The sequence below is a fragment of the Haliotis rubra genome, unplaced genomic scaffold, assembly GCF_003918875.1.
Source record: "Haliotis rubra isolate DU_JTF1 unplaced genomic scaffold, ASM391887v1 Scf1499, whole genome shotgun sequence".
NCBI classification, from domain to species: domain Eukaryota; kingdom Metazoa; phylum Mollusca; class Gastropoda; order Lepetellida; family Haliotidae; genus Haliotis; species Haliotis rubra.
Genome location: NW_025765446.1, coordinates 92,970 through 165,058, shown reverse-complemented (window position 1 = coordinate 165,058; position 72,089 = coordinate 92,970). Strand labels below are relative to the sequence as shown.

General features: G+C 37.6%; 1 protein-coding gene and 1 pseudogene across 1 annotated transcript; one reads left to right on the top strand and one right to left on the bottom strand.

Moving 5' to 3' along the window:
• The first annotated feature begins 42,821 nt into the window (after positions 1 to 42,821).
• Positions 42,822 to 44,840, top strand: LOC124270084 (annotated as a pseudogene).
• Positions 44,841 to 44,924: 84 nt separating this feature from the next.
• LOC124270083 lies at positions 44,925 to 49,657 on the bottom strand. The gene is made up of 4 exons (XM_046705104.1): positions 49,521 to 49,657; positions 48,820 to 48,966; positions 47,359 to 47,447; positions 44,925 to 44,936 (listed from the first exon to the last, which is right to left on the bottom strand). The coding sequence occupies exons 1-4, from the start codon at positions 49,606 to 49,608 to the stop codon at positions 44,925 to 44,927; spliced, it is 336 nt and encodes a 111-aa protein (XP_046561060.1). The 5' UTR covers positions 49,609 to 49,657.
• Between the last annotated feature and the right edge of the window lie 22,432 nt (positions 49,658 to 72,089).

The window sequence follows — 72,089 nt, the reverse complement described above, 5'->3', positions numbered from 1 at the left end:
ACTGTCCCGCTTGCTGTTATCAGTGGGGACGTTTATTTTCTTATTTAGCATTGCTGTAAGTGATCATTTCATGTGTTTCAGAAAACACAAGCCAGTGTAGATACGCATGCCGATATTCCTAATAGCAACAGTAGGAAACCACAAGCTGTTGGTACCAGTAACGTTACAAGCCACGGTGTAACAGGTGTTCCACCATCACCTACAGGCACCAGTAACCTTACAAGCCACGGTGTAACAGGTGTTCCACCATCACCTACAGGCACCAGTAACCTTACAAGCCAAGATGTAACAAGTGTTCCACCATCACCTACAGGCACCAGTAAACTTTCAAGCCAAGATGTAACAGGCGTTCCACCATCACCTACAGGTACCAGTAAACTTTCAAGCCATGATGTAACAGGTGTTCCACCATCACCTACAGGCACCAGTAACCTTACAAGCCAAGATGTAACAAGTGTTCCACCATCATCTACAGGCACCAGTAACCTTACAAGCCAAGATGTAACAGGCGTTCCACCATCACCTACAGGTACCAGTAAACTTTCAAGCCATGATGTAACAGGTGTTCCACCATCACCTACAGGTACCAGTAAACTTTCAAGCCATGCTGTAACAAGTGTTCCACCATCAGCTACAGATACCAGTGTAGCTGCAAGCCACGATGTAACAAGTGTTCCACCATCACCTACAGGTACCAGTGTAGCTGCAAGCCATGATGTAACAAGTGTTCCACCATCACCTACAGTTACCAGTGTAGCTGCCAGCCAAGATGTAACAAGTGTTCCACCATCACCTACAGGTACCAGTGTAGCTACAAGCCACGATGTAACAAGTGTTCCATCATCACCTACAGGTACCAGTGTAGCTGCAAGCCAAGATGTAACAAGTGTTCCACCATCACCTACAGGTACCAGTGTAGCTGCAAGCCACGATGTAACAAGTGTTCCACCATCACCTACAGGTACCAGTGTAGCTACAAGCCAAGATGTAACAAGTGTTCCACCATCACCTACAGGTACCAGTGTAGCTGCAAGCCACGATGTAACAAGTGTTCCACCATCACCTACAGGTACCAGTGTAGCTGCCAGCCAAGATGTAACAAGTGTTCCACCATCACCTACAGGTGCAAGTGAAGCTGCAAGCCAAGATGTAACAGGTGTTCCATCATCACCAACAGGTACCAGTGTAGCTACGAGCCAGGCTGTAACAAGTGTTCCACCATCACCTTCAGGTACCAGTGTAGCTGCAAGCCATGATGTAACAAGTGTTCCACCATCACCTACAGATACCAGTGTAGCTGCCAGCCAAGATGTAACAAGTGTTCCACCATCACCTACAGGTGCAAGTGAAGCTACAAGCCAGGATGTAACAAGTGTTCCACCATTACCTACATGTACCAGTGAAGCTGCAAGCCAAGATGTAACAGGTGTTCCATCATCACCAACAGGTACCAGTGTAGCTACGAGCTATGCTGTAACAAGTGTTTCACCATCACCTTCAGGTACCAGTGTAGCTGCAAGCCATGATGTAACAAGTGTTCCACCATCACCTACAGATACCAGTGAAGCTGCAAGCCGTGATGTGACAAGTGTTCCATCATCACCTACAGGTACTAGTAAACATACAAGCCAAGATGTAACAAGTGTTCCACCATCACCAACAGGTACCAGTGAAGCTGGAAGCCATGATGTGACAAGTGTTTCACCATTACCTACAGGTACCAGTGAAGCTGCAAGCCAAGATGTAGCAAGTGTTTCACCATCACCTACAGATACCAGTAAACTTGCAAGCCAAGATGTAACAAGTGATCCACCATCACCTACAGATACCAGTGAAGCTACGAGCCATGATGTGACAAGTGTTCCACCATCACCTACAGATACCAGTGAAGCTGCACGCCATGATGTGACAAGTGTTTCACCATCACCTACAGATACCAGTGAAGCTGCAAGCCGTGATGTGACAAGTGTTCCATCATCATCTACAGGTACTAGTAAACATACAAGCCAAGATGTAACAAGTGTTCCACCATCACCAACAGGTACCAGTGAAGCTGCAAGCCATGATGTGACAAGTGTTTCACCATCACCTACAGGTACCAGTGTAGCTGCAAGCCAAGATGTGACAAGTGTTCCATCATCACCTACAGGTACCAGTGTAGCTACAAGCCATGATGTAACAAGTGTTTCACCATCACCAACAGATACCAGTGAAGCTGCGAGCCATGATGTAACAAGTGTGTCACCATCACCTACAGATACCAGTGAAGCTGCAAGCCACGATGTAACAAGTGTTCCACCATCACCTACAGGTACCAGTGAAGCTGCAAGCCATGATGTGACAAGTGTTCCACCATCACCTACATGTACCGGTAACGTTGCAATCCATAATACTTATTGATGTTACTAACGTGGATAGTTAAGTTAGCGAGTTGTTTGGTGCATGAATCAACATTCATCATGCACGTCTTCCATACGCTCACCCTTTCCCGAACACCTGGTGTCATCACTATCTATAGTGATTCATTGGGGTGGTAGGGTAGCATAGTGCTTAAAGCGGTCGCTCATCAGGCCAAAGACATGCTCGTGATATAGTCGAAATCATTTCAAAATTGTTTTTGGATGTGGGAATGGTTTTGTCGCATATACCGTATTCCCTCTCATAAGCGCCGGGCCTCTAATAAGCGCCGGGGGTAAAGCAGCGGTTTAAGAAATAAACGCCCGGTACGTTTTGTTTTTTTAATAAATGTATTCTCCTTTCATCCCAAAATATATTTCTTAAGAACTGGTCCCGGGCTTCCAATAAGCGCCGAGTCTGGAAGTCCGTTGAAAAAATAATTATTGGGGGAAATACGGTATTTATTATAAGATTAACGTGACACGTGAAATGAAATGAATTATTTTCATTGATATCTTCATCTAAATGTGTGCCACCTTTCTATTAGACCAAGATATACCTTCAAGAGATGTCCTTCTCATCAAGGATATGGACAGGAAGAGGGTTTACTTCTACAGTCAACCTTACCATGAGTACTTTGGTTGTCTGGAACTGAAGATGAAAGAGAGGGTTATTAGCATAGAATATTGTTCTGCTGATCATCAGCTTAAATGGATATTACCAAATGGCAAGGTGTGCCACTACAATGCCAAGCGATGGCACTGTGAGGTTAATAAAAATGGTGTGTATATCTTTCATTATCCAGTGGCATTAAAACATTATATTGTACAGAGCTAAAGTATTTCTATTTCTGTGGTTACATTGAACGGCCAAACGTGTCCAGTGTTTTGAAATATTCTGTTGGTTATCGCCAATTTTCTCAGATCTTGTGCAAAATGTTTTCAGATGAGTTTTTTTATTCCTTTTAGATATTGATAATTAGGTGTGTTTAAAAAACAACGTGAAGACTATGACTATAGCTTCACTGTTTCTTGAAGGGGCGGTGTGGTAGACTAATGGTTAAAGGTTTTGCTCGTCACGCTGAAAACTTATTGATTTCCCAATGTGCAAACCCATTTTAGGTGTCCCCCGCCGTGATATTGCTGGAATATTGCTAAGATTAAAATTAATCTCAATCACTCCCGCTATTTGCAGACCGTACCGTATTTCTCAAGTGCGATGAGAACGTCATATTTGACATGACGAAGACAAAGTTGTGGGTGAAAATCAGAAGGAAGAGTCCCGAACTTGCAGCCAAAGTCTATAAACCGATTCATATGATCATATCACAACGTGAGAAGTAAGTAAAACACTGATGTTTCGGGACCCGTGGAGATCCGGGTTCGAACTGGACTTCAGCAACTCAGGCTTGTCCCAATTGCGCAGATCGATGCTTATGTTGTTGATCACAGAATTGTCTGGTCCAGACTCGATTATTTACAGACCGCCACCACATAGCTGGAATATTGCTGAGCCCGGCGTTAACCAACCAACCAACCAACTGATGTTTCGAAGTTGAAAGGACGTTTCTAGATCCGACGAGTTATCCAAGGATCGACACAACCGAATAAAAGATAATTAGAGGAAGAATATGAAGGGACCAAGCTTTATTTCGAGACAACCGGATGGCCGAAGCCGACATATAAATGTTCGACATATAGAGAATCTCACCCAAGTGTCTTCTGATATCAATTATATCAACATGAGTTGATAAAGTTACAAATATCCGAGGCTTGCCTAGGATATTTTTACTTTTATCAGCGAGTGTTGATATATTTGATATCAGAAGACACGAGGGTGAGATTCTATTTTTCATCCAAAATCACTCTTCATTAATTTTCAATAGAAAATGTACATCTCTGAACATGGCACTGCCATTAGACTTGCAGTGCAGCGATGTCATAGCATTTTGACGTCATCAAGTACATGACGTCATAGCATTGTCAGGGCATTGTACCAAATTTACTGTCAAAACGATATCTCCTAGGAGATATCGTTTGATCTCACACACAAGCGATATCTCCCGTGGAACACAGTTCTGGATGATAAAACGGTGTGACAGTCGATAGACCTGGTTGCATACGAGGGTGACATAGTGATGATCAATTCCTGTTAATGACCATATATTAATGGTAGCCTTGTATTTGTGTAGGGGCGGTGGGATAGCCTAGTGGTCAAATCGTTCGCTAGTCACGCCGAAGACTCGGGTTCTATTCTCCACACGTGTACAATGTATGAAGCCCATTTCTGGTGTCCCCGCCGAGCTGGAATCTCGCTCGCCTGTACATTTGTAGAACAGGAATGAAAGTTAAACTATGATCGTCGATACCATCCATGATTTATGCTTATTAATTATTTATTATTTAACAGGCCATACTGACAATATGGGGTTGACTTCTATTCTTAAATATACTGAGGGAAAAAAATAAGGGACACATGAAAGCATAAGTGTTCCTGTATTTTCCCCAGGTTTCTTCACAAGCTTTATATAAGTTGTGCTTTCATGCATTTCCTTATTTTCTTCCCTCAGTATATATACTCATGACTTCTGGATGTTTCGTTTCACTGATACGACCATCAACGTCTGCATCTTTGGTTGTATAGCTGACTACGATCCGTTATCTAACAAACCATAGATCTAGAACTGGAAGTGCCTCAGGCTCTTGATTTCATAATCATCGTCTTACATCCCAGCGTATTGGTTTGTTTCCTATATGCCCTGGACTAGAAAACGGATACAATAATTATGAAGGAGTGAGTGAGTTTACTTTTACGCCGCATTTTGCAATATTCTACCAATATCATGGCGGTGGACACCAGCAATGGGCTATTGGACAAAAGCGGCGTAAAACGCAATTCGCTCACTCACGCTCATCGTAACAGTAACTGCATATACCGTGGTATGCCCCACGACCAGAGTGGATGTAAGACTCCAGCATGAATCAAATGAATGTTTATTGATATAATTATGATAGTCGCTCACTTAGTTTTATCTTCTACCATAGCAAGATCCACATAAGCCTAAATATATGCCCACAATTCACCAACGATTCTGACACAGGGTTGAGGGATGCCTGATCATTCTTCTGTTCTACTTGAAGGTACCTATTCTGGACACAGAGCCGGTTTAATGTTGTCAGGCCCGTGCTTTACAAACTGGACTACAGGACATTCCGGTCATCTGCCGTGAAAGCTGACAGATATGTATCAAACATAAAGTTGGTCTATCCAAATGGTAAGAAAGTGCCACACGTAATGTTAAACATCGACAAGTAAATGCAAGAAAGCTAGGTCAACGCCGAGGCAAAACGACGTCATGATGTCTTCATTAAAACTAAGCTAAATTAAATGTACAGTAAAACAATTTTCCATTTTTTTTGGATAAACACAGGAATGTTTGAAACACTTTCATTCCATGGTGTACATACATGACTTTTATGCGTGTACATACTGTACGTACTAAATTTGAAAAACATGGTGTAAGCAGATATAGATGTATGGTTTTCTTTAGGTTTCGTTGTTTTTTTAACGTCGCACTCAGCAATATTCCAGCTATATGGCGGCGGTCTGTAAATAATCGACCAGACAATCTAGTGATCAAAAGCACAAGCATCAATCTACGCAATTGGGAATCGATGACATGTCTCAACCAAGTCAGCGAGCATGACCGCTCGAACCCGTTAGTCGCCTCTTACGACAAGCATGGGTTACTGAAGACCAATTCTAGTGAGTGAGTGAGTGAGTGAGTGAGTTTAGTTTTACGCTGCACTCAGCAATATTCCAGCCATATGGCGGCGGTCTGTAAATAATCGAGTCTGGACCAAACAATCCAGTGATCAACAGCATGAGCATTGATCTACGCAATTGGGAATCGGTGACATGTGTCAACCAAGTCAGCGAGCCTGACCACCCGATCCCGTTAGTCGCCTCTTACGACAAGCATAGTCGCCTTTTGTGGCAAGCATGGGTTACTGAAGACCAATTCTAACCCGGATCTTCACAGGTCTTGCCAGAAAGTAATCACTCATTCATACCAGTTGTAACTACCACTTTATGAGGAAAGTAAAAGTTGGTTAGCACTTGAGATCATGAAGCAGGTTCGATGGTGTAGTAGGATATAAGTACAGGGAATGAACGTGTTCAGATTTATTACCCACATGGTGAAACAAAACCAGTGTCATAGTTATATCACATGTGCACATATCACTTTTGCCTAGCAACTATTGTTTCTGTAGTTCGTCGGCTGTGACGTCATTAAACAATTTAACGTGAAGTCAGTGAAGAGGGCCGTCACACTTACTTACCGTGTTTTACTGCACAAGTGTACATGAATAAAATGGATAATAAAGAAAATTATTACACTCGAGGATATTTGACATACGACTTGTACGAAACTCGTGCAATATTATGTATTGTCCTCGCTCTCGCTCGGGCAATATAAAATTTCACACTCGTTTCGTATAAGTCGTATGACACACTTGCTCGTGTAATAATCTCTATGTATGACATTATGCACTCCAATACGTGAGTGAGTGAGATTAGTTTTACGCCGCACTCAGCAATATTCCAGCTATATGGTGGCGGTCTGTAAATAATCGAGTCTGGACCAGACAATCCAATGATCAACAGCATGAGCATCGACCTGTGCAATTGGGAACCGATGACATGTGTCAACCAAGTCAGCGAGCCTGACCGCCCGATCCCGTTAGTCGCCTCTTATGACAAGTATGGGTTACTAAAGATCAATTCTAACCCGGTTCTTCCCGGGTAACACGAATACGTCATTGGGGAGGTGAGTAGAACAAACTCACGTTACGTTAGATTTGACTGATCTACTGAGGTAGAAGTAATGCTAGTCGTCTGAAAAGAATGACTCAGATTTGGCTCCAGAATACGACAAGCATGGGTTGCTGAAGACCAATTCTATAGCCCGGATCTTCACGGGTCACCAAGTCATGTAGATATCAGTAGGCATATGGCGGCCTGTGGGATTGTGCATTTAAGCTGATAAATGTGATGTCACTAGTTAAGTAGTGGTCGGAAAAGTGAACTGAAATCATGTGCGCAGAGCAGAGACGATTTCACATTTGCCTGTCAAATTTTACAAAGATCGATCCTAAACTCACTTCATGAAAATTATTTATGCTACACTGAAATAACATATAAGTCTATGGAAATTTCGTCAAGTTGGTCCGATATAACTGGTACGTCTGTTATATATGACATAATGGAGATATATAATTATTGGATCTAAAACATACTGATGGCGGACGCTGTGATGCACAGGGCATGGCACGATGACGGTCGACCCACAAAGCCACACAACTTCCTGCAACCAGCGTACCATTCTGTTTTTCTCTAACCCAACTGGGACACAGGACGTCCACGGATACTTTGTTTTGAGATTGGTCGGTAAGGACGTATATTTATCATTTCAGGAGAGGTCGCGTATATTTGTAATCCCACGCCGCAGATAAGGCTCATTAAGAAACCGAGATTCGCCCCTTTCTTTGTGAGATTCTTCACAAATCCATGCGTTGATATTGGCAAATTCGGACGCACGTTGTACATTTTAACACCAAGGTAAACAAATTGACAGTGCTCAAAGAGACAAATAACTGATTGGTAAAACACCAATAATATAGATCAAAATAGATCATGTAATACTTCGTTCCCTAAATTACTTGGAATATATACTGGACAAAATAAGTTAGGCATATTGGTACTTTTATGATTGATATTTTATCAGTGTGTCAATGAATAAATAGATCATTATTCACAATTTCAGAATTTACATATATCCCTAACAATTTTTGTCCAGTATATAATGTAATAATAGTGTTTATTACTCACCCGTTGAATATATTACTGTTGAATAAATCTGCAATGTTATTTCACACTGTGCTAACACGTGATATTGCTGGAATATTGCTAAAAGCGACGTAAAACTAAACTCACTCACTCATTGTACCTTTTTTTGTTATAGGAGAGTGATTACTAAAAAGTACCGTTCGTTCCACGTGTTTCATGACCTGCCGCTCTCAGCAGGAAGGATCAAACGCGGAGGCGTACAGGTAAAGTGTGGTTTTGGACATATTTCCATATGCTTTTGTGATCGGCTATACTTACCCAGCGTTTTGGGAACCAAGAAACATTATACTGTATAAAAGCTATACTTACCCAGCGTTTTGGGAACCAGGAAACGTTATACTGTATAAAAGCTATACTTACCCAGCGTTTTGGGAACCAAGACACATTATACTGTATAAAAGCTATACCTACCCAGCGTTTTGGGAACCAGGAAACGTTATACTGTATAAAAGCTATACTTACCCAGCGTTTTGGGAACCAGGAAACGTTATACTGTATAAAAGCTATACTTACCCAGCGTTTTGGGAACCAAGAAACATTATACTGTATAAAAGCTATACTTACCCAGCGTTTTGGGAACCAGGAAACGTTATACTGTATAAAAGCTATACTTACCCAGCGTTTTGGGAACCAAGAAAGGTTATACTGTATAAAAGCTATACTTACCCAGCGTTTTGGGAACCAAGACACATTATACTGTATAAAAGCTATACTTACCCAGCGTTTTGGGAACCAAGACACATTATACTGTATAAAAGCTATACCTACCCAGCGTTTTGGGAACCAAGACACATTATACTGTATAAAAGGGGTGACGATGTAACTTGGGTCCGACTGGTTGGTTCGGAAATGGTGAAGGCTGAGAAATAAAGAATACACAGGAAACATGAAACAGTTTCAAATCGGCATCCACATGGAGTATTGGTCAATGTTTCATTATACGTTTCTTTCTGCTGTAGTACTTCATATGCCGTGAAGATCCGAGTTAGAATTGATCTTCAGTAACCAATGCTTGTCGTAAGAGGCGACTAACGAGATCGGGAGGTCAGGCTCGCTGACTTGGTTGACACATGTCATCGTATCCCAACTGCGTAGATCGATGCTCATGCTGTTGACGACTGGATTGTCTGGTACAGACTCGATTATTTACAGACCGCCGCCATAAATATTGGAATATTGCTGTGTGCGGCGTTAAACTACGAGAAAACGTATAGTCTGTTTGCAGTGAAAACGCCCCGATGAATTTCGCTTTAAAGAAAAAAAATAAATCAAATAAAGTGACATTAAGATTGCGAATACTCTTAATTTTTTCTTGACAATTGAACATATAAATCTCAGACTTTTATTCATCTTAGGATAAAAGTTGTTTAACAAACGATCATAGAAATAAAATTATGAGGATTAGCAATCTTATTTTCACTTTTTTCGATTTACTTTTTTGTTTTCACTGCAAACAGACTATAGGTACTAATCACCATTACCCACTTATTGATACCACAGCTGATGACAAGGCAGGGTTGGACAATACACTTTAAGACCAGTCACATATCGAGATGGGTGGTGGGGTAGCCCAGTGGTTAAAGCGTTCGCTCGTTACGCTGAAGACCCGGGTTTGAATCCCCACGTGAGTACAATGTGTTAAGCCCATCTTTGGTGTCCACCGCCGTGATATAGCTGGAATATTGCTAAAAGCGGCCTAAAACTAAACTCCCTCACATCTCAGGAATTTGCCCACAATACAATCTGGACAGTTATCGTATTAGCCATGAACTGGTTCCAATACTGTCAGTTGACCTCGTGAGTTTGCGGGCTAGTGTAGATTCCCAGTAACCCTTGCTGGTAAGGAGAGGTGACGAAATGGTGTGTGTGGGGTCCCAGAGTTGGAGACCACCGGGTTTTCATCGTATATACGCCTTGATTAACTGCTTCTAGACTGCTTCCAGACTGCTTCTGTTGGTTTGCAGTATGTACAGCGCAGTAGAAGTGGACCACGTGACGTAGACGTTCCTTCAAAAGGTACGTGCTTATCGTGAAACATTTGTTGATTACTGGATTGTCTGGTTCAGACTTGATTATATACAGACCGCCGCCATACAGCTGGAAAAGTGCTGAGTGCGGCGTAAAACAACAAACAGTCAAACGAACCAGCTTAATGTTGATGTACATTACAGATAAGATGGCTGGATATTTGTTAATCATGGACTGCACATTCCGCCAAGTGATGAAGATGAGACCCGATCACTTGGAGTCCCGAGTTACAATCACGTTCCCTCTACGAGGATATGTTAAAGACATCCATTACTCAGTCGATGAAGACAAATTCTATTGGATTACACAACGAAAGATTTGTGTGACGCCCATGAAAAGATTGCTGACATCAACAGATGTCTCACAGGAGATGTGGGGCAAGAGAGGTAGGTTAAGTCAGAACGAACAATGTCTAACAATACATGACACTTGATATGGATGTGCAACTTCTATATTATTCACACACGTCGTTTCTGGGCTGGAACATGCCCCTTCATAAGGTGAATGACTGTCAATACTTACAGAGGTATCCATAGTATGTACAGGAAACCACAGAGTTGGATTTTACAAGGGTATATATAGTATGTACAGGAAGCCACAGAGTTGGATTTTACAAGGGTATATATAGTATGTACAGGAAGCCACAGAGTTTTTTTTATAAAAGGGTATATATAGTATGTACAGGAAGCCACAGAGTTGGATTTTACAAGGGTATATATAGTATGTACAGGAAGCCACAGAGTTTTTTTATAAAAGGGTATATATAGTATGTACAGGAAGCCACAGAGTTGGATTTTACAAGGGTATATATAGTATGTACAGGAAGCCACAGAGTTGGATTTTACAAGGGTATATATAGTATGTACAGGAAGCCACAGAGTTTTTATAAAAGGGTATATATAGTATGTACAGGAAGCCACAGAGTTGGATTGTACAAGGGTATATATAGTATGTACAGGAAGCCACAGAGTTGGATTTTACAAGGGTATATATAGTATGTACAGGAAGCCACAGAGTTTTTATAAAAGGGTATATATAGTATGTACAGGAAACCACAGAGTTGGATTTTACAAGGGTATATATAGTATGTACAGGAAACCACAGAGTTGGATTGTACAAGGGTATATATAGTATGTACAGGAAGCCACAGAGTTTTTTTATAAAAGGGTATATATCGTATGTACAGGAAGCCACAGAGTTGGATTGTACAAGGGTATATATAGTATGTACAGGAAGCCACAGAGTTGGATTTTACAAGGGTATATATAGTATGTACAGGAAGCCACAGAGTTGGATTTTACAAGGGTATATATAGTATGTACAGGAAGCCACAGAGTTGGATTGTACAAGGGTATATATAGTATGTACAGGAAGCCACAGAGTTGGATTTTACAAGGGTATATATAGTATGTACAGGAAACCACAGAGTTGGATTGTACAAGGGTATATATAGTATGTACAGGAAACCACAGAGTTGGATTTTACAAGGGTATATATAGTATGTACAGGAAGCCACACAGTTTTTTATAAAAGGGTATATATAGTATGTACAGGACACCACAGAGTTGGATTGTACAAGGGTATATATAGTATGTACAGGAAGCCACAGAGTTGTTTATAAAAGGGTATATATAGTATGTACAGGAAGCCACAGAGTTGTTTATAAAAGGGTATATATAGTATGTACAGGAAGCCACAGAGTTGGATTTTACAAGGGTATATATAGTATGTACAGGAAACCACAGAGTTGGATTGTACAAGGGTATATATAGTATGTACAGGAAGCCACAGAGTTGTTTATAAAAGGGTATATATAGTATGTACAGGAAGCCACAGAGTTGTTTATAAAAGGGTATATATAGTATGTACAGGAAGCCACAGAGTTGTTTATAAAAGGGTATATATAGTATGTACAGGAAACCACAGAGTTGGATTTTACAAGGGTATATATAGTATGTACAGGAAGCCACAGAGTTGGATTTTACAAGGGTATATATAGTATGTACAGGAAGCCACAGAGTTGGATTGTACAAGGGTATATATAGTATGTGTACAGGAAGCCACAGAGTTGGATTTTACAAAGGGTATATATAGTATGTACAGGAAACCACAGAGTTGGATTGTACAAGGGTATATATAGTATGTACAGGAAACCACAGAGTTGGATTTTACAAGGGTATATATAGTATGTACAGGAAGCCACACAGTTTTTTATAAAAGGGTATATATAGTATGTACAGGACACCACAGAGTTGGATTGTACAAGGGTATATATAGTATGTACAGGAAGCCACAGAGTTGTTTATAAAAGGGTATATATAGTATGTACAGGAAGCCACAGAGTTGTTTATAAAAGGGTATATATAGTATGTACAGGAAGCCACAGAGTTGGATTTTACAAGGGTATATATAGTATGTACAGGAAGCCACAGAGTTGGATTGTACAAGGGTATATATAGTATGTACAGGAAGCCACAGAGTTGTTTATAAAAGGGTATATATAGTATGTACAGGAAGCCACAGAGTTGTTTATAAAAGGGTATATATAGTATGTACAGGAAGCCACAGAGTTGTTTATAAAAGGGTATATATAGTATGTACAGGAAACCACAGAGTTGGATTTTACAAGGGTATATATAGTATGTACAGGAAGCCACAGAGTTGGATTTTACAAGGGTATATATAGTATGTACAGGAAGCCACAGAGTTGGATTGTACAAGGGTATATATCGTATGTACATGAAGCCACAGAGTTGGATTTTACAAGGGTATATATAGTATGTACAGGAAGCCACAGAGTTGGATTTTACAAGGGTATATATAGTATGTACAGGAAGCCACAGAGTTGGATTGTACAAGGGTATATATAGTATGTACAGGAAGCCACAGAGTTGGATTGTACAAGGGTATATATAGTATGTACAGGAAATACAGAGTTGGATTTACAAGGGTATATATAGTATGTACAGGAAGCCACAGAGTTGGATTTTACAAGGGTATATATAGTATGTACAGGAAGCCACACAGAGTTGGATTTTACAAAGGGTATATAGTATTATGTACAGGAAGCCACAGAGTTGGATTTTACAAGGGTATATATAGTATGTACAGGAAGCCACAGAGTTGGATTTTACAAGGGGTATATATAGTATGTACAGGAAGCCTCAGAGTTTTTTATAAAGGGTATATATAGTATGGTATCAGGAAACCACAGGGTTGGATTTCACAAGGGTATATATAGTATGTACAGGAAGCCTCTAGAGTTTTATAAAAGGTATATATAGTATGTACAGGAAACCACAGAGTTTTTATAAAAAGGGTATATATAGTATGTACAGGAAACCACAGAGTTGGATTTACAAGGGGTATATATAGTATGTACAGGAAGCCACAGAGTTTTTTTTATAAAAGGGTATATATAGTATGTACAGGAAGCCACAGAGTTGGATTGTACAAGGGTATATATAGTATGTACAGGAAACCACAGAGTTGGATTTTACAAGGGTATATATAGTATGTACAGGAAGCCACAGAGTTGGATTGTACAAGGGTATATATAGTATGTACAGGAAGCAACAGAGTTGGATTTTACAAGGGTATATATAGTATGTACAGGAAGCCACAGAGTTGTTTATAAAACGGTATATATAGTATGTACAGGAAACCACAGAGTTGGATTGTACAAGGGTATATATAGTATGTACAGTAAGCCACAGAGTTGGATTTTACAAGGGTATATATAGTATGTACAGGAAGCCACAGAGTTGTTTATAAAAGGGTATATATAGTATGTACAGGAAACCACAGAGTTGGATTGTACAAGGGTATATATAGTATGTACAGGAAGCCACAGAGTTGGATTGTACAAGGGTATATATAGTATGTACAGGAAGCCACAGAGTTGGATTGTACAAGGGTATATATAGTATGTACAGGAAGCCACAGAGTTCTTTTATAAAAGGGTATATATATAGGTATGTACAGGGAAGCCACAGAGTTGGATTTTACAAGGGTATATATAGTATGTACAGGAAGCCACAGAGTTGTTTATAAAAGGGTATATATAGTATGTACAGGAAACCACAGAGTTGGATTGTACAAGGGTATATATAGTATGTACAGGAAGCCACAGAGTTGGATTGTACAAGGGTATATAGTATGTACAGGGAAGCCACAGAGTTGGATTGTACAAGGGTATATATAGTATGTACAGGAAGCCACAGAGTTGGATTTTACAAGGGTATATATAGTATGTACAGGAAGCCACAGAGTTGTTTATAAAAGGGTATATATAGTATGTACAGGAAACCACAGAGTTGGATTGTACAAGGGTATAGATAGTATGTACAGGAAGCCACAGAGTTGGATTGTACAAGGGTATAGATAGTATGTACAGGAAGCCACAGAGTTGGATTTTACAAGGGTATATATAGTATGTACAGGAAGCCACAGAGTTGTTTATAAAAGGGTATATATAGTATGTACAGGAAACCACAGAGTTGATTTTGTACAAGGGTATATATAGTATGTACAGGAAGCCACAGAGTTGGATTGTACAAGGGTATAGATGGGTATGTACAGGAAGCCACAGAGTTGGATTTTACAAGGGTATATATAGTATGTACAGGAAGCCACACAGTTTTATAAAAGGGGTATATATAGTATGTACAGGACACCACAGAGTTGGGTTGTACAAGGGTATATATAGTATGTACAGGAAGCCACAGAGTTGGATTGTACAAAGGGTATATATCGTATTTACAGGAAGCCACAGAGTTTTTCATAAAGGGTATATATAGTATGTACAGGAAACCACAGAGTTGGATTTTTACAAGGGTATATATATAGTATGTACAGGAAGCCACAGAGAGTTTTTATAAAAGGGTATATATAGTATGTGCAGGAAACCACAGAGTTGGATTGTACAAAGGGTATATATATGTATGTACAGGAAGCCACAGAGTTAGATTGTACAAGGGTATATATAGTTATGTACAGGAAGCCACAGAGTTGGATTTTACAAGGGTATATATAGTATGTACAGGAAGCCACAGAGTTGGATTTTACAAGGTATATATAGTATGTACAGGAAGCCACAGAGTTGGATTGTACAAGGGTATATATCGTATGTACATGAAGCCACAGAGTTGGATTTACAAGGGTATATATAGTATGTACAGGGAAGCCACAGAGTTGGATTTTACAAGGGTATATATAGTATGTACAGGAAGCCACAGAGTTGGATTGTACAAGGGTATATATAGTATGTACAGGAAGCCACAGAGTTGGATTTTACAAGGGTATATATAGTATGTACAGGAAGCCTCAGAGTTTTTTATAAAAGGGTATATATAGTATGTACAGGAAACCACAGGGTTGGATTTCACAAGGGTATATATAGTATGTACAGGAAGCCTCAGAGTTTTTTATAAAAGGGTATATATAGTATGTACAGGAAACCACAGAGTTTTTTATAAAAGGGTATATATAGTATGTACAGGAAACCACAGAGTTGGATTTTACAAGGGGTATATATAGTATGTACAGGAAGCCACAGAGTTTTTTTTTTTTATAAAGGGTATATATAGTATGTACAGGAAGCCACAGAGTTCGATTGTACAAAGAATTTATATAGTATGTGTACAGGAAACCACAGAGTTGGATTTTACAAGGTATATAGTATGTCTACAGGAAGCCACAGAGTTGGATTGTACAAGGGCCATATATAGTATGTACAATAGAAGCAACAGAGTTGGATTTTTACAAGGGTATATATAGTATGTACAGGAAGCCACAGAGTTGTTTATAAAACGGTATATATAGTATGTACAGGAAACCACAGAGTTGGATTGTACAAGGGTATATATAGTATGTACAGTAAGCCACAGAGTTGGATTTTACAAGGGTATATATAGTATGTACAGGAAGCCACAGAGTTGTTTATAAAAGGGTATATATAGTATGTACAGGAAACCACAGAGTTGGATTGTACAAGGGTATATATAGTATGTACAGGAAGCCACAGAGTTGGATTGTACAAGGGTATATATAGTATGTACAGGAAGCCACAGAGTTGGATTGTACAAGGGTATATATAGTATGTACAGGAAGCCACAGAGTTCTTTTATAAAAGGGTATATATAGTATGTACAGGAAGCCACAGAGTTGGATTTTACAAGGGTATATATAGTATGTACAGGAAGCCACAGAGTTGTTTATAAAAGGGTATATATAGTATGTACAGGAAACCACAGAGTTGGATTGTACAAGGGTATATATAGTATGTACAGGAAGCCACAGAGTTGGATTGTACAAGGGTATATATAGTATGTACAGGAAGCCACAGAGTTGGATTGTACAAGGGTATATATAGTATGTACAGGAAGCCACAGAGTTGGATTTTACAAGGGTATATATAGTATGTACAGGAAAGCCACAGAGTTGTTTATAAAAGGGTATATATAGTATGTACAGGAAACCACCAGAGTTGGATTGTGCCAAGGGTATAGATAGTATGGTACAGGAAGCCACAGAGTTCTGGACATAAGAGGTATAGATAGTATGTGGTAAAAAGAGCCACAGAGTTGGATTTTTACAAGGGTATATATAGTATGTACAGGAAGCCACAGAGTTGTTTATAAAAGGGTATATATAGTATGTACAGGAAACCACAGAGTTGGATTGTACAAGGTATATATAGTATGTACAGGAAGCCACAGAGTTGGATTGTACAAGGGGTATAGATAGTATGTACAGGAAGCCACAGAGTTGGATTTACAAGGGTATATATAGTACGTACAGGAAGCCACACACAGTTTTTTATAAAAGGGGCATGTATATATAGTATGTACAGGACACACCACAGAGTTGCAGGTTGTACAAGGGTATATATAGTATGTACAGGAAGCCACAGAGTTGGATTGTACAAATGGTATATATCGTATTTACAGGAAGCCAGAGTTTTTTTTTATAAAAGGGTATATATAGTATGTACAGGAAACCACAGGGTTGGATTTTACAGGGTATATATATAGTATGTACAGGAAAGCCACAGAGTTTTTTATAAAGGGTATATATAGTATGTACAGGAAACCACAGAGTTAGTTGTACAAGGGTATATATAGTATGTACAGGAAGCCACAGAGTTGGATTGTACAAGGGTATATATAGTATGTACAGGAAGCCACAGAGTTGGATTTACAAAGGGTATATATAGTATGTACAGGAAGCCACAGAGTTGGATTTTACAAGGGTATATATAGTATGTACAGGAAGCCACAGAGTTGGATTGTACAAGGGTATATATCGTATGTACATAAAGCCACAGAGTTGGATTTACAAGGGTATATATAGTATGTACAGGGAAGCCACAGAGTTGGATTTTACAAGGGTATATATAGTATGTACAGGAAGCCACAGAGTTGGATTGTACAAGGGTATATATAGTATGTACAGGAAGCCACAGAGTTGGATTGTACAAAGAGGTATATAGTATGTACAGGAAGCCACAGAGTTGGATTTTACAAGGGTATATATAGTATGTACAGGAAGCCACAGAGTTGGATTTTACAAGGGTATATATAGTATGTACAGGAAGCCACAGAGTTGGATTTTACAAGGGGTATATATAGTATGTACAGGAAGCCACAGAGTTGGATTTACAAAGGGGTATATATAGTATGTACAGGGAAAAACCACAGAGTTGGATTTTACAAGGTATATATAGTATGTACAGGAAGCCACAGAGTTGGATTTTACAAGAGGCCTATATAGTATGTACAGGAAGCCACAGAGTTGGATTTTACAAGGGTATATATAGTATGTACAGGAAGCCACAGAGTTGGATTGTACAAGGGTATATATAGTATGTACAGGAAGCCACAGAGTTTTTTATAAAGGGTATATATCGTATGTACAGGAAGCCACAGAGTTGGATTGTACAAAGGGTATATATATATACAATGTACACAGAGTTGAGATTTTACAAGGGGTATATATAGTATGTACAGGAAGCCACAGAGTTGGATTTACAAGGGTATATATAGTATGTACAGGAAGCCACAGAGTTGGATTGTACAAGGGTATATATATGTACAGAAGCCAGAGTTGGATTTTACAAAGGGTATATAGTAGTATTACAGGAAACCACAGAGTTGGATTGTACAAAGGGTATATATAGTATGTACAGGAAGCCACAGAGTTGGATTTTACAAGGGTATATATAGTATGTACAGGAAGCCACACAGTTTTTTATACAAGGGGTATATATAGTATGTACAGGAAACCACAGAGTTGGATTGTACAAGGGTATATATATAGTATGTACAAGGAAGCCACAGAGTTGGATTGTACAAAAGGGTATATATAGTATGTACAGGAAGCCACAGAGTTGGATTTTACAAAGGGTATATATAGTATGTACAGGAAGCCACAGAGTTGGATTTTACAAGGGTATATATAGTATGTACAGGAAGCCACAGAGTTGTTTATAAAAGGGTATATATAGTATGTACAGGAAGCCACAGAGTTGGATTGTACAAGGGTATATATATAGTATGTACAGGAAACCACAGAGTTGTTTATAAAAGGGTATATATAGTATGTACAGGAAGCCACAGAGTTGGATTTTATAAAGGGTATATATATAGTATGTACAGGAAGCCACAGAGTTGTTTATAAAAGGGTATATATAGTATGTACAGGAAACCACAGAGTTGGATTTTACAAGGGTATATATAGTATGTACAGGAAGCCACAGAGTTGGATTTTACAAGGGGTATATATAGTATGTACAGGAAGCCTCAGAGTTTTTTTATAAAAGGGTATATATCGTAATGTACATGAAAACCACAGAGTTGGATTTTACAAGGGTATATAGTACAGGAAATAGTTGGATTTTACAAGGGTATATATAGTACGTACAGGAAGCCACAGGTTGGATTTTAGTATCCTGTACCAGGAAGCCAAGGGTATTGTATAGTATGTACAGGAAGCCACAGAGTTTTATAAAAGCGGTATATATAGTATGTACAGGAAGCCACAGAGTTTTTTATAAAAGGGTATATATAGTATGTACAGGAAACCAGAGTTGGATTTTACAAGGGCATGGGAGTTGATTTTTACAAGGTATATGTATGACAGGGAAGCCACAGAGTTGGATTTTACAAGGGTATATATAGTATGTACAGGAAGCCACAGAGTTGGATTTTAAAAGGGTATATATAGTATGTACAGGAAGCCACAGAGTTGGATTTTACAAGGGTATATATAGTATGTACAGGAAGCCTCAGAGTTTTTTATAAAAGGGTATATATAGTATGTACAGGAAACCACAGAGTTTTTTATAAAAGGGTATATATAGTATGTACAGGAAACCACAGAGTTGGATTTTACAAGGGTATATATAGTATGTACAGGAAGCCACAGAGTTTTTTTTATAAAAGGGTATATATAGTATGTACAGGAAGCCACAGAGTTGGATTGTACAAGGGTATATATAGTATGTACAGGAAACCACAGAGTTGGATTTTACAAGGGTATATATAGTATGTACAGGAAGCCACAGAGTTGGATTTTACAAGGGGTATATATAGTATGTACAGTACAGTTGGATTTACAGGGTATATATAGTAGTATGTTACAAGCCACACGAGTTGGATTTTACAAGGGTATATATAGTATGGAAGCCACAGAGTTTTTTATAAAAGGGTATATATAGTATGTACAGGAAACCACAGAGTTGGATTTCACAAGGGTATATATAGTATGTACAGGAAGCCACAGAGTTGTTTATAAAAGGGTATATATAGTATGTACAGGAAACCACAGAGTTGGATTGTACAAAGGGTATATATAGTATGTACAGGAAGCCACAGAGTTGGATTGTACAAGGGTATATATAGTATGTACAGGAAGCCACAGAGTTGGATTGTACAAAGGGTATATATAGTATGTACAGGAAGCCACAGAGTTGTACAGAAACCCTGAAGTTTATAAAAGGGTATATATAGTATGTACAGGAAGCCACAGAGTTGGATTTTACAAGGGTATATATAGTATGTACAGGAAGCCACAGAGTTGGATTATACAAGGGTATATAGTAGTATGTACAGGAAGCCACAGAGTTGGATTTTACAAGGGTATATATAGTATGTACAGGAAACCACAGAGTTGGATTGTACAAGGGTATATATAGTATGTACAGGAAGCCACAGAGTTGGATTGTACAAAGGGTATATATAGTATGTACAGGAAGCCACAGAGTTGGATTTTACAAGGGGTATATATAGTATGTACAGGAAGCCACAGAGTTGATTTATAAGGGTATATATATGTACAGGAAACCACAGAGTTGGATTGTACAAGGGTATATATATAGTATGTACAGGAAGCCATTGTGAGTTGGATCAGTACAAGGGTATAGTATGTACAGGAAGCCACAGAGTTGGATTTTACAAGGGGTATATATAGTATGTACAGGAAGCCACAGAGTTGGATTTTACAAGGGTATATATAGTATGTACAGGAAGCCACAGAGTTGGTTATAAAGGGTATATATAGTATGTACAGGAAGCCACAGAGTTGGATTGTACAAGGGTATATATAGTATGTACAGGAAGCCACAGAGTTGGATTGTACAAGGGTATATATAGTATGTACAGGAAGCCACAGAGTTGGATTGTACAAGGGTATATATAGTATGTACAGGAAGCCACAGAGTTGGATTGTACAAGGGTATATATAGTATGTACAGGAAGCCACAGAGTTGGATTTTACAAGGGTATATATAGTATGTACAGGAAACCACAGAGTTGGATTTTACAAGGGTATATATAGTATGTACAGGAAGCCACAGAGTTTTTTATAAAGGGTACATATAGTATGTACAGGAAACCACAGGGTTGGATTTTACAAGGGTATATATAGTATGTACAGGAAGCCACAGAGTTTTTTATAAAAGGGTATATATAGTATGTACAGGAAACCACAGAGTTGGATTTTACAAGGGTATATATAGTATGTACAGGAAGCCACAGAGTTTTTTTTATAAAAGGGTATATATAGTATGTACAGGAAACCACAGAGTTGGATTTTACAAGGGTATATATAGTATGTACAGGAAGCCACAGAGTTGGATTTTACAAGGGTATATATAGTATGTACAGGAAGCCACAGAGTTGGATTGTACAAGGGTATATATCGTATGTACATGAAGCCACAGAGTTGGATTTTACAAGGGTATATATAGTATGTACAGGAAGCCACAGAGTTGGATTTTACAAGGGTATATATAGTATGTACAGGAAGCCACAGAGTTGGATTGTACAAGGGTATATATAGTATGTACAGGAAGCCACAGAGTTGGATTGTACAAGGGTATATATAGTATGTACAGGAAGCCACAGAGTTGGATTTTACAAGGGTATATATAGTATGTACAGGAAGCCACAGAGTTGGATTTTACAAGGGTATATATAGTATGTACAGGAAGCCACAGAGTTGGATTTTACAAGGGTATATATAGTATGTACAGGAAGCCACAGAGTTGGATTGTACAAAGGGTATATATAGTATGTACAGGAAACCACAGAGTTGGATTTTACAAGGGTATATATAGTATGTACAGGAAGCCACAGAGTTGGATTTTACAAGGGTATATATAGTATGTACAGGAAGCCTCAGAGTTTTTTATAAAAGGGTATATATAGTATGTACAGGAAACCACAGGGTTGGATTTTACAAGGGTATATATAGTATGTACAGGAAGCCTCAGAGTTTTTTATAAAAGGGTATATATAGTATGTACAGGAAACCACAGAGTTTTTTATAAAAGGGTATATATAGTATGTACAGGAAACCACAGAGTTGGATTTTACAAGGGTATATATAGTATGTACAGGAAGCCACAGAGTTTTATAAAAGGGTATATATAGTATGTACAGGAAGCCACAGAGTTGGATTGTACAAGGGGTATATATAGTATGTACAAGGAAACCACAGAGTTGGATTTTACAAGGGGTATATATAGTATGTACAGGAAGCCACAGAGTTGGATTGTACAAGGGTATATATAGTATGTACAGGAAGCCACAGAGTTGGATTTTACAAGGGGTATATATAGTATGTACAGGAAGCCACAGAGTTGTTTATAAAAAGGGTATATATAGTATGTACAGGAAACCACAGAGTTGGATTGTACAAGGGTATATATAGTATGTACAGGAAGCCACAGAGTTGGATTGTACAAGGGTATATAAAGTATGTACAGGAAGCCACAGAGTTGGATTGTACAAGGGTATATATAGTATGTACAGGAAGCCACAGAGTTTTTTTTTATAAAAGGGTATATATAGTATGTACAGGGAAGCCACAGAGTTGGATTTTACAAGGGGTATATATAGTATGTACAGGAAGCCACAGAGTTTTTTTTTTATAAAAGGGTATATATAGTATGTACAGGAAACCACAGAGTTGGATTTTACAAGGGTATATATAGTATGTACAGGAAGCCACAGAGTTGGATTTTACAAGGGTATATATAGTATGTACAAGGAAGCCACAGAGTTGGATTGTACAAGGGTATATATCATGTATGTACATGAAGCCACAGAGTTGGATTTTACAAAATTTATATATAGTATGTACAGGAAGCCACAGAGTTGGATTTTACAAGGGTATATATAGTATGTACAGGAAGCCACAGAGTTGGATTGTACAAAGGGTATATATAGTATGTACAGGAAGCCACAGAGTTGGATTGTACAAGGGGTATATATAGTATTGGATCTTACATGGGGCCATATAGGATGTGCAGGGAAGCCACAGAGTTGGATTTTACAAGGGTATATTGGATTTTAGTATATATATTTGTACAGGAAGCCACAGAGTTGGATTTTACAAGGGTATATATAGTATGTACAGGAAGCCACAGAGTTGGATTTTACAAAGGGTATATATAGTACACAGGAAACCACAGAGTTGGATCTTTTACAAAGGGCAATAGCCACAGGAAGCCCTGGAGTTTTTATAAAAAGGGTATATATAGTATGTACAGGAAACCACAGAGTTGGATTTTACAAGGGTATATATAGTATGTACAGAAGCCACAGAGTTGGATTTTACAAGGGTATATATAGTATGTACAGGGAAGCCTCAGAGTTTTATAAAGGGTATATATAGTATGTACAGGAAACCACAGGGTTGGATTTTACAAGGGTATATATAGTATGTACAGGAAGCCACAGAGTTGGATTTTACAAGGGTATATATAGTATGTACAGGAAGCCTCAGAGTTTTTATAAAGAGGGTATATATAGTATGTACAGGAAACCACAGAGGTTTTATAAAAGGATTTATACATAGTATGTACAGGAAGCCTCAGAGTTTTTATAAAGAGGTATATATAGTATGTACAAAGGAAACACAGCCCACAGAGTTGGATTTTACAAGGGTATATATAGTATGTATGTAGAGAAGCCTCAGGAGTTTTTTTATAAAGGGTATATATAGTATGTACAGGAAACCACAGGGTTGGATTTTACAAGGGTATATATAGTATGTACAGGAAGCCACAGAGTTGGATTTTACAAGGGTATATATAGTATGTACAGGAAGCCTCAGAGTTTTTTATAAAAGGGTATATATAGTATGTACAGGAAACCACAGAGTTTTTTATAAAAGGGTATATATAGTATGTACAGGAAACCACAGAGTTGGGGTTTACAAAGGGGTATATATAGTAATATTTACATGAAACCTCAGAGTTTTTTATAAAGAGAATATATATAATGTACGAGGAAGCCACAAGGAGTTCAAAAGAAGTTATTACAAGGGGTATATATAGTATGGCACAGGAAACCACAGAGTTGGATTTACAAGGGGTATATATAGTATGTACATGAAGCCACAGGTTGGATTTTTGAGGTATATATAGTATGTACAGGGGCTTACACAGCCTTGGTTTTACAAAGGGGCATATATAGTATGTACAGGAAGCCACAGGTGTTGTTTATAAAGGGTATATATAGTATGTACAGGAAACCACAGGGTTAAGTTATTACAAAGGGTATATATAATAATGGCAGAGGAAGCCACAAGAGTTGGGATTGTACAAAGGGGTATATAAAAGTATGTACAGGAAGCCACAGAGTTTTGGTTGTACAGAACACGGTTTTATAAAAGGGCCCACATATATAGTAATATTTAAGGAAGCCAAGGTTGGATTTTTACAAAGGAATTTATGTCTATAATTGTGTACAGGAAGCCACAGAGTTTGTTTATGAGGGTATATGGTATGTACAGGGAAACCACAGGGTTGGGTTGTGCAAGGGTGCCACTATGGTATGTTGGAAGCCACAGAGTTGGATTGGCCTGGGAACCATATGTATGTACAGGGAAGCCACAAGAGTTGGATGGCTGGGGCCATATATAGTATGTACAAGGAAACCACAGAGTTGGATTTACAAGGGTATATATAGTATGCAAGGAGCCACAGAGTTGTTTATAAAGGGTATATATAGTATGTACAGGCTTACTAGAGTCTGGTTGTACAGGGTATAGATAGTATGTACAGGAAGCAGAGTTTAGTTGGCCTCAAGGGGTATAGATATTATGTACAGGAAGCCTCAGGTTGGATTTTATAAAAGGGTATATATAGTATGTACAGGAAACCACAGGGGTTGTTTTATAAGGTATATATAGTATGTTTTGGGAAGCCACGAGTTGGGATTTGGCCTGAGGGTATGCTCCTCAAGAGTACAATATTACAAGGAAACCACAGAGTTGGTTGGCACGAGGGCCACCCCTTGGCCATGTACAGGGAAGCCACAGAGTTTGGTTGTACGAGGGAATATATATAGTATGTACAGAAACACGGGGATTGGATTGTACAAGGGTATATAGAGTATGTACAGGAAAGCCTGAGTTTGAGTTTTACAAGAGGGTATATATGACCATGGCTACCTTAGGAAGCCTGGGGTTAGTTTACAAGGGTATATATAGTATTATCTTGCAGGAAACCTCAGAGTTTTTATAAAAAGGGTACATATAGTATGCTTTTAGGAAACCACAGGTTTAGTTTACAAATTATATATAGTATGTACAGGAAACCACAGAGTTTTGCCAAAGGGGTATATATAGTAATGTGCAGGAAACCACAAGAGTTGGATTTACAAGGGAATATAGTATGTACAGGAAACACGAGTTTTTTATAAAAATTTATATATAGTATATTTTGAAACCACAGAGTTGGATTTTACAAAGGGTATATATAAGTATAGCTGGGAAGCCACAAGAGTTGGATTTTAGGGTATATATAGGTAATATTTACAGGAAGCCACAGAGTTAGTTATTACAAGGGTATATATCATTATGTATGAAACCACGGGTTTGGTTTTGAGGTATATATGACATAGGAAGCCTGGGAATTTGGATTTTACAAGGGTATATATAGTATGTACAGGAAGCCACAGAGTTGGATTTTATAAAAGGGGTATATATATAGTAATGTACAGGAAGCCACAGAGTTGGATTGTACAAGGGTATATATAGCATGTACAGTAAGCTGCAAGTTAGCCCTTATGAGATATATATAAGTATGTACGAGGAAGCCACAAGTTGGATTTTACAAAGGGTATAGTCCGTGAGCCTTTCATGCCACAGAGGAAGCCACAAGATGGAGCTTTTACGGGGTATGCCGGGCATATAGTGACATGTACAGGAAGCCACAGAGTTGGATCTGTACAAAGGAATATATAGTATGTACAGAGGAAACCACAAGCCAGAGTTTTGAGGTACCCTATATAGTATGTACGGGAAACACAGGTTGGATTTTACAAAGGACATATACGTATTATGTTACAGGAAGCCTCAAGTTTTTATAAAGGGGTATATATAGTATGTACAGGAAGCCACAAGTTGGATTTATAAGGGTATATATGAATGTACAGGTAAGCAGAGTTTTATAAAAGGGTATATAGTATAGTACAGATATGACAGAAGTTTATGAAGTTTGCAAAGGGGTATATGGCCATGTACAGGAAACGTACAGAGTTGGGTTTTACAAGAGGTATACGGCATAGTATGTAACAGGAAACCAGAGGTTTTTTATAAAAGGAGTATATATAGTATGTACAGAAACCACAGTTGGATTTAAGATTTCACAAAGGGTATATATAGTATGTACAGGAAACTACAAGTTGGATTTACAAGGGTATATATAGTATGTACAGGAAACCACAGAGTTGGATTGGCCTGAGAGTATATATAGTATGTAATCAGCGAAGCACAAGTTTAGTTTTCACAAGGCAGGTATATATAGTATGTACAGGAAACCACAGAGTTGGATTTTAAAAGGGCAATATATAGTATGTACAGGAAACCACAGAGTTGATTTATAAAAGGGGTATATATGTATGTACAGGAAACCACAGAGTTGGATTGTACAAAGGGTATATATAGTATGTACAGGAAGCCACAGAGTTGGATTTTACAAGGGTATATATAGTATGTACAGGAAGCCACAGAGTTTTTTATAAAAGGGTATATATAGTATGTACAGGAAGCCACAAGAGTTGGATTTTACAAAGGATTATATATAGTATGTACAGGAACAGGAAGCCCACAGAGTTGGATTTTACAAAGGGTATATATAGTATGTACAGGAAACCACAGAGTTGGATTTTACAAAGGGTATATATAGTATGTACAGGAAACCACAGAGTTTTTTTTATATATATCAAGGGTATATATAGTATGTACAAGGAAGCCACAGTGGATTGGATTGTACAAGGGTATATATAGTATGTACAGGAAGCCACAGAGTTGGATTTTACAAGGGTATATATAGTATGTACATTGGATTTTGAAGCCACAGAGTTGGATTTTTACAAGGGTATATATATAGTATGTACAGGAAGGAAGCCACAGAGTTGGATTTTACAAGGGTATATATAGTATGTACAGGAAGCCACAGAGTTGTTTGGTAAAAGGGTATATATAGTATGTACAGGAAGCCACAGAGTTGGATTGTACAAGGGTATATATAGTATGTACAGGAAGCCACAAGAGTTGGATTTTACAAGGGTATATAAAGTATGTACAGGAAGCCACAGAGTTGGATTGTACAAAGGTATATATAGTATGTACAGGAAACCACAGAGTTGGATTTTACAAGGGTATATTATAGTATGTACAGGAAGCCACAGAGTTGGATTTTACAAGGGTATATATATAGTATGTACAGGAAGCCACAGAGTTGTTTATAAAAGGGTATATATAGTATGTACAGGAAACCACAGAGTTGGATTGTACAAAGGTATATATAGTATGTACAGGAAACCACAGAGTTGGATTGTACAAGGGTATATATAGTATGTACAGGAAGCCACAGAGTTGGATTGTACAAGGGTATATATAGTATGTACAGGAAGCCACAGAGTTGGATTTTACAAGGGTATATATAGTATGTACAGGAAGCCACAGAGTTGTTTATAAAAGGGTATATATAGTATGTACAGGAAACCACAGAGTCATAAAAGGATTGTACAAGGGTATAGATAGTATGTACAGGAAGCCACAGAGTTGGATTGTACAAGGGTATAGATAGTATGTACAGGAAGCCACAGAGTTGGATTTTACAAGGGTATATATAGTATGTACAGGAAGCCACAGAGTTGTTTATAAAAGGGTATATATAGTATGTACAGGAAACCACAGAGTTGGATTGTACAAGGGTATATATAGTATGTACAGGAAGCCACAGAGTTGGATTGTACAAGGGTATATATAGTATGTACAGGAAGCCACAGAGTTGGATTGTACAAGGGTATATATAGTATGTACAGGAAGCCACAGAGTTGGATTTTACAAGGGTATATATAGTATGTACAGGAAACCACAGAGTTGGATTTTACAAGGGTATATATAGTATGTACAGGAAGCCACAGAGTTGGATTTTACAAGGGTATATATAGTATGTACAGGAAGCCTCAGAGTTTTTTATAAAAGGGTATATATAGTATGTACAGGAAACCACAGGGTTGGATTTTACAAGGGTATATATAGTATGTACAGGAAGCCACAGAGTTGGATTTTACAAGGGTATATATAGTATGTACAGGAAGCCTCAGAGTTTTTTATAAAAGGGTATATATAGTATGTTTTGTACAGGAAACCACAGGGTTGGATTTTACAAGTATATATATAGTATGTACAGGAAACCACAGAGTTGGATTTTACAAGGGTATATATAGTATGTACAGGAAGCCTCAGAGTTTTTTATAAAAGGGTATATATAGTATGTACAGGAAACCACAGAGTTTTTTATAAAAGGGTATATATAGTATGTACAGGAAGCCTCAGAGTTTTTTATAAAAGGGTATATATAGTATGTACAGGAAACCACAGGGTTGGATTTTACAAGGGTATATATAGTATGTACAGGAAGCCACAGAGTTGGATTTTACAAGGGTATATATAGTATGTACAGGAAGCCTCAGAGTTTTTTATAAAAGGGTATATATAGTATGTACAGGAAACCACAGGGTTGGATTTTACAAGGGTATATATAGTATGTACAGGAAGCCACAGAGTTGGATTTTACAAGGGTATATATAGTATGTACAGGAAGCCTCAGAGTTTTTTATAAAAGGGTATATATAGTATGTACAGGAAACCACAGAGTTTTTTATAAAAGGGTATATATAGTATGTACAGGAAACCACAGAGTTGGATTTTACAAAGGGTATATATAGTATGTACAGGAAGCCACAGAGTTTTTTTTATAAAAGGGTATATATAGTATGTACAGGAAGCCACAGAGTTGGATTGTACAAGGGTATATATAGTATGTACAGGAAGCCACAGAGTTGGATTTTACAAGGGTATATATAGTATGTACATGAAGCCACAGAGTTGGATTGTACAAGGGTATATATAGTATGTACAGGAAGCCACAGAGTTGGATTTTACAAGGGTATATATAGTATGTACAGGAAGCCACAGAGTTGTTTATAAAAGGGTATATATAGTATGTACAGGAAACCACAGAGTTGGATTGTACAAGGGTATATATAGTATGTACAGGAAGCCACAGAGTTGGATTGTACAAGGGTATATAAAGTATGTACAGGAAGCCACAGAGTTGGATTGTACAAAGGTATATATAGTATGTACAGGAAGCCACAGAGTTTTTTTATAAAAGGGTATATATAGTATGTACAGGAAGCCACAGAGTTGGATTTTACAAGGGTATATATAGTATGTACAGGAAGCCACAGAGTTGTTTATAAAAGGGTATATATAGTATGTACAGGAAACCACAGAGTTGGATTGTACAAGGGTATATATAGTATGTACAGGAAGCCACAGAGTTGGATTGTACAAGGGTATATATAGTATGTACAGGAAGCCACAGAGTTGGATTGTACAAGGGTATATATAGTATGTACAGGAAATACAGAGTTGGATTTTACAAGGGTATATATAGTATGTACAGGAAGCCACAGAGTTGTTTTTATAAAAGGGTATATATAGTATGTACAGGAAACCACAGAGTCGGATTGTACAAGGGTATAGATAGTATGTACAGGAAGCCACAGAGTTGGATTGTACAAGGGTATAGATAGTATGTACAGGAAGCCACAGAGTTGGATTTTACAAGGGTATATATAGTATGTACAGGAAGCCACAGAGTTGTTTTATAAAAGGGTATATATAGTATGTACAGGAAACCACAGAGTTGGATTGTACAAGGGTATATATAGTATGTACAGGAAGCCACAGAGTTGGATTGTACAAGGGTATATATAGTATGTACAGGAAGCCACAGAGTTGGATTTTACAAGGGTATATATAGTATGTACAGGAAGCCACAGAGTTGGATTTTACAAGGGTATATATAGTATGTACAGGAAGCCACAGAGTTGGATTGTACAAGGGGTATATATCGTATGTACATGAAGCCACAGAGTTGGATTTTTACAAGGGTATATATAGTATGTACAGGAAGCCACAGAGTTGGATTTTACAAGCGTATATATAGTATGTACAGGAAGCCACAGAGTTGGATTGTACAAGAGGGTATATATAGTATGTACAGGAAGCCACAGAGTTGGATTGTACAAGGGTATATATAGTATGTACAGGAAGCCACAGAGTTGGATTGTACAAGGGTATACATAGTATGTACAGGAAGCCACAGAGTTGGATTTTACAAGGGTATATATAGTATGTACAGGAAGCCACAGAGTTGGATTTTTACAAGGGGTATATATAGTATGTACAGGAAGCCACAGAGTTGGATTGTACAAGGGTATATATAGTATGTACATGAAGCCACAGAGTTGGATTTTACAAGGGGTATATATAGTATGTACAGGAAGCCACAGAGTTGGATTTTACAAGGGTATATAGTATGTACAGGAAGCCACAGAGTTGGATTGTACAAGGGTATATATAGTATGTACAGGAAGCCACAGAGTTGGATTGTACAAGGGTATATATAGTATGTACAGGAAGCCACAGAGTTGGATTGTACAAGGGTATATATAGTATGTACAGGAAGCCACAGAGTTGGATTTTACAAGGGTATATATAGTATGTACAGGAAGCCACAGAGTTGTTTATAAAAGGGTATATATAGTATGTACAGGAAACCACAGAGTTGGATTGTACAAGGGTATATATAGTATGTACAGGAAACCACAGAGTTGGATTGTACAAGGGTATATATAGTATGTACAGGAAATACAGAGTTGGATTTTACAAGGGTATATATAGTATGTACAGGAAGCCACAGAGTTGGATTTTACAAGGGTATATATAGTATGTACAGGAAGCCACAGAGTTGGATTGTACAAGGGTATATATCGTATGTACATGAAGCCACAGAGTTGGATTTTACAAGGGTATATATAGTATGTACAGGAAGCCACAGAGTTGGATTTTACAAGGGTATATATAGTATGTACAGGAAGCCACAGAGTTGGATTGTACAAAGGGTATATATAGTATGTACAGGAAGCCACAGAGTTGGATTGTACAAGGGTATATATAGTATGTACAGGAAGCCACAGAGTTGGATTGTACAAGGGTATATATAGTATGTACAGGAAGCCACAGAGTTGGATTTTACAAGGGTATATATAGTATGTACAGGAAAGCCACACAAGAGTTGGATTTACACAAGGGTATATATAGTATGTACAGGAAGCCACAGAGTTGGATTGTACAAGGGTATATATCGTATGTACATGAAACCACAGAGTTGGATTTTACAAGGGTATATATAGTATGTACAGGAAGCCACAGAGTTGGATTTTACAAGCGTATATATAGTATGTACAGGAAGCCACAGAGTTGGATTGTACAAGGGTATATATAGTATGTACAGGAAGCCACAGAGTTGGATTGTACAAAGGGTATATATAGTATGTACAGGAAGCCACAGAGTTGGATTTTACAAGGGTATATATAGTATTATGTACAGGAAGCCACAGAGTTGGATTTTACAAGGGTATATATAGTATGTACAGGAAGCCACAGAGTTGGATTTTACAAGGGTATATATAGTATGTACAGGAAGCAACAGAGTTGGATTTTACAAGGGTATATATAGTATGTACAGGAAACCACAGAGTTGGATTTTACAAGGGTATATATAGTATGTACAGGAAGCCACAGAGTTTTTTATAAAAGGGTATATATAGTATGTACAGGAAACCACAGAGTTGGATTTTACAAGGGTATATATAGTATGTACAGGAAGCCACAGAGTTTTTTATAAAAGGGTATATATAGTATGTACAGGAAACCACAGAGTTGGATTTTACAAGGGTATATATAGTATGTACAGGAAGCCACAGAGTTGGATTTTACAAGGGTATATATAGTATGTACAGGAAGCCACAGAGTTGGATTGTACAAGGGTATATATCGTATGTACAGGAAGCCACAGAGTTGGATTTACAAAGGGTATATATAGTATGTACAGGAAGCCACAGAGTTGGATTTTACAAAGGGTATATATATAGTATGTACAGGAAGCCACAGAGTTGGATTGTACAAGGGTATATATATAGTATGTACAGGAAGCCACAGAGTTGGATTGTACAAGGGTATATATAGTATGTACAGGAAGCCACAGAGTTGGATTGTACAAGGGTATATATAGTATGTACAGGAAGCCACAGAGTTGGATTTTACAAGGGTATATATAGTATGTACAGGAAGCCACAGAGTTGTTTATAAAAGGGTATATATAGTATGTACAGGAAACCACAGAGTTGGATTGTACAAGGGTATATATAGTATGTACAGTAAGCCACAGAGTTGTTTATAAAAGGGTATATATAGTATGTACAGGAAACCACAGAGTTGGATTGTACAAGGGTATATATAGTATGTACAGGAAGCCACAGAGTTGGATTGTACAAGGGTATATATAGTATGTACAGGAAGCCACAGAGTTGGATTGTACAAGGGTATATATAGTATGTACAGGAAGCCACAGAGTTTTTTATAAAAGGGTATATATAGTATGTACAGGAAGCCACAGAGTTGGATTTTACAAGGGTATATATAGTATGTACAGGAAGCCACAGAGTTGTTTATAAAGGGTATATATAGTATGTACAGGAAGCCACAGAGTTGGATTGTACAAGGGTATATATAGTATGTACAGGAAACCACAGAGTTGGATTGTACAAGGGTATATATAGTATGTACAGGAAGCCACAGAGTTGGATTGTACAAGGGTATATATAGTATGTACAGGAAGCCACAGAGTTGGATTTTACAAGGGTATATATAGTATGTACTGGAAGCCACAGAGTTGTTTATAAAAGGGTATATATAGTATGTACAGGAAGCCACAGAGTTGGATTGTACAAGGGTATATATAGTATGTACAGGAAGCCACAGAGTTGGATTGTACAAGGGTATATATAGTATGTACAGGAAGCCACAGAGTTGGATTTTACAAGGGTATATATAGTATGTACAGGAAGCCACAGAGTTTTTTATAAAAGGGTATATATAGTATGTACAGGACACCACAGAGTTGGGTTGTACAAGGGTATATATAGTATGTACAGGAAGCCACAGAGTTGGATTGTACAAGGGTATATATCATAGTATGTACAGGAAAGCCACAGAGTTTTTATATAAAGGGTATATATAGTATGTACAGGAAACCACAGAGTTGGATTTTACAAGGGGTATATATAGTATGTACAGGAAGCCACAGAGTTTTTATAAAAGGGTATATATAGTATGTACAGGAAACCACAGAGTTGGATTGTACAAGGGTATATATAGTATGTACAGGAAGCCACAGAGTTGGATTGTACAAAGGGTATATATAGTATGTACAGGAAGCCACAGAGTTGGATTTTACAAAGGGTATATATAGTATGTACAGGAAGCCACAGAGTTGGATTTTACAAGGGTATATATAGTATGTACAGGAAAGCCACAGAGTTGGATTGTACAAGGGTATATATATCGTATGTACAGGAAGCCACAGAGTTGGATTTTACAAGGGTATATATAGTATGTACAGGAAGCCACAGAGTTGGATTTTACAAGGGTATATATAGTATGTACAGGAAGCCACAGAGTTGGATTGTACAAGGGTATATATAGTATGTACAGGAAGCCACAGAGTTGGATTGTACAAGGGTATATATAGTATGTACAGGAAACCACAGAGTTGGATTTTACAAGGGTATATATAGTATGTACAGGAAGCCACAGAGTTGGATTTTACAAGGGTATATATAGTATGTACAGGAAGCCACAGAGTTGGATTTTACAAAGGGTATATATAGTATGTACAGGGAAGCCACAGAGTTGGATTTTACAAGGGTATATATAGTATGTACAGGAAACCACAGAGTTGGATTTTACAAGGGTATATATAGTATGTACAGGAAGCCACAGAGTTTTTTATAAAAGGGTACATATAGTATGTACAGGAAACCACAGGGTTGGATTTTACAAGGGGTATATATAGTATGTACAGGAAGCCACAGAGTTTTTTATAAAGGGTATATATAGTATGTACAGGAAACCACAGAGTTGGATTTTACAAGGGGTATATATATAGTATGTACAGGAAGCCACAGAGTTTTTATAAAAGGGTATATATAGTATGTACAGGAAACCACAGAGTTGGATTTTACAAGGGTATATATAGTATGTACAGGAAGCCACAGAGTTGTTTATAAAAGGGTATATATAGTATGTACAGGAAACCACAGAGTTGGATTGTACAAGGGTATATATAGTATGTACAGGAAGCCACAGAGTTGGATTGTACAAGGGTATATATAGTATGTACAGGAAGCCACAGAGTTGGATTGTACAAGGGTACATATAGTATGTACAGGAAGCCACAGAGTTTTTTGATAAAAGGGTATATATAGTATGTACAGGAAGCCACAGAGTTGGATTTTACAAGGAGTATATATAGTATGTACAGGAAGCCACAGAGTTGGATTTTACAAGGGTATATATAGTATGTACAGGAAGCCACAGAGTTGGATTGTACAAGGGTATATATAGTATGTACAGGAAGCCACAGAGTTGGATTTTACAAGGGTATATATAGTATGTACAGGAAGCCACAGAGTTGTTTATAAAAGGGTATATATAGTATGTACAGGAAACCACAGAGTCGGATTGTACAAGGGTATAGATAGTATGTACAGGAAGCCACAGAGTTGGATTGTACAAGGGTATATATAGTATGTACATGAAGCCACAGAGTTGGATTTTACAAGGGTATATATAGTATGTACAGGAAGCCACACAGTTTTTTATAAAAGGGTATATATAGTATGTACAGGACACCACAGAGTTGGGTTGTACAAGGGTATATATAGTATGTACAGGAAGCCACAGAGTTGGATTGTACAAGGGTATATATCGTATGTACAGGAAGCCACAGAGTTTTTTTATAAAAGGGTATATATAGTATGTACAGGAAACCACAGAGTTGGATTTTACAAGGGTATATATAGTATGTACAGGAAGCCACAGAGTTTTTTATAAAAGGGTATATATAGTATGTACAGGAAACCACAGAGTTGGATTGTACAAGGGTATATATAGTATGTACAGGAAGCCACAGAGTTGGATTGTACAAGGGTATATATAGTATGTACAGGAAGCCACAGAGTTGGATTTTACAAGGGTATATATAGTATGTACAGGAAGCCACAGAGTTGGATTTTACAAGGGTATATATAGTATGTACAGGAAGCCACAGAGTTGGATTGTACAAGGGTATATATCGTATGTACATGAAGCCACAGAGTTGGATTTTACAAGGGTATATATAGTATGTACAGGAAGCCACAGAGTTGGATTTTACAAGGGTATATATAGTATGTACAGGAAGCCACAGAGTTGGATTGTACAAGGGTATATATAGTATGTACAGGAAGCCACAGAGTTGGATTGTACAAGGGTATATATAGTATGTACAGGAAGCCACAGAGTTGGATTTTACAAGGGTATATATAGTATGTACAGGAAGCCACAGAGTTGGATTTTACAAGGGTATATATAGTATGTACAGGAAGCCACAGAGTTGGATTTTACAAGGGTATATATAGTATGTACAGGAAGCCACAGAGTTGGATTTTACAAGGGTATATATAGTATGTACAGGAAACCACAGAGTTGGATTTTACAAGGGTATATATAGTATGTACAGGAAGCCACAGAGTTTTTTATAAAAGGGTATATATAGTATGTACAGGAAACCACAGGGTTGGATTTTACAAGGGTATATATAGTATGTACAGGAAGCCACAGAGTTTTTTATAAAAGGGTATATATAGTATGTACAGGAAACCACAGAGTTGGATTTTACAAGGGTATATATAGTATGTACAGGAAGCCACAGAGTTTTTTATAAAAGGGTATATATAGTATGTACAGGAAACCACAGAGTTGGATTTTACAAGGGTATATATAGTATGTACAGGAAGCCACAGAGTTGTTTATAAAAGGGTATATATAGTATGTACAGGAAACCACAGAGTTGGATTGTACAAGGGTATATATAGTATGTACAGGAAGCCACAGAGTTGGATTGTACAAGGGTATATATAGTATGTACAGGAAGCCACAGAGTTGGATTGTACAAGGGTACATATAGTATGTACAGGAAGCCACAGAGTTTTTTTATAAAAGGGTATATGTAGTATGTACAGGAAGCCACAGAGTTGGATTTTACAAGAGTATATATAGTATGTACAGGAAGCCACAGAGTTGGATTTTACAAGGGTATATATAGTATGTACAGGAAGCCACAGAGTTGGATTGTACAAGGGTATATATAGTATGTACAGGAAGCCACAGAGTTGGATTTTACAAGGGTATATATAGTATGTACAGGAAGCCACAGAGTTGTTTATAAAAGGGTATATATAGTATGTACAGGAAACCACAGAGTCGGATTGTACAAGGGTATAGATAGTATGTACAGGAAGCCACAGAGTTGGATTTTACAAGGGTATATATAGTATGTACAGGAAGCCACAGAGTTGTTTATAAAAGGGTATATATAGTATGTACAGGAAACCACAGAGTTGGATTGTACAAGGGTATATATAGTATGTACAGGGAAGCCACAGAGTTGGATTGTACAAGGGGTATATATAGTATGTACAGGAAGCCACAGAGTTGGATTGTACAAGGGTATATATAGTATGTACAGGAAACCACAGAGTTGTTTATAAAGGGTATATATAGTATGTACAGGAAACCACAGAGTTGGATTGTACAAGGGTATAGAATAGTATGTACAGGAAGCCACAGAGTTGGATTTTACAAGGGTATATATAGTATGTACACAGGAAGCCACAGAGTTGTTTATAAAAGGGTATATATAGTATGTACAGGAAACCACAGAGTTGGATTGTACAAGGGTATATATAGTATGTACAGGAAGCCACAGAGTTGGATTTTACAAGGGTATATATAGTATGTACAGGGAAGCCACAGAGTTGGATTGTACAAGGGCATATATAGTATGTACAGGAAGCCACAGAGTTTTTATATAAAGGGTATATATAGTATGTACAGGAAGCCACAGAGTTGGATTTTACAAGGGTATATATAGTATGTACAGGAAGCCACAGAGTTGGATTTTACAAGGGTATATACAGTTTGTACAGGAAGCCACAGAGTTGTTTATAAAAGGGTATATATAGTATGTACAGGAAACCACAGAGTTGGATTGTACAAGGGTATATATAGTATGTACAGGAAGCCACAGAGTTGGATTGTACAAGGGTATATATAGTATGTACAGGAAACCACAGAGTTGGATTGTACAAGGGTATATATAGTATGTACAGGAAGCCACAGAGTTGGATTGTACAAGGGTATATATCGTATGTACAGGAAGCCACAGAGTTTTTTTATAAAAGGGTATATATAGTATGTACAGGAAGCCTCAGAGTTGGATTGTACAAGGGTATATATAGTATGTACAGGAAGCCACAGAGTTTTTTTTATAAAAGGGTATATATCGTATGTACAGGAAGCCACAGAGTTGGGTTGTACAAGGGTATATATAGTATGTACAGGAAGCCACAGAGTTGGATTTTACAAGGGTATATATAGTATGTACAGGAAGCCACAGAGTTGGATTTTACAAGGGTATATATAGTAGGTACAGGAAGCCAAAGAGTTGTTTTTATAAAGGTATATATAGTATGTACAGGAAGCCACAGAGTTTTTTTATAAAAGGGTATATATAGCATGTACAGGAAGCCACAGAGTTGGATTTTACAAGGGTATATATAGTATGTACAGGAAGCCACAGAGTTGGATTTTACAAGGGTATATATAGTATGTACAGGAAGCCACAGAGTTGGATTGTACAAGGGTATATATAGTATGTACAGGAAACCACAGAGTTGGATTAGTACAAGAAGGGTATATATAGTATGTACAGGAAGCCACAGAGTTGGATTTTACAAAATTATATATAGTATGTACAGGAAGCCACAGAGTTGTTTATAAAAGGGTATATATAGTATGTACAGGAAACCACAGAGTTGGATTGTACAAGGGTATAGATAGTATGTACAGGAAGCCACAGAGTTGGATTTTACAAGGGTATATATAGTATGTACAGGAAGCCACAGAGTTGTTTATAAAAGGGTATATATAGTATGTACAGGAAACCACAGAGTTGGATTGTACAAGGGTATATATAGTATGTACAGGAAGCCACAGAGTTGGATTGTACAAGGGTATATATAGTATGTACAGGAAGCCACAGAGTTGGATTTTACAAGGGTATATATAGTATGTACAGGAAGCCACAGAGTTGTTTATAAAAGGGTATATATAGTATGTACAGGAAACCACAGAGTTGGATTGTACAAGGGTATAGATAGTATGTACAGGAAGCCACAGAGTTGGATTGTACAAGGGTATATATAGTATGTACAGGAAGCCACAGAGTTGTTTATAAAAGGGTATATATAGTATGTACAGGAAACCACAGAGTTGGATTGTACAAGGGTATATATAGTATGTACAGGAAGCCACAGAGTTGGATTGTACAAGGGCATATATAGTATGTACAGGAAGCCACAGAGTTGGATTGTACAAGGGTATATATAGTATGTACAGGAAGCCACAGAGTTTTTTTATAAAATGGTATATATAGTATGTACAGGAAGCCACAGAGTTGGATTTTACAAGGGTATATATAGTATGTACAGGAAGCCACAGAGTTGGATTTTACAAGGGTATATATAGTTTGTACAGGAAGCCACAGAGTTGTTTATAAAAGGGTATATATAGTATGTACAGGAAACCACAGAGTTGGATTGTACAAGGGTATATATAGTATGTACAGGAAACCACAGGGTTGGATTGTACAAGGGTATATATAGTATGTACAGGAAGCCACAGAGTTGGATTGTACAAGGGTATATATCGTATGTACAGGAAGCCACAGAGTTTTTTTATAAAAGGGTATATATAGTATGTACAGGAAGCCTCAGAGTTGGATTTTACAAGGGTATATATAGTATGTACAGGAAGCCACAGAGTTTTTTTTATAAAAGGGTATATATCGTATGTACAGGAAGCCACAGAGTTGGATTGTACAAGGGTATATATAGTATGTACAGGAAGCCACAGAGTTGGATTTTACAAGGGTATATATAGTATGTACAGGAAGCCACAGAGTTGGATTTTACAAGGGTATATATAGTATGTACAGGAAAGCCACATAGTTTTTTATAAAAGGGTATATGTAGTATGTACAGGAAGCCACAGAGTTGTTTTTACAAGGGTATATATTGTATGTACAGGAAGCCAAAGAGATGTTTTTACAAAGGTTCTGTTTTTCAAAGCCTCTAATAACGCTTAGAAAGGCTAAGGAATATACTCTCCTCGTGACAACTGGGCATATATACCGGTGTCTCGGGAACTACCACCGGCACACTGACCTGCAAGAAATTGGAACACTGAAAAACCCTAACCGTGTCCAACTAGATATCAAACGCAGGCAAGTTTATATGAATGTGAGTGAGTTTTTCAGCCATATCGTGACTACAACAAGTTATACATTTATGACGCATAAACTCAGAATACAAAAAACAACCCCGCGAACAAGGGACAGTAAGGAGTTTAGCTTCACGCCGCACTCGGCAGTTTAACAGTTATATGGCGGCAGTCCGTAAATAATCGAGTCTGGACCAGACAATCCTGTGATCAACAGCATGAGCATCGATCTGCGCAATTGAGATACGATGACATGCGAGCGTCACCACCCGATCCGGTTAGTCGCCTCTTACGACAGGCATGGGTTGCTGAAGATATTTATTATATTTTTATATTTATATAGGATATTTATATAGAGCACATATCCACGTAACTAGTACATGGTCAATGCGCTGGTATTTTTTCCCTCGATCATTGGATGTCAATCTCAACGGCACATCCTATTAATCTCAACTCCCGGGGACCATACTATTCTAACCCGGATCATCACGTGTTGACAAGGGACAGTAAAAACCAGAACAGCCCAGATGTAGATGTAAAACTAGCATGCAAATCTATAGACAATACAATTATATAACCGGCCATAGATCGCCGACAACTGATGGCAGATCACCACACTAAGGACCTTCCTAAATTGTCCCAAGCTAGACTTGTTATACACCATCACATCACCTGATATTGAAAACTGAAGGTTTCTTATGCTCTTGCCTCTCAATGTTCTGGAAAACACGTTGATTTCAATCTAAACTGCGCCACGGCTTACAGAAAGTCACAGTCTCCGTGCCCTAGGTATGCTGGAGACTTGAACATGAAGTAGCCAGACATTTTGCTTGACATATTTATCAAAATGTTTCAAACAATGTCATTTTTCTTCTAAAAAGTCACAATCAAATAACAACTAACATGTCAAAACACGCACGCACACACGCACACACGCACTTTAAATGTAAAGTCAGTGTAACCATATTCTGCCCATGTCGGCGAAAGGATACAGATTCTGCCTTGTGTTTTGTTTGGAGTTTTAATGACAATGGACTACAATTCGAATTCCAGTTACTTGTACATCATAAGGTAGACGGGATCCCATTGGTGTGTATTTATGTATGTGTAGCTCCATTTATGTGTAAGATACACATATATACCTTGTGTCTGTATGTATACGAGAGCATTACACGTTAACAGGTATTGATGATGTGTTTTTCTCCAGGTACATCTTGTGGACGGAGACGAACTCAGACACCCTGTACAGATTGTCGTATCATGGTAAAAGTCTGTCGGAGGTAGTGACGAAAGTCAAAGTCATTGGGGGATTCAACTTTAACCCAATAGGTTGGTTTGTTTTGTTTGTTTGTTTGTTTGTTTTGTTTGTTTGTTTGTTGTTTGACGCCGCACTCAGCAATATTCCACCTACATGGCGGCGGTCTGTGAATAATCGAGTCTGGACTAGACAATCCAGTGATCAAAAGCATGAGCATCGATCTACGCAATTGGGATATGATGACGTGTCCACCATTCCGCCTCTTACCACCAGTATGGGTTCTGACACGGATACTAACGGATTTCACTCAATAAGTACGTCTCTAATCCTTTTCTCGAGGAAACAAGTACACCAAACATTGAAAATATTTACCAAGATACCCATAAAGATCCGATTAGAGTTGGTCTTCGGTAACCCATGTTTGGCGACTAATGGTATCGGATGGTCAGGCTTGCTGACTTGCTGAACACATGTCATCGTATCCCAATTGCGTATAACTGTGCGTCACTGGATTTTCTGGTCCAGATTCGACTTTTTACATGTAGCTGGAATAAACATCAAACCAATCATTTACCAGGATTTGATCCAAAATAATTTCTTCATATGACATATACTGTTTAACAATGATTGGCGTTATTTCTCGTTTTGCAACATTTGATATATTATATCATTCACACTGTACATTCATCGTAACATGTTTACTTTTCCTTCCATTGTATCCCGGAGCGGTATTCATATAAGCTTATGCTTGTTTACCATTCCGGTTCCTTTCTTTGGAAATAAATATGTTTACCAGGAAATCAGAAAACACATGTCATGAGAATAGAACCTGAAACGGGATGGAGAAAAATTCATTAAAAAATTACATACATGGGAAAGTACCTTTTTATCTTGATGATAACGATGTTTCAGGGACTTTGTACTACTGCGGTCCTTCCCCGAGGATGTACCTTTCGGGAGTGCCCCGCCCTCTAGGTATTGAGGACGCCTGCCTTGAAATTGACGCAAGTGATGTCGCTACATATGTTCTGTTAGTAGGTGAACCGTAAGTAGGATTAGCTTTTTCTCTCTGTTTGAAGCTTTTTCGTTAATTTTATGTCAAAGAACTTTTTGTTTCTTTGGCTTTATGTGTGCTTGTTTATTCATTTATGTATTTTACATAATGTCTTTAAGGGGCAGTGGGGTAGCCTAGTGGTTAAAGCGTTGGCTCGTCACGCCGAAGACCCGGGTTCGAGTTCCCACATGGTTACAATGTGTGAAGCCCATTTCTGGTGTCCCCCGCCGTGATGTTGCTGGAATATTGCTAAAAGCGGCGTAAAACCAAACTCAGTCAGTCAGTCATAATGACTTTAACGTTCTTTGCAGTATAACCAACAGCTGACTTTTTACTAGTAAAATGACAACACTATAATATGTCGCCTTATCTCATTTATCATCAAAAACTGTGTTCCACAGGAGATATCGCTTGTTAAGACCATATGATATATCTCAGGCCCCGGGGTCATGAAAGTGACTTAAGTCTAAAAATTGCTTAAATATGTCATTTTGGTCTTAAGTCCAAAAAACTGTCTTAAATCGGAGATCACGTACATTTTTTAGTCTTAAAAGTTAAGACTAAGATCGTTTTTTGTCTTAAATCCTGAGACTGCTACCTACCAGTCTTAAGTCAATTTTATTCCTAGCAAACATGGCGGAGGTGATACGCGTTTTGCGACTTGTTAGACAGAAGGAAAGGAAAGAGCGAATCCCAAGAAAATTTAGGGATAGATTCAACCCTCTCGAATGTTATGGGGACGAGGAACTTTTCCATCGGTATCGTTTTAGGCGATCAACAATATTTTTGGTAAACCTCATTAGTGGACAAATTGCTCACAGAGACGAGGAGATCTTTAAGCCTTCCACCTGTGCTGCAGGTGCTAACCTTTAGCAGTTCGTAGCAACAGGGGCATTTCATGTGCTTGTTGGTGAAGCCTTACACATCAGCAAGTCGACGGCGGGTAGGTGTGTTCGGGGAGTGGCCGATGCCATTTGTCGTCACGCCGCCACCTTTATCAAATTCCCAAGTGGCCAGCGTCTACTAGACGTGAAAGGAAGTTTCACGCAATCGCAGGTAATTAATTATTCTTTAGCACAATGATTCATAAATATAGATTTACAATTACTCTATAATATCGAACAATAATTCTCACTTCAAAAAACAGACGCCATGACACTGTTGAAATGCCCGGCTCGACTAGAGTGACGTCCCCTTGATTGACAACGCATTCGTAACCATTCAAAATCGCACTATAAAATATTTCTAAAAATATATTTTAATGTGTGCATTTTAAGTATTACTAAAATCTTGCATGTGTTACATGTAAACCATTTCACCAATGAAGATTATCGTTCGGGACAGGGACAAGTCTTTCTGAGTGCGAACTGTCCATAGTCTATAATTGCCGATACTAATGCCACCTGTTCAGGCTGTTGAAAGCTGTGTGAACAAATACCGTAAATAAGTTAAAAAATGATAATATAACAGGCAAACAATGTTAAAAGGTAAAATTATCTTTATGATTTTTCTTTCAATTTTAGGTTTCCCAAAGGTTGCAGGTTGCATCGACGGCACCCAGATTCGGATTATCGCACCTGTTGAAAATGAGCCTGATTTTGTAAACAGAAAGGGTTATCATTCCTTGAATGTTCAGGTAACCCAGAGCAATGTTGATTGTCTGACCTATATGCAATGTACCATCCATCTTTTTAATTTTAAAAACATTTTTATTAAAGGAGAAACATTATTAGACTACAAAATATTCATGTAAAATATTCTCAATTTTATTCATAATCACATAAACAATGAAGTATTGCAATTTGTAGAGTATTGAACATCAGACTTACTACCTTCCCCAAAACAATTCCATAAATTGTAATAATAATAAAACAAAACAAATTACTTGAATGTGTTCATAGGTGACGATTTTTTAAAAATGATTCTGTTACACCTTATATTTTACGCAAACCGCAATGACAACTTTACCATTATCGAAAAATTTAGTCAAAATTATGTAGAAATATATTTTAATTAGTTAACTTGAACAGAAAAGTTTCAATGTACTTTTAATGATTTCAGATGGTATGCGACCCCAATTTCCTCATCACTAACTGCGTGGCTAACTGGCCTGGCTCATGCCATGACTCGAGGATCTTCAGGAAAGCAAATTGTCAGAAAACTTTGAAAATGGTAAAAGTATTTGTACTATGTACATGAAATTCTCTTTATAACAAGCATGAAATTTGACAAATTTGAAATTTTCATATCAATCACATGAAATTATGAATTATTTTGGATACAGGACACTTTTTCCTCTATTTCAATTCACTGACATCATGAAATGATTCTTTTCCAGGACTACACGATGGCATTCTTCTCGGGGATTCAGGCTACCCATGCCGGAGATACTTATTGACGCCATACAACAACACTAATAATATTCGGCACAAAGAAAAATTTAACTCAGCTTTGAGTAGGACACGGGTACTGGTTGAACAGACCTTTGGAATATTGAAAAGACGATTTCCTTGTCTCTCTGTAGGTCTTAGAACAAATCCACCAAGGGCTTGCAAGTACATTGTGGCTTGTGTTATCTTACACAACATTGGTATATTACAGTCTGATATAGTTATCAGTGATGTGGAAGAGTTGACACTGCAAAGGCCCTGACAATCAGTTTGTGGACTTCCATGTCAATGATGGTTTGGCATCGAGATGTAATTAGCAAGAACTTACTTTGCTTGAGTATCCCTATTAGCTGCTTAGCTGCCAATAAAAGTGTAATTCAGTTGCAATTGTTCATGAAATGTTAAAAATACACTTTTGAGACATGTAATAATGACAAAATGACATCACACCAGGGTTACAAGACAAGATTTTATTAGGTCAAAACTAAAATAATACATGTCATTGACAATATAGTGATCTTCAGTACATGTCAGGATTATACACACAGTATAAATTGTTATTATTATGCAATGATTATGATACTGTCCAAGAGCAAGGGTAGATATAGTATACACTTATAAGTATTCATGCTTATTTCTTTCATACATTACATAATAAATACATTTGTCAACGTTAAACGTAACTTCATTTCCACTTTTCAGCATTCTGACAAAGTTAAACATATTTGCATTTCAGAGGAGACTAGAGGATAAATAGCTGACATATTTCCTGATACTTAGGACAAATAAGTAATACATGATACTTGTCTTCAATGCCATGTGGACAAAAGGCACATTTCCTATCAATAAATGGTATTTTAGGTATACTCCATCTACCTTTCTCAATCATAAACATATGGGAACTGAGATCGAAAACATGTCATGGCAGTTCTGTATTTTTAACATCAATATTAGATAAATATTTCTCGAAACAAAGAGTTTCCTAATATAAAGATACAATCTGGTTTCACTTAAAGTTGACAACTGATGTTTCCACATTTGGGAATATGTATCTCTAACCCTCTGTGTATTGGGAACAAACTGAGCAACCCAAAACCGAACCTAAAAGGGCATCTCTCAACAAACTTGCCCCATTTTCAGTATTAGGGATTTACATTCAAACTATCCAATAATGAATTATATATCAGAACAATATATCTATTTGGGTTACTTCTCAAAATCTTAATCCAATATTTGATAATACGTACAAGCCTTAAAACTTTCAGAGGATATGTAAATTCAGTTCTCCATATAGAAATGATGACGGAGTTGACATTTTCACATATAGAATATGATTCATAAATTTTAAATGTACCCTTTCAATGGCATCGGCTCCCATAAAACGCCAAACCTCACAGCAGAAAGAATGGGGCAAACAACTGATTGAAATAACTGATATTGTACATCAGGGGTAACATATGCATTGATATGAAATTTTTATATAAAGAACCAACTGCCTTTTGACCTTGTTCCGACAAAGTTTTCTGAGCCAGGAATAACTTCCATGCATTGAAACTATTAAACCAAGACTTTTAAAATTTCTGACAACCTCAAGATTTGAACCATTAATGTCTAAGTTTCTGACTTTGCCTGCCTACCTCCTTTCTTGAGAAAAATAACAATCTTAGAGTTTTCAGTATTAATAGTCAATCCCCATTTTGAACACTAAATATACATCATATCCAAACCATCTTGTAACCCTTCAATACTATTACTGAAGAGGAGCAAACGCACATAAGAAATAACAACCCCCAGGTTGTCAACAGTAGATAATTACAGTTCATGTAGAATGGATATATTCATGGACATAGTATCTACTTAATAATGGAAACAAGTTCATGGACAAGGCTATGCGTTGTTGTATTTGATGATAGTATTAATATTGATACTAATAACAATAGTAGTAGTAGGAAAAGTACTTTATGTTTATGACATCAGTGATATACAGAAAACTGTGCCTTTTCAGGCCTTAAGAGATCCGACACCATGTTATATTGCCATGAGTAAGAAACTGCATTGGTACAGTAGTGCAATTATGTCATGCTCTCATAGTACTTTCCAAATATAGACAGAAAAACACTCACATTATGATAAGTGTCACAAAAGTCAAATAGTGGTAGAAGGTATATCAAAGATTATCCAAAGTTGATACGGTAATGACATAAACTTACCATATAGCCAAGACTGATACTTTCACTCAGTGACAATTATGATTATTTAGCAAAGACTATGACAATGCTATTTACATTTGTATTTTTTATTGTTTAACAAGTGTGCATTAAATATATCCCATTTCTGTGACATTCCAGAATAATTTAAGTAACTTTTAAACAGATAGAGTCAAATTCCATCATCAAAATGACTTTAACAATTGAAGCTAAATTTAGGAATATCTTAGGCTTTGAGAATGGATTTACCAATGTTACACATGTATAATATTTCTTTGTTAAAATGTATGATGATAATAACATTCTTTTAGGTACACATAGAATACGTTTAAAAAGAGTTCCCATCAATACAACATTGGTCAAGTTACAACAGCAGCTCAAAAGAAGATTTTGGGCATTTTCAATTTGTAGCAAAACCAACTGCTGCTGTAACTTTGCCAATTTAGTCTGTTCCTGAATGAGAACTCTATTTTCCTTTACCCTTTGTAGTTCTTCTTTCAAAATCAATTCTTCAGTCCTAGGTTTTGATTTTGGTAGGTTAACAATACTGGTATCAATAAAAGAAAAATCTACAAATGAGGTATCAATTGATGAAAACATCTGCGTGGATTCTGGTTCCTCTGCCGCCGCCTCTGTGTCACAACTCTCAGAAGTCATGGGAACTGAAAAAACACAAAACATTTGTTGTTTATTGTTAGTATGCAATTACATGTAGAGATAGGTAATTAAATCAGTTGTTCATTAGGCATGTCACATATCAATATATATAATGGGTATTGTAAAAATAGTTGCAGTCAAACCTGCACTAGTTGTAGTTGTACTAGTATATATATATGAACAATTTTATGTATCAAGGCATACTTATGTACATGTAAACATCTGCTGGGAAATAATGGGTAATGTAAAAATGACTTATGCCTTGCACGTTACCAGTTGCAGTCAAACCTGCCCTAGTTGTAGTTCATATACAATATTAACAATTTTATGTTCGTATCTGCGCATGTTTATGTACATGTAAGCATCTGCTGGGAAATAATGGGTAATTTAGAAATTATAGACATATCTATGCTGTGATATAGCATCTCTAATTACTGCATTGTAGCAGTTGATAACATTTTTTAAGCAAATGGATTATTATAATATTCAGGTAAAAACAGTTGTCGGCTTGGGACAAATAAACAAAAAGTGAAATTTGACTTCATTATAGCTCGGGAAACATTTAGTACATAACAATGCATTGGGGTTATCAACACATTTAAATCTACCTAACTGACTTAGTACTCTTACTCTTTTTCAAAAACCCTGACTGCGATTTAGACTAAGAGCAAGTTATGAACAAGAATGTCACACATCGCTTGTAAATATTCCTAAATTATCACTTTATTTTTGTTTTAAAATCTCATTTAATGTTGAATTTTACATAAAGAATTATCAATTTCAAGATTCCGATCGGCCCTTGATAAAGTCAGATGTTCTTCACACCATCTCCAAATTGAAACCTGTAGATATATTAACCAAGCCCGGATCAAATATAGATTATGTTTTGTATGTAAAGATAACTTTATTCAAAATTAATTTCATTTTTTTTGTATGTATATGTTATCAAAATCTGAGATGTTTGTATTTACCACATAAATTCTATTCAAATCTGACTATTCGTAAGTTTAATATGCTCATGTCAATTTGCAATCCAGAATTGTAAAAAACCTTGCTATTTATAAACACAAAGCAATGAAACTTAGAGATTCACTCATATGTCAATAATATCATATTTCCTTTTGTACACTTTGTAAATAACTTATTGCATTTTGAACTATATATGCACATATGTACAGCTCTGAAATACTGAAATGTAGCCTGGACCTATGGCTTCCACTACAAAGAAAATAAAAACTGATTGACAAGATGGATCAGTGGCTTTTACAGAATAAAAATGTGTATTTCTATCCGAAAACCTATCTGTGTTATTGTAAAGATGATAGATTTGGTACTTCACCTCCTTCTTGTTTGTTGTGCAACTGTGTTGTCACTTACTGTCTGAGTCAATGCCGCCGGATATGCCACAGAGACTGGGCCTGCCCTCCAGGTTCTGTAGCACAAGCTGCTCAGGGGTTGTAGGAGACTCTGGACGGGGTCCACCTCCAGTTGGGGGCCGCATGGCATGGCTCCTCTTAGCTTTGGCTGTAATCATTGTAACATTCATTTTAATATTATAATTGCAACAAATACTATTACTTTCTATTCATAACTCTTCATGTTGACAATTACAATATAAGATATTGAGGGAACTTGTATTTTTTAATTCCTCAAATTTCCAGATTAAATGATCATTGCACCATGGGTCATATAACCATTATCTTGGTGAATTCTTACTGTAATTACTTATCATATTGTAAACATTAATTCATTCAACAACAGTATTTTCCACGGGCTAGTAATAAATAAAGAATATTTACTATCTAAGTTTTATCATTTATTTTGGACCTTTGATAAATATTTCCTGATGATAATGAGACTAATTACACTCCAAAATCATAAAACTGTAGATATAAGATAACAATTATGTGCATATACTGGGTTTCAGTAAATGGAATCTGTGTAAATTACCCAATTACGCGGCCCAGATTCAACAATGTTATTATGGTTCAGAAATAAGGGCATAGTGCCTAAATTGTTATTTTCCTGTACTGACTATGTTATTGTAGAATATTTAGATATTCCAAATTGTGACTTACCTTTCTGTTTGATGTTCTGGTATTTCTTTTTCATTTCAGTGACTGATCTGATTTCTGAGTTGCCGTTTCTAAACAAAATCAAGATCATAGTATTCAAAATGAATTTGCAACTCAAAATCTACCTGTAGTTATGGAGATTGCTAAGATAGTTAATGAGAAATGATCAAGAAAACTTGTGAACCACGAAAACATGTAACAGTACTAACAGTAACACGAGTTTAACACGGGATCAAAAATGCAAAATAGAAACTTAGATACTTCCCTTTTTCTGTAAAACCAATCCAGATTTACAAATACTATTTGTATGTGAACATTTCAAGTATATATATGTGTGGTTGTCGCTCTCACTGACAACTTATCGGGACTGAAGCGTAATAGCAGCCGATACACGACAACGCGAAATCAAAATAAAAACTAGACCGACATGTAATGTAACCAGCCTTGTGATTGGTCAACACAAAATTATGAACCAATCAGAAAATAGATTACGGCTACTTAGAAAGAAGTAAGAAGAGTTTCCGATGATATAGCAGCTTTTCGATGACATTCACGCCTTTTAAAACTTATTGCCATGTTAGAATTTGTTTTTACATTTATAAAGTGAGAGTGCATGAAGGTGGCAAGTATTGGATTAGTTTGTCCGCCAAACGAATAAATCCACAAGTGCTCATTCAGCTCAGTCTATTTTGATTATTACATTAGAACAATTCGCCCAACTAGATACGCTGTACATTTCATAAATCAGTTGTCTGATGAATACAATTTATCAGCAGAAGTATTTTATTTCAGTTAGGTTGAAATATTGCATATTATATTTGTGATCGAATCTATATCTCTATATACAAAAGCAAATTAATCTCAACTTACGAGTTCACAATCGCCGAAACTTCTTCCCAGGCACTTATTTTTTCTTGTTTGTCCGAATGGACCCGTCGAGCTTTCGAAGAGGAGACTCTCCCTCTTGTTCACCTCTTCGATAAGGATTGTCTCCTCTTGACGGGTCCAGTTGCATCTTCTCTTCTTCTCTTCGGTATTTAAGCCAGGCTGATACTCCGCCATACTGACAGCTCTGTGACTCTAGCAGACGATAGCCCAGCACGTGTTTGTGTTGACAAACAAACCATTACGTAACTTCCGGTGACTGTTGAGTTCCCTTCGTACCGTAAAGCCACTAAAATTCACCGCGGCAGGGATGACAACGTCACTTGACTTGTTTGGAACATTTCAGCAGGTGCCTCCTACTAAACTATTTTCCTCAGTTAATGAAGAGTGACCGGACATGATTACATCATTCTAAACTTGCCATGGCAACTGTCTTAGTCTTAGTCTTAGCTAAGATTTTGCTGAGACAGTTTCATGATCCAGTCTTATCTAAAATCTTAGCTAAGCAAATATTTTTAGACTTAAGATTTTTTTGTGCTAAGCAAATTTTAGACTTAAGATTTTTTCATGACCCCGGGCCCAGGAGATATAGTTTGGACAGTAGATTTTCTACAATGCCCTGACAATGCTATGACGTCATGAACTTAATGACGTCACAATGCTATGACATTGCTGCACTGCAAGTCTAATGGTAGTACAGTGCTGAGAGATGTACATTTTTCATTGAAAACTACATGAAGAATGATTTTTGATGATAAATAGAATATCACCCTCGTGTCTACTGATATCACTTATATCAACATTCGTTGATAAAAGTAAAAATATCCTCGGCAAGCCTCGGATATTTGTAACGTTATCAACTCATGTTGATATAAATGATATCAGTAGACACTTTAATGAGATTATCTTTGTATTGCTCACGAAAAAAAAATGACTGTGCGTAACATAAATTTGCATAGAATAAAAATTACTTGAAAAGTTATAAAAATAATCCTACATAAATATGAAGCAAAGCAGTTTGCATGAAATTTGATATCGCGTATCGCGCGTGGCACGTGCATATTAAGTACAATGAACGTACTCACTTATTGCATGCTTTTTGACACCTGAAGTTCACACACCTGATATTGAGAACTCAGGAACGGTTCCTTTTGCTCTTGCCTCTGAATGCTGCGGAAAACACGTTAATTTCGATCTTAACTGCGCGTACGTCATGCCATGGCTTACAGAAAACCATAGTCTCCGTGCCGTGGGTTTGCTGGAGACTGGAATGGCCAAAAATGAAGTGGCCAGACATTTTGGTGTCGATCGAAACACGATCCCATCTCTGTGGAGACGTTTCCAACATAATGGGAACACGAGAGATTTGCCTGGAACCGGCCGTCCACGTGTGACGTCACGTCAGGAAGACAAGTACATTCGGCGTACCCATCTGAGCAATCAATTCCGGACTGCTAGTTTGACTGTTCGGAGCATTCCTGGCTAACGTTCAATCAGTTCCAGGACTGTACGGAACCGACTGGGGGAACACAACGTCCTCTCCCGGAGCCTGCAATACGTCCAAATTTCTCCAACGTCATCGACAGGCACGTCCTGGTGTAGACAGCATCTACTGTACAAGAGATTGGGATGGCGTTTGTTCACTGACAAGTGGAGATTTCATTTGGACAGCTCAGATTGCAGGGCAAGTGTGCTCAGACGGCGAAGTATACAGTGTGCTGACGCGTGCGTTTTCAGCGTCGGCAGTTTGATGGAGATTTCGTTATGGTATGTGTGTGTGTGTGTGTGTGGGGGAGAGACATCACATCTCATTGTCGGACATCCCTTGTCATCATTAATGGCAATCTGACAGGTATGCGATATAGAGATGAGATCATTGGACCTCATATGCAGCCGTTCATTTAAGGACAGAGACGTAACTTCACGCTTCAGCAAGATAATGCCCGTCCACATGTCGTTTGTGACAGATTTCCTGAGACAACAGTACATTCCGGTACTCCTCTGGCCAGCTGTTTCTTAAGACCTGTCCTCTATTGAGCACGCTTGGGATGAAATGGAGAGACGTTTACGTCAAGCCAATAACCAGCCATTGACGTAAGCTAAATTGGGACAAGCGATGGTTCAGACATGGAACAACATTCCCCAAGCCTTCTTCAATCGCTTAGTGTCGCTGTCTAACCTGCATCAACGCCAATGTCGGACACACACGACACGGAATTTGTGAATTGACTTTTGACACCACATCTCTTCAAGTGCGTGTCACGATGTCAAATCATACAGATTTCGATATTATCCTGTCAACATTTAACAAGGAGAACACCACAAATCATTTTTCTTTTGGCATCAAATAATGTACAGTTACTTTTTTCCAGAAGTATAAATTTAGCATACCAATCTGTGTGATATCTTGCTCTGTGTGGCTTCTTATCGCTTTTGACATTAAAATTCTATCACCAATTTGGCTCAAAGCAGGTTTAAATAATTCAAATGATACACTTATGAACGTTGTATGAAAATAATAAATCCATTTAAACAACAGGAAACTGGCTGTGATTTGGAAAAGAAACCCCACGAAGCCTGTTCATTATAAGTTGCCACACCCAATCCATAAAGGAGCTCTGAAGGTGAGGAAATATGAAAGTTTGATCTCAAAATCTGTTGCATGCCAGGCTTGAAGGTGAAGAGTCATATTTCTTTGTAATGGAAGTCAGATAAACCTTATTTTTCTCTCAAATACTACGGAAAGCTGAAAAGATCGCTAATCGGAAATATCGTCGATAGCAAATGATTATCGATATGAAAATTGAGTCATTGATAATATCGTTCATAAACTTTTGTGACAGAATCAATGTTTTGCTTACTCACACTATATACAAAATTACCTTTTTCCTCATGGGCTTCTTCAAAATAATGTTGAGGATGCATTTTAAGTAACCTATGCATGAGCATGTCGCCTCTCACCAGCGGTGTGAAATATATTCATTTCTTTTCGTCTTCTTATCCTATCGATATTTATCGATAAGTGATCGATATTTAGTTAACGATTACCGATCTCTATTGTCTATATATTCCTTGACGTTTTATCATCTGATCTGTCAATTTCAGAGGCGCTTGATTTCAAAAGAAGTTGTAAATATCGTTTCTAAGTGAAATTGACATCAGTCATGTAAGTGAGTGAAGGGGCTGACATATGTAACTCGTGGACATTCCAACGCCACATGCGGGTATCCCTAAAAAATCACATACTCGTGAAGATACGGGTCATAATTGGTTTTCAGTAACCCATGCTTGCGGTAAGAGGCGACTAACGGGTAGTCAGGCTTGTTGACTTGGTTGACACATGTCATCGTATCCCAACTGCGTGATCTATGCACATGCTGTTGATCACTGGATTGTCTGATCCAGACTCAATTATTTACAGACCGCCGCAAGGTAGCTGGAATGTTGCTGAGTGCGGCGTTAAACAACCAGCCAACCAACCAAACCCTCAAATATCACAATGGTGGGGAAACAGTTAGGGCTATTTGGTTTGAATGCGATGAGTATTGTTTTACTCCAGAGTCAGTCATGTGGTCCCTGGTATATCGACGTAGGACAACTGGGTCCCGATCCACGAGGCGTTCGTAAGGTTACGACCTGTTGTAACTCAATAGTTTTTCATAGGCTTACGAATAGTAACGAACGTTTCGTGGATCTGGACACTGGACCCCGTTCCTCAAAGCGATCGTAGCGCTACGACAGTCGTAAGTCTATGTTAAAGTATGGGAGTTACGATCATCTTAGCGCTACGACAGTCGTAAGTCTATGTTAAAGTATGGGAGTTACGATCATCTTAGCGCTACGATCGTTTCGTGAAACGGGACCCTGGTTCTTGACATCCTGTGAAACATTGAGTGTAATGTATTCTTAAGCTTGGGGTTTGTACTACGGGAGTTAAATAGTCAATGCCGTACATGATCATCTCGTGTTAACTGCCAACAACTAATCTACGTGCTAATTTACTTAACGTTGTTGGTATAGACGTGGTAATGTACGTGTTTATATATGGTGTAAAACAACCTTCACCCACATAATTATGTTTCTCTTTCAGGTTGTGCAATAGGTCGGTCAAAAGGATCAGTGCCAGGTTGTTTATGCAAAAGCATATATTAAATAATAAAAAAACAATACTTTTCTTCTTTCTCCAGTTTCACCGCAACATACAGATTCATCTGCGTCGCCATTGAGTGAGTGAGTATGGTTTTACGCCGCTTTTAGCAATATTCCAGCAATATCACGTCGGGGGACACCAGAAATGGGCTTCACACATTGTACCAATGTGGGGAATCGAACCCGGGTCTTCAGCGTGACGAGCGAACGCCTTAACCACAAGGCTACCCCACCGCCCCTCGAGTCATATGATACAATGATCTTGAATGCGACCTTAACCTTGAATTATCCTCACTCCACTTACGAGTATTAGTTACAAAGCCTGACGTTGACCAGTGAAGATCCGGGTTAGAATTTGTTGATGACTGGATTGCCTGGTCCAGACTGGATTATTTTTTCTAATAGGCGCCGAGGGTAAAGCAGCTCACTAGCAATAACGTTAAATACACCCAGTACGCACAGAAGCGCCGGGTGAGTTAGTAAGCTCTGGGTCTGGAAGACTGAAAAATAAGCCCCTGGGCGCTTATTAGTGGAAATACGGTATTCACAGACCGCCTCCATATGGCTGGAATATTGCTGAGCTCGGCGTAAAACTAAACTCACTCACTCAATGCTGGCCAAACTAACAAAATTCGTGACCACCATCGTCCAGTCAACTGGTATTACATCCAAACCTGTAAAAGAATTACGATCAATGTTTGTATGTTGATTTGTTCAAGGGATCAAATCAATGTTTTTGTTTTGTTTTTTTGGCTCAAAGGAGAATAAGCCACTATTACTACAAACAAACCCAGGCCTTCACGTAGGACTTTGACCTTTAAGATGAAATGATTGGGCCATCACCTTGACCTTTAAGATGAAATGATTGGGCCATCACCTTGACCTTTAAGATGAAATGATTGGGCCAAACTGAGCCCTACACAGCTCTTCTTGATGTTAATCAACTCATCACTTTGACGCAAATGACGCTTAGGTGATAGTGGCAACCCTAATCCTTCCACAGAGAACACGCATGGTGTGTTTGTTGTTTAATGCCGCACTCCAGCTATATGACATTATAGAGTTTGGACAAGATAATCTGGTGATTGACATCCCGTTAGTCACCTCCTACGTTGGGTGGCTGGTTGGTTTGTATTCAACGCCGCACTCAGTAATATTCCAGCTATATTGCGGCGAACTGTATATAATCTAGTCTAGACCAGACAATCCTGTGATCAGTGGCGCGTGGTCCTGTGCAAAGAGCTCACTCACAAATCAGTTAAGCAACGTCGAGCTTGGAGAATACTTTGATGGGTGACCGTGTTTGGTAGCTTGACTCCTGAGAGTTTCTAGGACTTCAGTCCTGCCCCACAACGAAACACATGTGATACATGTGGTCTCACCTTAGGCAAGTGAGTTTGTTCAATATTGCCTCTGTTCACCCAGCAGAAAAATGGGTACCCGGTGGGATACGTCAGTGACCTTCTGGGGCGTCACAGGCAGCTTGGGTTATCCGGGGCAATAATAATCAGATTGTAACAAAAGTTGTAGAGCTTGTAGCGTAAAGTACAGTCGGAAATAGACAAAAAACTGTTTTTAGGCTGTTACTCTGTGTCCCTAAAATTTACGCAATTGCAAAAAGCATATGTCGAAATAACCCACTTCGGCCTAACCTGAGTTCAGTGGGATGCGTAATACGATATCCAGAAAAGCATGTTTACCTGCTGAAAACAATAGATCAGACTATAGATGGCAATTAGGTCGCTCAGCCAGGTATGACGACGGACCGTCGACTCACCTGGCATGAAATGCACGTGCTGCCTACAGGCACAAGGGGTCATCTCAAGCTGATATCTCTATCCCCCAGCCCGATGCCAGGTTTTGTTTTTGAGACGAACCCTCCTATCTGTTTCTTTTTATAGTGACAGTGAGACTCCATGGTAGCTACATCCTTAATAGTTTCAGCATGAAAGTTATTATTTTTTAAGTCAGCTATCGTTTATAATGAATCAACGTCTAATTTCAAATTTGGCATTTAAAAAGTGACCTTTGTAATACAATATCGTCGCACACTAATTTGCATAAAGCCATGGTCTGTTCCAAATAAGTCTTTTTGGACTTGCTCATTTCTGCACTAATTTCCCCTCAGTAAAGTCCTTTTTCTCCGTTTCCTATCTCTCTACCACTGAGACTGTAGTTAGGCCGAACTTAGTTTAACAGATATTTCACACTTTTACATATCAACTACATAAATGGGAGAGATAAATGAGAAAAACAGTTTTTTTCTATTTCCGACAGTACTTTAGTGCATGGAGTCAGGCGCTCTACAAATACACTGTAGTATAATTAGTATTCTTATCATCATCTTGAGCATCAATCTACGTAATTGGAGTGAGCGAGTGAGTTTAGTTTTACGCCGCACTCAGCAATATTCCAGCTATATGGCGGAGAGCTGTAAATAATCGATTCTAGACCAGACAATCCAGTGATCAACATCATGAGCATCAATCTACGTAATTGGAGTGAGTGAGTGAGTTTAGTTTTACGCCACACTCAGCAATTTTCCAGCTATATGGCGGAGAGCTGTAAATAATCGAATCTAGACCAGACAATCCAGTGATCAACATCATGAGCATCATTCTACGTAATTGGAGTGAGCGAACCAATGGTACAATACGATGAGGGCAGTATGTATTCACTAATGTGTTATAATAGGAAACATCTTCCAAATGTCTACCATAAAAGTTTTGAAAACTTTGACCAAGATCCTGAATATTGTTACCTTATTGCAAAAACTTCTGAACAAGAGTAACGGCGCTCTTTGAAATCTTGATAAAAGGTGCATGCTTGATTGACCCTGTAGGCTGGAGATGATGGAATATCGCTCAGCGTAAAGGTAAATTTGACATTTGGAAAGTTGATTTCATCTCTATTGTCATGTGAGGAGCATGTTTTGTCGCTCACAAGTGAGTAAATGTCCCAGTGAAATTCGTAACAGTTTACATTAATTGCAATATTAGGAGAAATTTCTTCATCATTTTCTCAATGCTTTTCCAGTCAGGGGCGTAGCTACCATTATAACATAAGTCCGAGCTGACACATGATTGTTGCTAAACGGTTAGGCAAGACGTCAGTACTATCTAAATAAAAAGCTTTGCAACCTATCGGGCTTACACGAAAAAATTGGCTTGCTGCGCGCCTGGCGACGGGGGACACCTGAAATGGTCTTCACACATTTTATACATATGCGGTATCAAACCCGAGTCGTGACGATCGAACGCTTTAACCACTAGGCTACCCCGCCGCCCCACTCAACAGATGCAACAGTACAACATCATCGAAATGATACTTCACAGAAATCGATAACACCACAGCCATACATACAGACACGCAAAAGTGAACTCGACACTTCTCTCTCCTTTATTCTGGTGTATGTAGGCCATCGGCCCGTAGTACAATTAGTTCATACAGCCAACAAACGGCTTTTACGCAGCTCATTCGCGTAAAATAGATACATAGCTAGATTTCGGAGCACAGTGGAATTGTCTACATCATTATTTGCATAATGATGCATATGTATAATAGTTCACAGGAATATATGATTTACGTGTCTGTGTCTGTGTGTGAGATGGCATATCAATACTCTGTTGGCAAAAATGCTGAGAAAATAAATATACAAGAGTGAGTGAGTTTAGTTTTATGCCGCACTCAGCAATATTCCAGCTATATGGCGGCTGTCTGTAAATAATCCAGTCTTGACCACACTAGCCAGTGATCAACAGCATGAGCATCAATCTGCGCATTAGGAACCAATGACATGTGTCAACCACGTCAGCGAGCCTGACCACCCGATCCCGTTAGTCGCCTTTTTTCGACAAGCATAGTCGCCTTTGCTGAAGACCTATTCTACCCCTGATCTTCACTGGTCCAATATACAAGAAGGGTGAATCGGACAGACGATTAATGATCAAGAGAGACTCCTCTGGCACATGTAGCGGTGCTTCTTTTCTATGAAGGAACTTACATTAGTGACATGCTGTAACCGAAACGTCAACCTCCGCCTTATCAATGTCAGTTTTTATTCAACGTGAATTAAAAATGAGGATTGTTCACACAATAAAAATGAGGAAGGATGATGACAATTTTTTGAATACAAAACTTCTTTTATTCTGTGAAAGATGACATTTCGACATACAATGTAGATTCTAATGTCGTTGTCAAGAATCTTTGTCGAAACTTCACTTTCACGGAATAGAAGAAGTTGCATATCCATAAAAAATGTCATCATTCTTCATCATCTCAACTTCTAAAATGGGAATGACAAGTGTTTATGGATGATCAACTTCTTTATTGTACAATTGCGGTATAGATGCTTATACCGTTTTCAAGCAATTGTACAATAAAGAAGTTGATCATCCATAAACACTTGTTATTCCTATTGCTTACAATTTCCACAATGCCTCTCAAACAGAACTTCTAAAATGCCCATCAAAGAAGTCAAAATGACGAAGTCAAATTCAGCCGATTCATGCAGGTTAAGTATAAATATCTGGGAACATTAAATGTGCAACGGTATTGACAGCAAGATCCATAACATGTTACACAATTACTTAGGTCACAACCTCGTAATATCCGAGTGTATTATGAATTTGACGCCTCCAGTCGACCAATGTTTCTAAAGCTCACGAAGCGGTCGTAATATAGCCATTGGTAGACAGAGTGGCCAAATGTCTGAGAGTCTTGAGTGGTCTTCGTGAAATTCAACTATCAAAATTCGAACTATATTTCTATATTAAAGATCGTCCTCGAGGTAAGAATGTAGTAAATCAATGATTCACCTACACAATTACGAAGTGTTCAGACAAATATTCCAGGTAGGAATGTAGTGAATCAATGATTCACCTACTCATTTAGGAAATGTCAAGATAATGCTCAAGGTAGGAATGAAGCGAATCAATGATTCACCTACTACTTTTCAGAAGTGTCAAGATAAATATTCAAGGTAGGAATTTAATGAATCAATCATTCACCTACTCATTTAGGAAATGTCAAGATGAATGTTCCAGGGAGGAATGTAGTGTATCAGTGATACAGTTTCTTATTTCAAAAGTGTCAGGGTAAATGTTCCAGGTAGAATTGATATACCTTCTTATTTGAGAAATGTCAGGATCAATATTCAAGGTAGAAATACAGTGAATCAATGATTCACCTACTCATTTAGGAAGTGTCAAGATAAATATTCCAGGTAGGAATGTAGTGAATCAATGATTCACCAACTCATTTAGGAAATGTCAAGATAATGCACCAGGTAGGAATATAGTGAATCAATGATTCACCTACTCATATAAGAAATGTCAAGATATATATTCCAGGTTGGAATGTAATGAATCAATGATTAACCTACTCATTTAGGAAATTCAAGATAATGCTCCAGGTAGCAATGTACTGAATCACTGATTCACCTACTCATTTAGGTAATGCCAAGAAAATGTCCCACGTAGGAATGTAGTGAATCAATGATTCACCTACTCATTTAGGAAATGACAAGTTAATGCTCCAGGTAGGAAAGTAATGAATCAATGATTCACCTACTCATTTAGGAAATAACAAGATGATGCTCCTGGTAGGAATGTAGTGAATCAATGATTCACCTACTCATTTAGGAAATAACAAGATAATGCTCCTGGTAGGAATGTACTGAAGCAATGATTCACCAACTCATTTAGGAAATTCAAGGAAATGCTCAAGGTAGGAATGTAGTGAACCAATGATTCACCTACTAATTTCGGAAAGGTCAAGATAATGCTCCAGGTAAGAATGTAGTGAATCAATGATTCACCTACTCATTTAGGAAATGTCAAGATAATGCTCCAGGTAGGAATCAAGTGAATCAATGATTCACTAACTCATTTAGGAAGTGTCAAGATAAATATTCCAGGTAGGAATGTAGTGAATCAATAATTCAACTACTCATTTAGGAAATGTCAAGATCGTCCTCGAGGTAAGAATTCAGTGAATAAATCATTCATCTACTCATTGAGGAACTCTCAAGATAAATATTCCAGGTAGGAATGTAGTGAATCAATGATTCACCTACTCATTTAGGAAATGTCAAGATAAAGCTTTAGGTTGGAATGTAGTGAATCAATGATTCACCTACTCATTGAGGAAATGTCAAGATAAAGCTTTAGGTTGGAATGAAGTGAATCAATGATTCACATACTCCTTTTCAGAAATGTCAAGATAAATAATCCATGTAGGAACGTAATGAATCAATGATTCACTTACTCATTTAGGAAATGTCAAGATAAATTTTCCAGGTAGGAATGTAGTGTATAAGTAATACAGTTTCTTTTCAGAAGTGTCAGGGTAAATATTCCAGGTAGGAATACAGTGAATCAGTGATACCCCTACTCATTTAGGAAATGTCAAGATAATGTTCATGGTAGGATATGTAGTGAATCGATTATTCACCTACTCATTTAGGAAATGCCAAGATAATGCTCCAGGTAGGAATGAATCAATGATTCTTCTCATTTAGAATCAGGTAGGAATGTACTGAATCAATGATTCACCTACTCATTTAGGAAGTGTCTAGATAAATATTCCAGGTAGGAATGAAGTGAGTCAATGATTCACCTACTCATTTAGGAAATGTCAAGATAAAGCTTTAGGTTGGAATGTAGTGAATCAATGATTCACCTACTCATTGAGGAAATGTCAAGATAAAGCTTTAGGTGGGAATGAAGTGAATCAATGATTCACATACTCCTTTTCAGAAATGTCAAGATAAATAATCCATGTAGGAATGTAATGAATCAATGATTCACTTACTCATTTAGGAAATGTCAAGATAAATTTTCCAGGTAGGAATGTAGTGTATAAGTAATACAGTTTCTTTTCAGAAGTGTCAGGGTAAATATTCCAGGTAGGAATACAGTGAATCAGTGATACCCCTACTCATTTAGGAAATGTCAAGATAATGTTCATGGTAGGATATGTAGTGAACCGATTATTCACCTACTCATTTAGGAAATGCCAAGATAATGCTCCAGGTAGGAATGTACTGAATCAATGATTCACCTACTCATTTAGGAAGTGTCTAGATAAATATTCCAGGTAGGAATGTAGTGAGTCAATGATTCACCTACTCATTTAGGAAATGTCTAGATAATGCTCGAGGTAGGAATATAGTGAATCAATGATATACCTACTCATATAAGAAATGTCAAGATAAATATTCAAGGTAGGAATGTAATGAATCAATGATTAACCTACTCATTTAGGGAATTCAAGATAATGCTCCAAGTGGGAATGTACTGAATCAATGATTCACCTACTCATTTAGGGAATTCAAGATAATGCTGCAGGAAGGAATGTACTGAATCAATGATTCACCTACTCATTTAGGAAATGCCAAGGAAATGTCCCAGGTAGAAATGTACTGAATCAATGATTCACCTACTCATTTATGAAATGCCAAGATAATGCTCCAGGTAGGAAAGTAATGAATCAATGATTCACCTACTCATTTAGGAAATTCAAGGAAATGCTCCAGGTATGAATGTAGTGAATCAATGATTCACCTACTCATTTATGAAATGCCAAGATAATGTTCCTGGTAGGAATGTACTGAATGAATGATTCACCAACTCATTTAGGAAATTCAAGGAAATGTTCCAGGTATGAATGTAGTGAATCAATGATTCACCTACTCCTTTTCAGAATGTCAAGATAAATATTCCAGGTAGGAATGTAGTGAATCAATAATTCAACTACTTATTTAGGAAATGCCAAGATCGTCCTCGAGGTAAGAATGTAGTGAATAAATAATTCACCTACTCAATGAGGAACTCTCAAGATAAATATTCCAGGAAGAATGTACTGAATCAATGATTCACCTACTCATTTAGGAAATGTCAAGATAATGCTCAAGGTAGGAATGAAGTGAATCAATGATTCACCTACTCCTTTTCAGAAATGTCAAGATAAATATTCCAGGTAGGAATGTAATGAATCAATGATTCACCTTCTCATTTAGGAAATGTCTAGATAATGCTCCAGGTAGGAAAGAAGTGAATCAATGATTCACCTACTCCTTTTCAGAAATGTCAAGATAAATGTTCAAGGTAGGAATGTAATGAATCAATGATTCACCTACTCATTTAGGAAATGTCAAGACATATATTCCAGGTAGGAATGTAATGAATCAATGATGAACCTACTCACTTTGGAAATTCAAGATAATGCTCCTGGTAGGAATGTACTGAATCAATGATTCACCAACTCATTTAGGAAATGGCAAGAAAATGTTCCAGGTAGGAATCTACTGAATCAATGATTCACCTACTCATTTATGAAATGCCAAGTTAATGCTCCAGGTAGGAAAGTAATGAATCAATCATTCACCTACTCATTTAGGAAATTCAAGGAAATGCTCCAGGTATAATTGTAGTGAATCAATGATTCACTTACTCATTTATGAAATGCCAAGGTAATGCTCCAGGTAGGAATGTACTGAAGCAATGATTCACTTACTCATTTATGAGATGCCAAGATAATGCTCCAGGTAGAAATGCAGTGAATCAATGATTCACCTACTCATTTAGGAAATGTCAAAATAAATATTTCAGGTAGGTATGTAGTGAATCAATAATTCAACTACTCATTTATGAAACGCCAAGATCGTCCTCGAGGTAAGAATGTAGTGAATAAATGATTCACCTATTGAATGAGGAACTCTCAAGATAAATAATCCATGTAGGAATGTAGTGAATCAATGATTCACCTACTCATTTAGGAAATGTCAAGATAATGCTCCAGGTAGGAATGAAGTGAATCAATGATTCACCTACTCCTTTTCAGAAATGTCAAGATAAATATTCCAGGTAGGAATGTAATGAATCAATGATTAACCCACTCATTTAGGAAATTCAAGATAATGTTCCAGGTAGAAATGTAGTGAGTCAATGATTCACCTACTCATTTATGAAATGCCAAGTTAATGCTCCAGGTAGGAATGTAGTGAATCAATGATTCACTTACTCATTTAGGAAATGCCAAGGTAATGCTCCTGGTAGGAATGTACTGAATCAATGATTCACCTACTCATTTAGGAAATTCAAGGAAATGCTCCAGGTATGAATGTAGTGAATAAATGATTCACCCACTCATTTATGAAATGCCAAGATAATGCTCCTGGTAGGAACGTACTGAATCAATGATTCACCTACTCATTTAGGAAATTCAAAGAAATGCTCCAGGTATGAATGTAGTGAATCAATGATTCACCTACTCATTTATGAAATGCCAAGATAATGCTCCTGGTAGAAATGCAGTGAATCAATGATTCACCTACTCATTTAGGAAATGTCAAAATAAATATTCCAGGTAGGTATGTAGTGAATCAATAATTCAACTACTCATTTAGGAAATGCCAAGATCGTCCTCGAGGTAAGAATGTAGTGAATAAATGATTCACCTACTCAATGAGGAACTCTCAAGATAAATAATCCATGTAGGAATGTAGTGAATCAATGATTCACCTACTCATTTAGGAAATGTCAAGATAATGCTCCAGGTAGGAATGAAGTGAATCAATGATTCACCTACTCCTTTTCAGAAATGTCAAGATAAATATTCCAGGTAGGAATGTAATGAATCAATGATTCACCTACTCATTTAGGAAATGTCAAGATATATATTCCAGGTAGGAATGTAATGAATCAATTATTCACCTACTCATTTAGGAAATTCAAGGAAATGCTCCAGGTATGAATATAGTGAATCAATGATTCACCTACTCATTTAGGAAATGTCAAGATAATGCTCCAGGTAGGAATGTAGTGAATCAATGATTCACCTACTCATTTGTGAAATGCCAAGATAATGCTTCAGGTAGGAATGTAGTGAATCAATGATTCACCAACTCATTTAGGAAGTGTCAAGATAAATATTCCAGGTAGGTATGTAGTGAATCAATAATTCAACTACTCATTTAGGAAATGTAAAGATCGTGCTCGAGGTAAGAATGTAGTGAATAAATGATTCACCTATTCAATGAGGAACTCTCAAGATAAATAATCCAGGTAGGAATGTAGTGAATCAATGATTCACCTACTCATTTAGGAAATGTCAAGATAATGCTCCAGGTAGGAATGAAGTGAATCAATGATTCACCTACTCCTTTTCAGAAATGTCAAGATAAATATTCAAGGTAGGAATGTAATGAATCAATGATTCACCTACTCATTTAGGACATGTCAAGATAAATGTTCCAGGTAGGAATGTAGTGTATCAGTGATACAGTTGCTTTTCAGAAGTGTCAGGGTAAATGTTCCAGGTAGGAATACAGTGAATCAGTGATACCCCTACTCATTTAGGAAATGTCAAGATAATGTTCATGGTAGGATATGTAGTGAATCGATTATTCACCCACTCATTTAGGAAATGACAAGATAACGCTCCAGGTAGGAATGTACTGAATCAATGATTCACCTACTCATTTAGGAAGTGTCAAGATATATATTCCAGGTAGGAATGTAATGAATCAATTATTCACCTACTCATTTATGAAATGCCAGGATAATGCTCCTGGTAGGAATATAGTAAATCAATGATTCACCTACTCATTTAGGAAAGGTCAAGATAATGCTCCAGGTAGGAATGTAGTGAATCAATGATTCACCTACTCATTTGTGAAATGCCAAGATAATGCTTCAGGTAGGAATGTAGTGAATCAATGATTCACCAACTCATTTAGGAAGTGTCAAGATAAATATTCCAGGTAGGTATGTAGTGAATCAATAATTCAACTACTCATTTAGGAAATGTAAAGATCGTGCTCGAGGTAAGAATGTAGTGAATAAATGATTCACCTACTCAATGAGGAACTCTCAAGATAAATATTCCAGGTAGGAATGAAGTGAATCAATGATTCACCTGCTCATTTAGGAAATATCAAGATAATGCTCCAGGTAGGAATGAAGTGAATCAATGATTCACCTACTCCTTTCAGAAATGTCAAGATAAATATTCCAGGTAGGAATGTAATGAATCAATGATTCACCTACTCATTTAGGACATGTCAAGATAAATGTTCCAGGTAGGAATGTAGTGTATCAGTGATACAGTTGCTTTTCAGAAGTGTCAGGGTAAATGTTCCAGGTAGGAATACAGTGAATCAGTGATACCCCTACTCATTTAGGAAATGTCAAGATAATGTTCATGGTAGGATATGTAGTGAATCGATTATTCACCCACTCATTTAGGAAATGACAAGATAACGCTCCAGGTAGGAATGTAATGAATCAATGATTCACCTACTCATTTAGGAAGTGTCAAGATAAATATTCCAGGTAGGAATATAGTGAATCAATGATTCACCTACTCATTTAGGAAATGTTAAGATAATCCTCCAGGTAGGAATATAGTGAATCAATGATATACCTTCTAATTTGAGAAATGTCAGGATAAATATTCAAGGTAGGAATACAGTGAATCAATGATACTCCTACTGAATTAGGAAATGTCAAGATAACTATTCTAGGTAGGAATGTAGTGAATCAATCATTCACCAACTCATTTAGGAAGTGTCAAAATAAATATTCCAGGTAGGTATGTAGTGAATCAATAATTCAACAACTCATTCAGGAAATGGAAAGATCGTCCTCGAGGTAGGAATGTAGTGAAAATATGATTCACTTACTCATTTAGGAAATGTTAAGATAATGTTCCAGGTAGGAATGTAGTGAATCAATGATTCACCTTCTCCTTTTCAGAAGTGTCAAGATAAATATTCCATATAGTTTCTTATTTCAGAAGTGTCAGGGTAAATGTTCAAGGTAGGAATGTAGTGAATCAATGATATACCTTCTAATTTAGGAAATGTCAGTGTAAATATTCAAGGTAGGAATACAGTGAATCAGTGATACACCTACTCATTTAGGAAATGCCAAGTTAATGCTCCTAGTAGGAAAGTAATGAATCAATGATTCACCTACTCATTTAGGAAATAACAAGATAACGCTCCAGGTAGGTATGTAGTGAATCAATGATTCACCTACTCATTTAGGAAATGTCAAGATAATGCTCCAGGTAGGAATGTACTGAATCAATGATTCACCTACTCGTTTAGGAAATGCCAAGTTAATGCTCCTAGTAGGAAAGTAATGAATCAATGGCTCACCTACTCATTTAGGAAATAACAAGATAACGCTCCAGGTAGGAATGTAGTGAATCAATGATTCACCAACTCATTTAGGAAATGTCAAGATAACGCTCCAGGTAGGTATGTAGTGAATCAATGATTCACCAACTCATTTAGGAAATGTCAAGATAATGCTCCTGGTAGGAATGTAGTGAATAAATGATTCACCTACTCATTTAGGAAATGTCAAGATAATGCTCCAGGTAGGTATGTAGTGAATCAATGATTCACCAACTCATTTAGGAAATGTCAAGATAATGCTCCAGGTAGGTATGTAGTGAATCAATGATTCACCAACTCATTTAGGAAATGTCAAGATAATGCTCCAGGTAGGAATGTAGTGAATCAATGATTCACCTACTCATTTAGGAAGTGTCAGGATAACGCTCCAGGTAGGAATGTAGTGAATGAATGATTCACCTACTCATTTAGGAAATGTCAAGATAATGCTCCTGGTAGGTATGTAGTGAATCAATGATTCACCAACTCATTTAGGAAATGTCAAGATAATAATCTAGGTGGGAATGTAGTGAATCAATGATTCACCTACTCATTTAGGAAATAACAAGATAACGCTCCAGGTAGGTATGTAGTGAATCAATGATTCACCTACTCATTTAGGAAATGTCAAGATAATGCTCCAGGTAGGAATGTACTGAATCAATGATTCACCTACTCGTTTAGGAAATGCCAAGTTAATGCTGCTAGTAGGAAAGTAATGAATCAATGGCTCACCTACTCATTTAGGAAATAACAAGATAACGCTCCAGGTAGGAATGTAGTGAATCAATGATTCACCAACTCATTTAGGAAATGTCAAGATAATGCTCCTGGTAGGAATGTAGTGAATAAATGATTCACCTACTCATTTAGGAAATGTCAAGATAATGTTCCTGGGAGGTATGTAGTGAATCAATGATTCACCAACTCATTTAGGAAATGTCAAGATAATGCTCCAGGTAGGTATGTAGTGAATCAATGATTCACCAACTCATTTAGGAAATGTCAAGATAATGCTCCAGGTAGGTATGTAGTGAATCAATGATTCACCAACTCATTTAGGAAATGTCAAGATAACGCTCCAGGTAGGAATGTAGTGAATCAATGATTCACCTACTCATTTAGGAAGTGTCAGGATAACGCTCCAGGTAGGAATGTAGTGAATGAATGATTCACCTACTCATTTAGGAAATGTCAAGATAATGCTCCTGGTAGGTATGTAGTGAATCAATGATTCACCAACTCATTTAGGAAATGTCAAGATAATAATCTAGGTGGGAATGTAGTGAATCAATGATTCACCTACTCATTTAGGAAATGTCAAGATAATGCTCCAGGTAGGTATGTAGTGAATCAATGATTCACCAGCTCATTTAGGAAGAGTCAAGATAATAATCTAGGTGGGAATGTAGTGAATCAATGATTCACCTACTCATTTAGGAAATGTCAAGATAATGCTCCAGGTTGGTATGTAGTGAATCAATGATTCACCAGCTCATTTAGGAAATGTCAAGATAATAATCTAGGTGGGAATGTAGTGAATGAATGATTCACCTACTCATTTAGGAAATGTCAAGATAATGCTCCAGGTAGGTATGTAGTGAATCAATGATTCACCTACTCATTTAGGAAATGTCAAGATAACGCTCCAGGTAGGAATGTAGTGAATCAATGATTCACCTACTCATTTAGGAAATGTCAAGATAATGCTCCAGGTTGGTATGTAGTGAATCAATGATTCACCAGCTCATTTAGGAAATGTCAAGATAATGCTCCAGGTAGGTATGTAGTGAATCAATGATTCACCAGCTCATTTAGGAAATGTCAAGGTAATGCTCCAGGTAGGTATGTAGTGAATCAATGATTCACCAGCTCATTTAGGAAATGTCAAGATAATAATCTAGGTGGGAATGTAGTGAATCAATGATTCACCTACTCATTTAGGAAATTCAAGATAATGCTGCAGGTAGGAATATCCTGAATCAATCATTCACCTACTCATTTAGGAAATGCAAAGATAATGTTCCTGGTAGGAATGTACTGAATGAATGATTCACCAACTCATTTAGGAAATTCAAGATAATGTTCCTGGTAGGAATGTACTGAATGAATGATTCACCAACTCATTTAGGAAATTCAAGGAAATGTTCCAGGTATGAATGTAGTGAATCAATGATTCACCTACTCATTTAAGAAATGTTAAGATAAATGTTCCAAGTAGGAATGTAGTGTATCAGTGATCTAGTTTCTTATTTCAAAAGAGTCTGTATAAATATTCCAGGTAGGAATGTAGTGATTCAACGGTATACCTTCTAATTTGAGAAATGTGAGGTTAATATTCAAGGTAGGAATACAGTGAAACAGTGATACACCTACTCATTTCAGAAATGTCAGGATAAATATTCCAGGTAGAAATGTAGTGACTCAATGATATACCTTCTAATTTGAGAAATGTCAAGTTAAATGTTCCAGGTTCGAATGTAGTGTGTCAGTGATACAGTTTCTCATTTTAGAAGTGTCAAGATAAATAATTCAGGCGGGAATGAAGAGAATCAGTGATACACCTACTAATTTGAGAAATGTCAAGATATATGTTCCTGGTAGGAATGTAGTGAATCAGTGATATACTTTCTTATTTGAGAAATGTCAAGATATATGTTCCGGTTAGGAATGTAGTAAATCAGCGATATACTTTCTTATTTGAGAAATATCAAGATATACTAGTATGTTCCAGGAAGGTATATAGTGAAACAGTCATATACTTTGTAATGTGTGAAATGTCATGATAAATGTTCCAGGTAGGACTGTAGGGAATCAATTATACACTTTCTAATTTCAGAACTGTCAGGATAAATGCTCCAGGTAGGAATATGGTGAACAGAGTGGGTATGGTTTTACTCTGCTTTCAGCAATATTCCAGCAATATCACGGCGGCGAACAACAGAAATCGGCTTCACACATTGTACCCATGTGGGGAATCGAACCCGGGCCTTCGGCGAACGCTTTTACCACGACACTACCTCGCCGCAAAGAGTAAAGACTCCATTCTGTATTTAAAGGTTCCACAACATTGAACATTTCATCATGTTTTCATCTAAACAGTACAAACACAATATTGACTGATAAACAATTATTTTATTTGTACAGATGGACCAAGGGATACAAGCGTACATATAGATAATTAAATACATAAGGGCAAACGGAGACGTTTCTTCAAGGGTGTACACACATTAGAGAAACTTACAAAGTCAAAACCCATCTATGTTAATTCATCACTTCGGATTTTTCACTGTACTTGGCTTTCTCAGATCAAAGTCTACAAAATCGAAAGAAGAACCATCGTTTCCATTTTCAATTCTTACAAAAACATATACAGAATTAACGGATGAACCACGTGTCCAGACCTTGTTTCCAGGGCAACGCTGTGTGATGAAGGGGGAAGACACAGAATGGAGGTTGACATGCTGAGGTAGACACTCCCTATGTTGAGAGTTTAGTTGTTTAACAGGAACCAGTAAGGATTGACGCCACTTTGAGATAACATCATGTACCGCAACCATGGGTTGTCAATCTGGTTGTACCTGAAACAAGAAGCACAGAATCTTTGGCAAAACTAATCTTTGACTGTATGGGGACCAAAATACGTACAACATCAAGTGAAAGTATGTTTGTTTGTTCCTGTGCCATGTGCTAGTCACACGAATACATTGAATTTGTTAATACAGATTAAATACTTTCATTCATTTACAACCTCCAAAACATGAATTTGGAGCAAAAGAAGATATTCCCGCCCAGGGTGCCAAATATTTTCGCCCATGGGCAAGATATTTTAATACTGCTCTAAATTAGCCGAATTAAGACAAAATGAGTTAAAAGAATTTGTCATGGTACTCATGAAGATTCATTCATTCATTTTCAACCTCCAAAACACGAAAAAACATGAATTTTGAGCAAAAGTAAACATTTTCGCCCATAGGCCGGCCCATGGGCGAGGTAGTTTAAATTTTGATTCTCCGAAAGAAATTGTTTTCATTTGTTCATCTTGAACATACATTCATGATAAAAGCATGTTGAATGTTGGGCAAAGTGCGGATAGCTCCTGGACTTTTGGGTTTCCAGAACTAAATTGTGACGTGTTAGTAACAGTGTGGATATTTATGGTCCTAGAGATCTGAAGACACTGCACGAGACCATTGGCAATTTTCTACGACCTTAAAAACTAATCTCGTCTCGCAAGAACGTGTCCATTGGTTAATGGCGGTGCAACACGTGGTCACTGAGATCAGCAGCCGGCAAATGTGTTCTTGTCGTCAGGTCACTGCCGTGAGAGAGTGAGTGAGTGAGTTTGGTTTTGCGCTGCGTATAGCAATATTCCAGCAATATCACTGCCGGAACACCAGGGTTTCACACACTGTACCCCTGTGCGAAACGTGTTAACAGAAACCTGTGTCAGAGTTCTTCCATATTGATAGGTGCTATAAGCGGGCTTTGAACTTAAACACACGTGGTTGCCCATAGGCATGGACGCTTACTTGCCTGCCGTAAAACATTCAAAGGCTTTTACAATAACGTCAAAGTTAGATGACACAAGAAAGTGTTCACATGTGGCATTTGGTTTATCTTGGATTACGCTTTATGAATAAAGTACCAAATCTTGTACTTTTTACGGGTTGATTCCTTCGTATTATAAGCTGGCTACCGTAATCATAGGCTGTTTGTGAAATAGGCAATGCTAGATATACTTACATGTAGAATGACCATGGGTTGAAAACTGGAATGAAAATCAACATATGAGTTACAGGTAAATAGAAACGACAACACTTTCTCAGCATCCCTAAGACATCTTTGCTAAAAAGATTAAAAACTATTCAATTGTTAATCTATCATGAGCATGTGTTTCGTATTCGGTGGTATTACATCTTACGCAGCGGTGTGTAAACAGTCGGGACTGGACCAGACAATCCAGTGATTGACACCATGCGATACGATGACAGAGCATATGTTTATCCTTCACTCACTCACTCATTCACTCACTCACTCACTCACTCACTCTCAAGACAGGAAGATCCCAACTTTCGGATTGTATGTCCTCCGAGAAGGATTGGAGTTTAATGAAATTAAACAAGTGATAAACAATTCCTTGAAGCTTGTTATTTTCTAGAAGGATGATCCCAGCTTTCAGATTGCATATCCTACGAGAAGGATCGGTATGTATAACAATTTATCCTCTCGGGATAATCAACAATAACCAGCTCGTTATTTCTAGACAGAAGCCAATCAAAAGACGCGAAAAAGAACTTCTTTATGTGCTATACATCTGAAAGAAGAGATCCAATGGTATGCTTGGAATA

Coding starts and splice junctions, on each gene's coding strand:
- LOC124270083 (XM_046705104.1), bottom strand. CDS start 49,608: ATGATCTTGATTTTGTTTAGAAACGGCAACTCAGAAATCAGATCAGTC. Junction 48,967..49,520: donor CCAGAACATCAAACAGAAAG/GTAAGTCACAAT, acceptor CAATGATTACAG/CCAAAGCTAAGAGGAGCCAT. Junction 47,448..48,819: donor CGGCGGCATTGACTCAGACA/GTAAGTGACAAC, acceptor GTGTTTTTTCAG/TTCCCATGACTTCTGAGAGT.